This window comes from Manis javanica, chromosome 2 (assembly GCF_040802235.1).
Source record: "Manis javanica isolate MJ-LG chromosome 2, MJ_LKY, whole genome shotgun sequence".
In the NCBI taxonomy this organism is placed as follows: Eukaryota; Metazoa; Chordata; class Mammalia; order Pholidota; family Manidae; genus Manis; species Manis javanica.
The window spans coordinates 44,035,975-44,108,063 of NC_133157.1; the positions used below are offsets into that span (position 1 = coordinate 44,035,975).

A 72,089-nucleotide genomic window follows, 5' to 3' on the forward strand; every position below is an offset into this window, starting at 1 on the left:
TTTAGCATTTGTGACCGATCATCCTGAAAACATAAACTTGTTATAAAATAAATGTGTTTTATAGACAATTGAGAGATTACCCAATGTACACCTAGGGATATCAGGAATTACGTTAACTATTTGAGGGAACTTCCATGTTTCCTTAGCTATCATTCAGTCATTAAAGAATTTATGCAACAACTATTTATTGAATGTTTACTATGGGCAGGAATTATGAAAAGCACTGAGGAAAAAGAGAAATAAAATTTTCCTTGCCCTGTAAGAACTGCATATTCTCCAGTGATATTAATAGGAATGTTAAAAAAAAAGAACTCCAAGAAATATAAAAAGTTTATAGAAATTTACATTAATTTATCTGTTGGGTGTCTCCACAGCTAGAATGTATGTTCATGAGGGCAGAACTTTCTCCACTTCATTCATTGCTGACTTTCCTGTATTCCACAGGCCATCTGACAAGAAATAGTCCCTTAATAAATGTGTTGAATTTTAAAAAGTGAATGAATAAATGACAAAAAAGCTGATGACACCACAGTAAGTAATGGTTAACTCTCTATGAGAAGAGAACTAAATCATAATAAAATAATAGTGATAAGAATGATAAAAATGTTGGTAGGTAAAATTCACTGTTTACTATATACCAGACAATGAAGCATTTTACATGCAATTATTGATTAATCTAGATCATTGTTTCATGATAGAGTTACTGGTTGTATTCCCACTTTATAAGCAAAGAACAAGGTAGAGGATAAGACAACTGCTTATGGTAAAAGATAAGGGCTTGAGTGTTGTCTTATGGTAAAAGATAAGGGCTTGAGTGTTGTCTCATGGAGACATCAAATTCCTTGGTCTGAACCACTAAACTCCTTAAAGGAATTTAAGCATAAGTGGTAGTAAGCCTGGCAGATGGGGAAACGTATGAGTCATTCAAAGAACCACAGTATTTTAGGATGCTGGAGACAGTGTGCCTATGAGAAGGATAAACCTGAAAATAGAGCTTAGCCAGGTTGCAAAACATACAAAGCCCATGCTAAAAAGTCTGCATATTATCCCAAGGGACATGCAGAGCTATTAAAACATGTATTGAGGATATAACATTAGGAGAATTAATGTTTATTCATTATTTTAAATTCCCCCAAATATTACATTTTAAATAATATGTCAAAAATGTAGACTAGATCTTTGCTTATTTAAATACAAATTTAGGTACCTTAATTTAAATACAAATTTCTTTCTCTTAACTTGCTTATATATTAATCTATTTATTACAATATGTTTTAAATCATCAGATTATATTGCCACAAAATGTGCATGTATTTCCAAGAAGCCTGGGTAACACAAGTTAAATAATTCCTCAGACTGGAATGAGTAAAACAAAGCTAAAGAAACATGGCTGAATGCATGTTTGCATTATCTCTATCTTCTGGGAAATTCCTTGGTGCTTTTGAACTCATTGCTACACACTAATCCTTGTGACATGGTAGAATTAAATTAGGGAAACGTTATTCCAGAGAGGATTTTATTCTGTCAATATCTGAACTGAAAGCACTTCAGGTTCCTTCAAAATTCATATATCAGTATTGGGTCCCAGAGTCTGCTTTTCTGTTTTTCACCTGACCCTAGACTCAGTATCCTAATGTACTTCTTTTGTTAGCATTTCCTCTAAGGAAAACCTAGGCTTATTAGTGACTAATTCTCTACCACCAGAAGACTTTTTCAGAAGGAAGAGGAGAGGGAATTGCTCTGGAGACATTTCCTTCCACTCAAGAGACAGTAATGCTCTGTCCTGCATGTTCTATCTGTAGTACCATTTGTAGGGTTAAAATGCAGGTACCATTCGTAGCTTTAAAATGCCATCATCAATGTCAGAATATATTATATATTTCAGTACTTTAAAATTTATAATTAAGCTACAGCATTTAAATCATTAACCCCTTTACAAAAAGATTAAAGTCTTTCTGTAAAAAAATGATTTGCATTATCTAGTTGGTGCTTTTGATAGAACAGTAAGTTGAAACCTATCAAGCTTCTGAAATTTTTATGTTTAGTGAGGCATATTAATTATCTTCAGAGAAGGAACTGATATTTTACAATAACAAGATTTTATAAAACTATCAAAGTTCTTATACTATTGCTACACAAGAAACATCATCTGGTAAATAGAAAAAAAATTATATCAATATAAATAATTCATGATTCCATTACACCCAGACCCAACATTTTGTAAAATCTCTTTCTTTATATCAGACATATATATATATATATGTACATGTGTGTGTGTGTATATATATATGTGTTACATATATGTATATACATATATAAATAGATATTAATAAAGAAAATACACCTTCCACTTTTACATCTTATTGTTACATCACTGTTGTTCCTTAAAAAGTGAGAAATATCTAGAACTACTAATTTAAACTGAGTGTGACTGTGGCAGAACTTTTTTATCTTTTTATAACTGGAGATACATTTCCCAGTATCCCCTTCCCTGAATTGTTCCAGGTTACATTTGGGTGAACAAGGTACATTTGTGAGATTTGAGAAGCAGAATGAAGAAACCACCACTGCTCATTGCAGGAAATAGTGGCTAGTTGGGTGACAGACACAGAAGCGCTGGCAGATAACAGTTTATAATAAAATGCTTTGTGGCAGACCTATGCAGATTCTTCTACGAGAGGGACTCCTCTCAGATTTCTCTATCACCTCCTCCTTCAGAGGCCCACTTGGCCTCTCAGATTCACTGGCAGTGGCTCCTTTGCCCTTTCTCCTCCCCCTGTAGACTTTTACTTCCCTAGCTTTTTTGTATATTTGTATTTAGCTCAATTCCTAAAATAAATCTCTTATCTAGTAATTCATAATAGTTCTGCTTCCCTGAGTGAAATTAAAACCAGAAAGAAAAAAAAAAAGAAAAACTCAACCCCTTACTTGGAAAAAAATTAGGAGGAAAATTTAAGAACTACTGAAAATAAATATATAAAGATGAAGAAATGGCTATTAGCTCATCAGTTCATTCATTGTTAACCTCTCACACTCCAGCATGACATCTGGAATTCCTATCAAGTATAATTGGTAATTTCATTGTTTCCCTTAAATAACAAATTTACGGCATTTATACATCATCATGAGGAAACTGTCATGCAAATTCAACTGTTTTATTTGCATAATTTAAAAAAATCTCGTTAGCTTGTGTCACATCCTGTTTGATCCACCTTTGTCTATTCACCTTCATTCTCAAATATTTATATTCTTTTAATGAACTCACCTTACAAACATCCAGTAGGATGGAAAAGGGGAAGAACTAGATAACTAGATAATACAAATCATTTTTTTACAGAAAGACTTTAATCTTTTTGTAAAGGGGTTAATGATTTAAATGCTGTAGCTTAATTATAAATTTTAAAGCACTGAAGTATATAATATATTCTGACATTGGTGATGGCATTTTAAAGCTACGAATGGTACCTGCATTTTAACCCTACAAATGGTACTACAGATAGAACATGCAGGACAGAGCATTACTGTCTCTTGAGTGGAAGGAAATGTCTCCAGAGCAATTCCCTCTCCTCTTCCTTCTGAAAAAGTCTTCTGGTGGTAGAGAATTAGTCACTAATAAGCCTAGGTTTTCCTTAGAGGAAATGCTAACAAAAGAAGTACATTAGGATACTGAGTCTAGGGTCAGGTGAAAAACAGAAAAGCAGACTCTGGGACCCAATACTGATATATGAATTTTGAAGGAACCTGAAGTGCTTTCAGTTCAGATATTGACAGAATAATATCCTCTCTGGAATAACGTTTCCCTAATTTAATTCTACCATGTCACAAGGATTAGTGTGTAGCAATGAGTTCACAACCAATGGCCAACAAAACCTGCAGATGAGCAACCTGTACGAGAAACAGTGAAACAAACAGATGCTGACTTTGATCTTGAGGGTCCACAGATCTTAAGAATGTCATATACATAATATGGAACAACTATGTAGGAAATATTTAACGAAAAACCAGACTCAGAGATATTAGAACAAAAGGGCACCAAAATTGAATAGGAAGATTTGAAAACAAACTATAAAAAATAAATGAGGATATTTTTAGATGTAAAATGAAATGCTTGAAAAAATTTTCAAAAGATGCAGATCTTTTGCAAACAACCTGCAGATAACAAACTGAAGAAAGAATTAGAAAATTGGAATATGTATCTGAAGAAATTACACAGATTTAAGCCTCTTCCACACAAGGAGATGAAAATTAGGAAAGAATGAAGAGATATGGAAGACAGAATGAAAATGTATAATGTGCACTTGGTGTTGTAGGTGGAACAAATTTAAAAAATGAATTGAGGAAAAACAGCTGCAAACTTTCTAGTACTAACAGAAATGGTAAATACTTTGAAGAAAATTATCAATCCGTATTCGAAGTAGAACAACTAAAAAATAATTCAGGTCCAAATTCATTATATTGGAGGTTTTGTAACATAATAAAAGAGCCTTAAAAGTTGACATAGAGAATATCCAAATCATTTATAAAGGAATAACAATTGGAAAGAGAATTTTTTTCAACATCCACAAATTATACCAAAAGAAAGCAGAAAACACTAAGTGGTGTTATAAAAAATAAATGTCAACCTAGAACTGTGTACCTAATAAAACTGTAAAAGTATACATGAAATAAGTATCATTTTACACTTAGTAGATTGGCCATAATTAGGAAATCTGAAAATACCATATATTGAAAGAATGTACATCAATGAGAATTTACTTACTGGGTTGAATCGTACAATTTCTTTGGAAATAAGTTAGTATTACCTAATAATGTTAAATATTCACACCCATTGACCCAGCAATTCTACATGCACACAAAAAGATGAATATGAAAACACAGCAGCACTGTAAATTAGAAAACATAACGAAAACTAGAAAATACTCTAATAGCTGTCACAAGAAAATGGCTATAGAAATTGTCACAATGGACTATCACACAAGATTGAAAATGACTGAACTACAGTTATATGCAACAAGACAAATAAGCCTGTGAAATGTAATACTGAGGGAAAATGGAAGTGCCAGAAAGTTGTACATAATTTGATACCATTTTGTAAAGCTCTCAAACAGGAAAAAATCCACAATATATTGTTAATGCTTATATATACGAGTGCTAAAACTGAAGTCAAAACAAGAACAGGAAAACAGGAAGTATAAACACAAAATATAATATACTTGTTCTCTCTCAGGCAGGACAAGATAATGGATTGTGACTAGATCTAAGTTACAAATAATACTTCAATTCTTAGATTGTATATTGGGTGAATGAATGTTCATTTAATTATTAATGAAAGCAATTAAGATTTAAATGTAATAAAATATACTACTTTAGTTAAGTAAATATTTAAATAAATATTTATACACATAAATATTTGGATTTAATTCTCCACTTTTCTTTCTCTGAAGCAATTATCATTTTTAGGAAGAAATGTGTTTGCCACAATTTGTATGAATCAAATTTTGTAGTCAGTTCAACTGTTTACCCACCATTCTTTTCCTTAGAAATAGATTAATGCTTTCCTTAATGTTTTGTCATTGGATCATAGTAGTTCAGTGCTACTGAATCATAAATTCTAAGGGTGTGGTTAAGGAATTTGCAGTTTCTAAATACCACAGATAATCCTTAGTACATAAAGAACCATAATTATTGCTAGAAAAAAGGGAGTTTCCAGTCTGATGCACACTCAGTGTATGTGGCTCACTGTTGCAATCTGTATTACTCAAGTGAGCTAAACGGAAAAGTGGAATTCTTAGGACTATTTCAAACTTGTTCCCTTAAAGTACAGCTGGTGTTCTCTAGATGAAGGTTATGTCTTTCCTCATACACAACTCTGAAATAGATTAGTACTCATTAATACTATTATTTCTTGATGAGCTAGGATGTGGCGACAGAACACTCCACATGTCAGTTGCAAATGATTATAGTTTCACAGTATAAAATTAAAATCATTTTCTGTTCCTACCTTAAAGCTGAGATCAGATCCAGGCAAAGAAGCTATCTCCTTGTCCATCTTGGGCCCCAGTCAGGTCTCAGTGACCTTCCAGAAAAGAAGGCATTTACTGTGTTGAATGTATAGACACTCCATTTTAACATTCTGTGAGGACACAAAGAACAGGACTCCTGGTCCTGTGGAATATCTCATAGTTGTATTTCTCTATGGTAACTCCTTTTTGTGTCCTTTCACTTCTCCTGTGTTAGAAAGTGCATAGCACCGTGTCCCCCTATAACTGGGAGCAGAGGTGAGTCAAATAACAGCACATGTCAGGTGATACTTGAAGCTGATAGAGGTGGGGTGGAAGTTCTGAAAGTCCTCATATGTGTACATGGAGGCACACAGCTACTTCAGTGACCACGACTGTGGGGAATGAGTAATGGCAAGGGTGGGTCAGAGTTGGGGTGTAAGGGATAGTGGAGTAAATGAAGTATTTGTAACCTATTCATCTATTGACCAATTTACTTTTCAGTTTTTGAATGTTTTTCATCGTTGTATCATATGTTGTCTGGCTCTAACTGGATTAACAGAAAAATGACAGCTTACCCGACTTCTCAGTGGACAGCATTACCCTTGCCTTGGCCCTTTCACCAAATATACATTTATTAAATTCTACATAAATGATAAGTCCCAACTCTAACTTCACTTTGAATAGACACCACATCATTTTTATCACCTATAAAATAGTAATAAATTATCTGCCCTGTCAACAGAATTGGAGTGTGATGTGAAGTTATAGGTAAACTCAGTACAATATAAAGCATGGTGCGGTATAATTTAGGATTGTTAGTGTATGAATATTTATCACTTTGGACTGGGGTAACTCACTTTTTTGGTAACCAGGTGGTACATGTATTTGTAAGTGGTGAACTTCTTTATATCTGAACTCAACACATGCTAAACATGCTAGGTTAGGTCCCATTATACCTCGAACCTGGGGAAGATGTAGGTGCACACCATTTGGATTGGAATATACAAGGTCTGTTAGGCTATTTCAGGAATTGTTCAACACTATGCATAGACCATCTCCAAGACACCCTCAGTTCCTTTAAGCAAAGAAGGAACTCGGTGGCTAGAGCCTCAACCAGTTTGATATATTCCTTTGGGCGAAAACTGGTATTACAAGTGGGAAAGAAACCTTTAACTAGTGACTATCATATTGATTTATGCTGAACTATGGGGAGATACAAACAAGCCAGCGCGGTGATTCTCCTTGAATGGTACATATTACCTCGAAATGTTGGGTAGCAACTGATGTGACGTCCTGCGACAGTGCAGCACAGTGGATCCACAGTCACTAAGGATCTAGGGGCATATCTGATGCTCATCTCTTATCGGGATAATCATCTCAGTGGCTCTGCTGTCGGTTGGGATCTAGGTGTAGATTTGATGCTTATCTGCACATGGGATTTGATGCCACTTGCTCAAATTCCCTCTTACTCATGATCTCCATCTTGTAAGGTGGATGGAGATGATAATATGCTATCTTTTTGAGTTGCTGTGAAAAAAAAAATAAGAAAATATGAATAACATAATTAATATGGTGCTTGGAATATTGGAGCTCAATGATAATGCAGAAGGTTTGGAGCCAGACAACCTCTATTTGAATCTTGGCATTGGCACTTAGCAGATGTGTGACCCTTGGCAATCTGCTTGACCATTCTGGCTCAATTTTTTAAACCGTAAAAATAGCAAGGATAGTGACTGTAGTTACTTCATGAAGATTAAACTAATATTTTACTGTATTTGAAATTGTACCTAGTACTATAGAATGTTATAATTTTTTTTAAGAAATGTAATGAAAAATTCTTACTATTACCAAAACGAGATTAATATTTTAGAAATTTTTTTCTAGTTCTTGGGCTCAATAGTTGAGGTTTGCTTTGCTTATGGTATACTCATAGAATCAAATTGTTTAGATAATATTCTCTGAGAAATTATGGGAAGAAGTTTCTGCAAAGCTGAAACCAAAGCTACGTTCTAGCTGTGAATAATCACAGCTGGCTCGCCTTAAAAGGTTAGAGGATTAGAATGTTAATAATTTTGTATTTCTTAAGCAAGTATGTTCAAACATGCAATGAGCAGCTGTTCCCGTGGAAGAATGAGCTAGTGACAAGTTTCATCATTTAAAAGGAAAGTTATTTTTGGTCAAATGAGAGTGCAAAAAAAGTGCTGTGTTTAAAATGCTTTTCAATGACAGGAAACATAAATATTTTTTGCAGCTCTTTAATTCAGAAAACAGCTTGCATAATGTTTTTGAACTTGAGGAGAGTAGATATAAAGCCTGTCCCAAATCCTAGAACTGTCAATTCTTAGGGACTTTTTTTGTAAGACAAAAAGAGTATACATTTGTATCAAAGTTGAAGCTGAGGTCAATATACATAGAAAAAACTGGGTGGTTTATTTGAAACAGTGTTCCTCAATTTTTTTTCTTACCATTAACACCCCCTTAAAAAGTCTTTTTTAGATCTTTTTTCTAATTGTTTCTCACATGCAATTTTCATACCATAAGTACAATGTAAATATGTTTATGTATTGTATGTATACTTTTTATTTTTGCATATATATTTTTTTCAACTCCCAAGAGCCAATTCTCTTCCTTTTGGAGGCAGTATCACCTATCCCCTTTGAGAGAGAATTTGCAAAGAGAATGTCTTTGTTTCTGGCCTTTGTATAGACAGTGTATAGACTAAAGTATTATTAACTTCATATAACTTTTTCCACAAGGTGTCTTAGTTAAGATTACTTCTATTTTGTTTTTGTTTCTACTTGTTTTATTTTGCCTGTTTTTACTTATTCAGTATCAAGAAGTCTATTTTTAGACTTTCTAGCTGCAAGTGTAGAAAGTCTATGTTTAATTGAGCAGGTAGAAAGGTTTTAACATGTTTACTACTTTATTATACTTACATTAATTTTTTTGTTCAACTGCCTTATATAAAAGAGGCATAAGCTATGGGTAGATTACATAACATCTCTATGCCTCAGTATCCTCATCTGTAAATGAGTATAGTAATACCTACATTGTAAATGAGTTAATATTCATGAAGTTCTTAGAATAGTGCCTTGTAAATGGTAAGCACATCTCTCTCATTTTTATTTTTTATTAAAATGAGCTTAAAACTTTACCTTATACAGATACAGGTTAAGCTTATGAAGCCAAGCAGAAAGAGTAAAGACACACAAGGGCTGAGGCCAAAAAACACTGCTGGAACTAAGGCAAGTCCCCTTTCAGGTGCCATGAGGTCTCTCTCATATCTGATTCACTCTTTGGAGGCAGGTTATTTTTTTTTTCTCTACTCTCACAAATGGCCCTGTACTCTGCAATTTACATGCTGTATCCAGCATTTCTAATCCAATTTCAAATTTCTTTCAGGGACTGTCTGATTGGCTCAGCTATTCTTTCTTCATCCAAACCTTTGTGATCAGTGGAGTTGGGACAGACATGTAAGCTTGGTAGAAAAACCTAGGTTTTGAGGATGAGTGATAATTCTGAAATAGACAGGGTTTCTTGGAGCAGACAAATATGCGAAAGTCTACCACAATTGAGTAAAAAACAACAGCCATCAAATCATCACTTATGAGGTGTTAATTTCATTTTTCCTCAATATTCCCAAGTGTAGAGGGAATTAGTAAAGACAAGTGAAATTGAAATAAACTAATCAAAATTGTTTGAATATTTACTAGGACAATATATCACACTGGTCAAGATTTATAGTTTGGTTATGCAATGGCCCAAATATCACAAAGGAATAATCTTTTATATAAGGCAGCTGAATAATAAAAATACCAAAAGCACAGTAAACTGTTTGTTTAAACACTTTCTCCATGCTCAATTAAGCATAAAATAGGCCCCCAAAATGTCATAGCTCCCTTTAAATATCATGATTTTACTTTATCTTAGTTGCTGGCAAGGAGTGAGCTGTATGTGAGTGTCTACCTTCTTTTAAAATTTCCTGTATAAAACATATACTGTGGAAATAGTTTTCAGAAAAATGTGACTGAATGCTGCTTGATATTTTACATCAATTAAATATGTTTACACTCATGGTGGTGAAAAAATTTACACTATATTAGAACATATTATGAAGTCCAGAATGTTAATTTCTCAGAAACATATTACATGACAGTGTTTAAAAATTGTCCAAGAAATGGAAGAGTTTGGATATAAAAAAAGACATTGCTACTCTTATTCAGATATACTGGACATGAAGCATCATGACATAGAAAATGTATGTAACATCTCAAGAAAATCAAAGGTTGTATTCTTGTTACATAACATTCTAGATAACTCAAACCTTTTTGGAATCAGGCTAGATTACATGGGTTCATGGGAAAATTATATGAGCTTCAACCACCCCCACTGTCAAACTGGTCTAGATTACTACCACAATACTTCAAATGAGAGAGAGAGACAGGACTCTGTCACTCTGTACACCCATGGAAGTTTATTGGCTTCCAGCTGGGATTGTGTTGAGGATAGAATTCCATGGACAGACTTACTGCTTAAAATAATTTTGCCATGGTATTAGAAAACAAGGGTATTAACACAAAATATTTATTCAACATATTATAGGTATCATTAGACAAACTGGATTACAGTGACTGTAAATCAATACCATGAAAACATTTCCATAAAAATATTCATAAAAGTAATTATGAAAATATTCATTATAACAAAAAATCAACTCACTGCAGCCTGTATATTTCACATTAAACATAATTAAAATAACAAAACAATTCATTTTGTAAGTCATTTTATTCATTTTCTTAAAAATCAGTTTGGTGCAGTTGGTGACATGTTAATGATTCTTTAGACTGGCATCTCATGTACTTTTTTTTTTAGTGGTCTATTGACAACTTACTATATACACCCTGATTCTTTATTTAGCTAAAAAACAGGCCTAAAACATGAAATGCATTGCTTAGATAAGCTCCAGGAAAATAATAAAAATTGAAAAATAAAACCTTGATTACCTAAAAGAAATTTTAAACAAGGAGGATAGAAATGCAATATTCATATCCTACATTACCTTCTAGAAACATTGTACTTCACAGTTTCTACTAGAAACAAGTAATTCACAGATAGATTACTTCTAGCCATTGTCTGATAAAATTCCTCATTTTATGTATGAGGAAAAAAATCAGAGAAATTAAGTAGTTCTGTTCAAAGACAGATCATTATTAGCAGAACTCCAAGGAGACCACAGACTTCAAATTGCTGGGGACAACGTTCTACATAGCACACTTTATCTTTCTTTCATTTCATACCAGATTTCATATTACATGAAGATGGCCTTATAATTTCTCGTTCTTCTTAAAATATGTTCAAATAAATGTATTCCCATATCATCGTCTCATCCCTCAAAACTGCACATTGAATATCAGGTCTTCCTTTGACTTTGCCATTTTAAAAATGTGAAAAATTGGCTAGAAAGTGAAGCAACTGTCCTTTCTATCATGCTTCCAGTCACTGCTGTGAATTTAAAAAATATATTTTCTAGGAAGGCTGGACAAGACTTTAAAGTAAGACATTTCTCAATTTTATCTGAGAAGATTGATCCTTAATTAGCAGGTCTGTGTCTGAGTGAAAAAAATCCCATGTTCAGTAGCTAAAAAAAATTTATGACTAAAATCCATGTATCTCACCTTTTGAAAGTCTTTCAGTTTACAGTGTGAAATTATAGCTAGACTTTGTATTTTAATAGCTTTATTGAGGTATAATTGACCTATGATACACATAATTAATGTGTAGTAATTGATAAATTTTTATGTATTTATGAAATCATCACAGTAATTGATGTAATGAACATATCCATCAATTCACAAAATTTCCTTGCGATAATTGTAACCCCTCCTGCCTGCCTCCTTCCTCATACTCTTCTCTGGCTCTCAGGCAAACAATGATATGTTTTCTATGATTATGGAATGGTTTGCATTTTCTAGAATTTTATACAAATGGAGTCATACAGTATATACTCTTTGTTGACTTTTTTTTACTCAACAATTATTTCTAAATGTACCCATGCTATTATATGTATCAATAATTAATTCATTTGTATTACTGGGTAGTATTCCATTGTAGTGATATACCACAATTTATTTAACCATTTATCTATTGATGGAAACTGGGGTTGTCTTCACTTCTTGGATATTAAGCATAAGGCTTCTATACCCAAGTTTACCTAGCATGCACATTTACAAGTAAAAAGCTGTACAAGTTTTTGCATGAACATATGCTTACTTTTCTCAAGTAAATATCTAGCAGTGGAACAGTTGCATTGTATATTGGTATGTTAAAATTTTTAAATGCCAACTTATTTTCCAAAATAGTTGTACATTTTAAATCCTACCAGCAATGCATGAGTCCCAGTTTCTCCACATCCTCTTCAAATCTTAGCATTGGCTGTCTTTTGATTATAGGTATTTTGGTATGTAGTGATCTCACTGGGGTATTTCCCTAATGACCAATAATATTGAGTATCATTTTATGTCCTTGTTACTTGTTTGAATATCCTCTTTGGTACAATATCTGTTCCCAAAGCTTTCCCCCATTTTTATGTTGGATCGTTTGCCTCTTACGTTGTAATAGTTCTTTATAGGCTCTGAATAAAAGTCCTTCATCAAATATATTGTTTGCATTTATTTTCTTTATGATTTCTCTAATTATCTTTGTGCTCCTTTGAAGCTCAGAATTGTATGTGTGTATTAACTTATTCATGTGGATATATAATCACCCCAGAAGGATTTGGTGAGGAAACTATATTATTTTTCCCATTTAATTATCTTGGCACATTTATTGAAAATTGATTGATAATAAATCTATAATGTAAAGATTTATTCTGTACTCTCAATTCTGTTCCATTGATACATATGTCTATAGATCTATGTATCTATATTATTTGCATCCGTACCACACTATATTTATTACAGTGGCTCTCTAGTGAGTTTTGAACAAAGTATAAACCCTCCAACTTTGTTCTTTTTCAAAACTGTTGAATAGTCTTGGTCTGTTACATTTCCCTATACATTTTTAGAATCAGCATGTCAGATTCTACAAAAATTTTCTTGGAATTCTGGTAGGGGTTGAATTGATTTTATTAATTAACCTGAAATAAATTGCCTTCCTGACAATATTGTTGCTTCCAACTCTTGAACTATTAATTTAATATAAATTTTTCTCAGTATATTTTTCAGTGTACAAATCTTGTACTTTTTTGTTAAATTTGTTATTAGCTACTTTATCATTTTTGATGCTATTGTGAATGGGATTGTTTTAATTTGTTTTTTAGATTCTTTGTTAGCATACAGAAATGTAATTGATTTTTATACCTTTGGCTTGTATCTGTGGATTTGCTAAAGTTGTATATTAGTACTAGTAATTTGTTTATGTCCATATTTCTTAGGATTTTCTATATAAGAGATCATGTCATCTGCAAATAAAGAGAATTTTTCTCCTTTTCCAATATGGATATCTTTAGTGTCTTTTACATATTTTCTTTATTGAAATAGCTGAATTTTCACTACAATATTGAATAGAAGTAGTGAAAGCAGACATCCTTGCTTAATCCTGGTATAAGGAAAAAGGAATTCAGTCCCTCAACCTTAAAATTGGTATTAGTGTAAGTTTTTTCTAGACTCTCCTTATGAGGTATATGAAACACCCTTTTAATTTTATTGCATTTTGAGGCTCTGATTTTAGGTAAATATGCATTTATATTTGTTTTATCTTTCTGAGTTATTGACACTTTATCATAAAGTTCTCCTTTTTGTCTCTAGTAGAATTCCTAAAGTCATTTTTTGGTATATCAATTTAACTTTTTTATTCTTACTACATTTTACATTTATTGATTTCTTATGGCATTATATAGTGCATCTTATCACAAAAACTACTGCAAACTAATAATTGTTTCTGGTAAAATGTAGAAAATTTGCCCAAGTAAAGCTCCATTTCCTCTCACATCCTTTATGCTAACTTTGTCATATATATTTATAAATGTTATAATCCAAACAACACAGTGTTAAACCATTGCTTTGTGCAATCTTGTGTGTTATAAAAAGAATGAGGAAAACATATTAAGTCTTTTGTATGAAGCCATATTTATAGCACTTAGAGTGCTTATTTTTTCTGGAAGATTTGAGTAATCACCTGATTTCATTTCTTTCAGTTTAAAGGATTTCTTTTATTAATTTTTGTACAGCAGGCCTGCTAGCAATGAATGCCTTCATGCTTTGTTGTTTTGGGGTTATCTTTATTTCACCTTTACTTTTGAAGTATAGTTTGGCTGGATATAGAATTCTTGGTTTGACTTTTTTTCCCTTATACTACTTTCAATATGTCATTCCACTGGTTTCTGGCTTCCTCATTTCTGATGAGAAGTCAGATGCTAATCTAATTGTGGGTTCTTTGAACATGATAAGTCTTATTTTTTTCCTTTCTTGAAGAATTTCAAAAATTTTGATTTTTTTCTTTTAACTCTTTGCTTTTGATGTCCCTATGAAAGGACCTCTTTGTACTTATTTTTTTTTTAGCTTCTTGGATGTACAGATGAATATTTTCCATCAAGTTTGGGAATTTTTTAAACCATTCTTTCAAATATTTTTTCTGACCCTTTTCCTCACTCTTCTTTTTGGCTCTCATTACATATATATTGTCGTGCTTCATGGTGTACAAATCTGAGCCTCTGATCATTTTTTCCCCATTTTGATATGTATGACAGGTTAGAAAACTACTGATCTACTGACAATGCCACCAAACATAAGTATCACTACTGCTCCAAGTTTAGTGAGTCTCCTTCAACCTTTGTATGCTAGTCTTCACATCCAGCATGATAAACTTCCTTGCCTACCATACTAGGGAAAATTTGGGTGCAACTTAAGGTAGGACTGACAGATTGTCTCTGTTCTTGAAGTTCAACAGATATTACTAACACAGATACTTTTCATATTGTTGTTTAATTTGCTTGATTTTTAGAGTACCAAATGATTAATTTTGTAGTTTTAAATTTGCTACTGGGAGAGTTGATTTGCTTTCTGAGAGTCCTGACTTTGCTTTTTAAACATATAGGGATTGCTTGTAATAATTGTTTTAATGTACTTATCTGCTTATTTTAATATGTGGACCAAGGTTCTCCTTATTTTCCTGTTTCTTTGTATTCTTGCTAGTTTTGTTTGTATAGCAGACATTACCAACTTCACCTATTTGTAAATATTTGGATATCTTTTTATTTCTATATATTCTCAAGCTTTCATCAGGAAAGTAGTTTTTTGGAAAAAATTTCATCCTTTTGATCTTACTTTTAATTTTTGTTAGAACATCCTACTGTGTAATTTACCCATAGCCATTTAGATCATGTACTTTTTAAGTCTGACTGGTAAGGATAGGCAGTATTTCTAGCATAATGTGAATGTCAGCTACTGTTACTTTAAATCTTTTCTGATAGTTCTTTTTCAGGCCTCTGGTGTTTCCTCACACAGGTTTGCTCATCAGAAGTCAGCTGAGTACTTTAGACAATTCCTTTGCAGATATCCAGAGTCATCTCTCTGTACTGCTCTCTCTTCTCCAGTACTCTTTTCTGCTATCTGTATCCTCCTTGTTTTCTCAGACTCTAAGGTCTCTGTACATAACCTGGAAGTCTGCTGAACTTAATCTAGGCTTTCCCGCTATGAGCCTCCATTCATGATAAAAACTCTCAACAAAATAGGTACAGAGGCAAGTACCTCAACATAATAAAGGCCATATATGACAAACCCACAGCCAACATTATACTTAACAGTGAGAAGCTGAAAGCTTTTTCTTTAAGATCGGGAACAAGACAAGGATGCCCACTCTCCCCACTTTTATTCAACATAGTTCTGGAGGTCCTCGCCATGGCAATCAGACAACACAAAGAAATACAAGGCATCCAGATTCGCAAGGAAGAAGTCAATGTTAGATCTCATTTATTTTCCACCTCTGTCTTTTGTTGCCTGATGTCCAGGGTCTGGAAAAGCATTTTTCATATATTTGATGTGATGTTTTAGTCTGTTTCAAACAAAAGGGCAAATCTGGTTCCTATTATACCATCATGAGTGGAAGAGCAGAAGTCTCTGTTTTTTTCTTTTTTTAAAGAGGGAAAAATTCCCTATTAACTTGAATAAGTTTACATTGAGAGAGATAAGAACTCCCACCATTGTGGCCACAGTGTGAAATTAGAATGTAAAGTGTGATCCCCCATTAAATTTGATACCAGTGAACAAAAAAGAAATCAGCAAAGCAGCAGATGGTACTGTTTGCAGCTCTGGGAGAGACTTGAGGCTCATAGTCACCATCTGCCTGCACAGCATTTTCTCAAACTTAGCATTTAGCAAAGTTTATTGCTACTAAGCTTATGGGCATTATGAGACAGATTACCAAATTCCTACATTCTACCATCCTTTAATTAAAAGAAATATATGTCATGTGTTAGATGGTTATGGAAGCTATGTGACATATAACTACCACTGCCTATTACTCTTCTTAATAGCTTCTGCATTTTTAGTTAAATACTTTTTTTCCAAAAAGAAATATCACTAAGCTATATAATATAACTTTAAGAGGTCTGTGGGATTGATCCATCATTGGGATTTCTGCGAATTCTTACATAAATCCTACCTCTGAACACCTATATTAAACCTTATTTTTCAATGGTTAGTGAAGTTGGGGTGAATGTAGTTTGTTTCCTGAGGGTTTTATATATATATATATATATATATATATATACATATATGTATTTTATTCCCAGCAATGCATGTTTCATAAATTTCACAGTATTCATTGGCTAAAAGTGGGCGAGGGGGGAGAAGTGAAATCAATTGGTAGAGAAATTTAGTAAGAAATAATAATGCATAATTAATCTCAGTTTTGGATAGACTTACAAGTTCTGCATCTAAATCTATGGATATCTTCCAGTTACATTAATACCTATTTACAGTATCAGGTTGAAATATAGTAAAATATCATTTCTGTAGGTCAACACTGGTCAAACTTGGCAACCTCATGCAGTTCAAATGGACATGAGACAACTCTAATACTACCTTCTACCAACACTGAGATGATGCTTCTATTAATGATTTCCAAAATAAGACCACAGGTATCTTTTCATTGTCATAGCTTTCAACATAAAAATGCATGGTGAATACCTTGGTAACTAATATTTATTTCTGTGATATTTTTGATTATAAAATCTTATTGTGAGCTTAAAAAACAAAGTTATACTTTCTAAAATGTGGTGAATCTTGACTAAATTTAAAGGTTAAAATATAAAATTCCAGATGACTTAAAAATGTACACATTGAAATAAGAATGTTACACTAACCAACATAATTTGGGGAAAAAATTTCAGGTATGTCCTTGCTCTAGTTTAAAGTTATAACAAATAAACTATGCTTCCATGCTGAACAAGGACAGCCCGAGTTCTGGCTTTGTTGTTTCATAGATAGGTGCACCAGGCATGATACTTAACATTTCCGTTTGAGTTAATTTTTTAATCAGTAAAATGGAGGTGGTACTAGTACCTACCTCAAAAGACTGATGTAAGGATTAAATGAGTCAATCCATGTAATGCATTTCAAAGTCTCTTAGGCACAGTAAGAGCTCAATAAATGTTGGCTGCTGTTGTAACTGTTATTTTAGGCGTATAATTAGAATTTAGGAGTGAGACAGCATTGATCTACATTCTGGCACTTTATACTCTGTGACTCAATTGTCTCATTATAAAATGTAGGTGTAGGTGTACTTATTTCATAGGTTGTTATGGGTTTAAATGAGTTGATGAGTACAAATAACTGAAGATCTTGGTCTTCGAGACTTACTAATTGACAAACTATTTTTCTACTTGAAAATAACTTATGTTTTAAGGAAATTGCAACTCAGGGCTATGGGAGGATATGTAATTTATCACTCCACCCTATCCCTAGCCTTTAGCAGGTTTAGACATAAAGCTCTCCAAAACCTGATATATTCTTCATTGCTTAAGTCTCTGGGAAAAATATGAACCAAAACTTACACATTCACTTATGTAACAGAAATTATTTTCTTGGTTGTGGAGCTAACAGTGTAGGAGACACACAAGAGCAAAATAAAGATGGTTGGAGGAATACTCAGATTGCTTCATTTACATGATTGTACTCTACTGTCTTTCAGAGAGACCACCTAGGTCTATGGACTATTCTGAGTTTGGACCCTTTTGGCCAAAAGCAACATCTTGGACATCTTAGCATTTTTTATCTTAGTGAAATATTTCTAGATCCACTAGATTTATTCCATAGCCTGACACAGGTTTTCTGCCATGGTAAAGTGTCTCAAGGGAACAATATGGCAACAAGTTGCGTGTGGAAGTGAGACGATAAATGGAAATGAGACCAGAAAGGGGCAACATTGCTATTGTTTAGATGACCCAGGTAACAATTCACCACACAATTTAGTACAGGTCATGATATTTATGTGGACAAATGATGCTCATTTGTAAGTTTTCAGGGTCACATTTTCTAAGTTGAAGATAATCATATATAACTTAAAATGTTTTTTCAGTGATTAGGTATAAAATTTTCTCTTTGTTTATATACTTTCAAGGAATATCAATTTAGACTTGTGTATAATACCTATAAGGTAAGGCAGAACTGATGAAGAAAAATATAGCTCATTTTAGATAATAGGCAATTTCATTATCTAATTTACAGAATACTCAATAGCCTCTATTCCCTATATAAAGCAATCAGAATCTTGGCTACATTACTAAATAGGCAATACAATAGGTTATTTTAAAAATTAAATAAAGAGATTTCATTTGTTTCCTGTGAAAAATCAGCACAATTTTTGCTTTAAAGATGTATTGAAAATATTTTAGAGTAAATGCTATACATCTTAGAAAAAAATACTTTAAGGGAAAAATAATACCGTTTCAGTTAAGTCAAGCCAAAAAATTCATTCTTTGCAAAGTAATATTTATGATTTATTTCATTCCTTCTTCCACATAATAACCTTTAGGAAGTCATGATAATCCATTTCTCTGGTGATTTTAATTCCTATACTAGATCAGCTCCCATTACATTAGACATAAGTATTTGCATATTGCTATTATCCTCTCAGATACACAAAGATAAAAATGTAGAATAGTAGTATATACACTCCATTTCTATGCCACTAAGGAAGTTCTGTGTTTTTCAGTAAACAGTTTTTAGAGCAGCACAGACAAAGCAAACATTTTCTAGCATGGATTTGTGTGAACTCTGGCCTCTGGATTTCTGAACTATAAGTGAGAATACCTCTGCACAGTCTTTCTGGTATTGTAAGGATGGCTCTTTTGATATGTTTATAATATTCAAACAGATAAAAGTAGAGTGTTGGTTATTACACAAATTACACATAAGTAAGCAGATAAATAAATAAGTAAATACACTTTGATCCAGTATTTCCACTTCAGAAATTTATCCTATCAAAGAAGCTAGAATGTGGACAAAGAAGCTTTTGGCAGATAATTTATACTCGCCAATAATTAAATCAATATATAATTTATGTACATAACAATGGAGAACTTTAGAAATAAACTATAATATGCTTCTATGCAGGAATTCTGAAAACAATGTTGTATAAGTATATTGATAGACAATGCAGTATAACTAAAAACACAGAAGTGGTCTGTAGAACAGATGTTAAGAAAGAGAGAAACAGAGACAGAATATTAAACTTGTTCAGAGAAAACTGTTAACACTGGTTGTCCCTCTGCATGGTAGGTTACATATTTTTTTCTCTTTCCTTTATGTGCTCTTTTGTATTGCATTTAGGAATATATATACTCTTAAAATTTTCCAATAGAAAGGAATAGATAATGTACCCTGAATTAGCCATATAGACCAACTACAATAAATTTGATGTACTGCCATCATCAAACATTTGTTGAGAGCTCTGAATATGAAAGATACTAAACTAGATAGTTATGATTGCCTAGTTCTTGGGTTTCAATCCTTGAAGAGCTAATAAACAAGGAATCAGAGCACAAAGTAATGATTTTTTTACTATCTATATTGCAAATCTATCTATATTGCAAATACGGAACTAAGTAATATCCCCTTAAAAAAGGATGTCTTATAATAGACTACCAGTATGACTATAAACCTATGGCACCTGTATTAGAATTCTTACCCAAAAGTTACTATTACTGTCCAGCTAATTGGTTTTTGATAATCATACGATTATAGTAACTTGTGGAGAAGATAGGGATATTCAACCTGATTTGACCATGCTGAAATCATTAGATTACCATTCTATGATTTACCTGTCTGAATGATGAAATCCTTTAAACTGAATCAAATTAACTCTGAGTGTTCCACATGGAAATTGTCTCATTCTACTGTTTGAATCTAGAGTCAGTCTGTAAAGCTGTGTTTCAAGAAACTGAATTATTCTTGAGCTTCCTGCATATTCCTGTATATTCCAAAGCATATGCCCATTCAAAATTGTCTTTCAAGCAAAGAAAGCCATTTTAAGTTGTAGTATGGCTTTATTTTCCTGAATTATGCAGATCATGACTCAGCAAATATTTTTTTGTAAATGTAATAGAAATAATAGAAAATATTTGTGGGCCATACAGTCTCTGTTGCAACTCTTCATCTCTGCCATTACAATGCAAAAACAACCATAGACAATATGAATAAATGCATGCTGTATTCCAATAAAACTTTATTTACAAAACAGGCAGCAAGTTGGATTTGGCCTGCACATTACAGATTGCTGACCCAACCAGGTACTTGATACAGCTGTCTACTCTGTGTCTAGATTTGCTTAGTTTAGTTCTGAAGAAATAGTGTAGATACCTAAATAAATAGCTCATGGTAGCTTATGACCATTAAAGAACACAATACAAGATTTTGAAGGCAAGGAGGGGGAAGATGGCAGCATAGAAAGAGCTTGAATATACCTCCTCCCACCTACAGTGAATTTGCATCCACCCACAGAGCAGGTCATCTCGAGGAATAACTGTGGCCCGAGTGAACACCTTCTTCACAACAAGGAATAAAAAGATCACATAAAAAAATGATATGAGACAGACATAGCCCAGCAGGAACCACAACCCCAGCACAGTGACTGGCAGTGGAGAAGGATATTGCTGAGGAACCCAAGCACAGATTCCATGTCTAGAAACACAGAAAAGAGGCCACGCTTTAAAGTGTATCTAGACTGTAAGTGAAAAATGTGATTTTGAGAAATAAAGCACCTGATATTTGGTGGATGAACTGCTGGAACTCTATGGGATTTGAGGTACTGGTGAACACTATTGTTTGCACTCCTTCCACACACTGATACTACCAGGGTGAGGGCACACATACCAATTCTAGACTTGGTCTACCTGGAAGATCTTCAGAGCACACCAACCACTACCTGCTGCCATCCACGAGCGTGGTCCCCTCCAGCAGGACCTGGGAGCTACCTAGAGAACACCAGCCCACCAGGCCCTGCTCGCTTGGATCTAGCCACTGCCAACAGGGGTTCTCATAGAATTTACTGGCCTGCTGTCTCCCCATCAGCACTTATCTCACCAGTATGCCCCTTCCAACATGCCCCCAGACCACACCTTGGGAATCTGACACTGCGTTATCCCATCTCATGTTCACCTGGCCTCCAGCTAGTTTGCAAAAAACCACCAGGCACATGCAGTCTACCCAGAGGATCTTCATACACAAGGCCAATCCTTTAAGACTAGTAGAGGTAGCCCTTAAGAATAATTCATATAATAATGCACTGAAAGTCAAAATGAGGACACAAAGGAATACACTTGAAACAGAAGAACACAACAAAACTTGAGAAAAAGAACTAAATGAAATAACATTGCAATCTATTCAATAGAGTTCAGCTTAATGGTTGTAAAGATGTTCTCTAGACTTGAGAGAAGAGAAGTGAACTCAGTAAGAAACTCAACAAAGAGATAGCAAATGTAAAAAGAACTAATCAAAGATGAAGAATAAAATAAACAAAATGAAAAAATATACTAGAGGGAGTCAGCAGCAGATGAGGCATTGCAAAAGAATGGATTAATGGCAAGTGAAAGTATTCATGCTGAATAGAAATAAAAAATAAAATGAGGATAGGTTAAAGGGACTCTGGGACAACATCAAATATCCTAAGATTTGCATTATAGGAGTCCCAGAAGGAGAAGAGAAAAAGAAAGATCAGAAAAGTTATTTGAAGAAGTAAAACCTGACAATTTCCCTAACCTAGGGAAGGAAACAGATATCCTGGTTCAGGAAGCACAGAGAACCCCAAACAACATGAACCCAAGTGGGGCCACACCAAAACACATAATATTAAAAATGTCAAAGATCAAAGACGATCTTAACAGCCATAGGAGAAAAGCAATGGGTTACCTACAGGAGAAACCACATAAGGCTATCAGCTTCTTTCTTCAGCTGAAACTCTATAGACCAGAAGGAAGTCACATGATATATTCAAAGCACTGAAAGAAAAGAAACCTACAAGAAGATTAATCTGACCAGCAGTTATCATTCATAACTGAATGAGAAATAAACAGTTTCAGAGATAAACATAAGTTAAAAAGAGTTCACCACCACTAAACTGGACATACAAGAAATGTTAAAGGGGCTTATTTAAGAGAAAAAAAAAGATCATAACTAAAATTATGACATAAAAATGTCATTGGTGGAGATTCAAGATGACAGCATGAGAGATGAGACAGAGAATTCCTCCCAAAACCACAAATACTATGAAAATACAGGTAATTGCTACAACTAACCCTAAAACAGCAACAAGAAAGAAGGCTGAACCAGATGACATGCAGACCTCATGAACAGAGCAGACCTCGTGAACATTGGGTAAGATCCGAAGGTCTTTATCCAGCAGGACCCAAGCCCCTCCCTCACCCCGTCTCACCAGCGGGAGGAAGAGGAATGGAACAGGGGAGGGAGTGGAAGGTTAGAACTGCCAAACACCCAGCCCTGGAGGTCTGCTTTGGGAGCAGTAACCCACACTGTCTGGTGCTCTGGATGTTGGGGAGCTCAGACAGGTGGAATGCTTGAGAGACAGATTGCAGCCATTTGTGGAGGTGGGGATCCACACCCAGCCACTCTGGGACAAAGGAAAGGCAAGTAGTTTGAGAGGCTTCCTAGCAGTGAGACGGCTGCTGAAGGAGCGGGGTTTGCACAGAGCTTGCTGCGTGGGGGAGGGGAGAGTTGGACAAGGTTGTCTGGGTGCACTCTGCCCAGCTGGTTGGGAACTTTAAGGAGCTTCAGGAGCTCCATCCCCCTGGCTGCCTACTCAGCTCTGAGGCCCCCAATTGTGACACACAGCCTGCTGCGCATTCCTCCTAGCCTGCCAGCACTGGTTCACAACTGTCAATCACTGCACTGGCGTCAGGAGAGACAGAAGGAGACTCAGCTTATAACAGCTATAGACACAAAGTACAGAGGCTTAGACCTGTATGCTTGGTCCTCTGGCTCTGACACCAGAGACAGGCACTGCAGTAGGGAATCAGGAAATAGATATTTCCTCCCCCCAGGCACCAGCTCCACTCCCCTAAAACCCCCAGCATCACTCTAAGGGCTGAGCAGCTCTAGAGACTGGAGCTTCTGGGCACTAGTGGGCACCACACAGAATTATGAAACATCAAAAGAACATGGTTCAGACCAATCTCACAAACCCCAGAAAAAGGGCCAAATGAAACTGAACTCACCAATCTGCCTGAAAGAGAGTTCAAAATAAAAAGTCATAAACAAGCTTATGGAGGTAAAGAATGATATTCAAGAACTCAGGAAAGAATTTAAGTCAGAGATTCAATCATTAAAAATTCCATATCTGAAATGAAACACAATGTAAGGATTTAAAAGCAGATTAGATGTAGTAGAAGAGAAGGTAAATGGAACAGAAATCAGAGAAGAGGAATACAAAGAAGCTGAGGTGTCAAGAGAAAAAAGAATCTCTAAGAAGGAAAGAATATTGAGAGAACTGTGTGACCAATACAAACGGAACAATATTTGTATTATAGGGGTACCAGAAGAAGAAGAAGAGAGAAAAAAGGATAGAAAGTGTCATTGAGGAGGTAATTACTATAAACTTCCCCAATCTGGGGAAGGAGATAGTCTCTCAGGCCATGGAGATGCACAGATCTCCCAACACAAGGGACCCAAGGAAGACAACATCAAGACATATAATAATTAAAATGGTAAAGAACAAGGATAAAGACAGACTTTTAAAAGCAGCTAGAGAGAGAAAAAACATCACATACAAAGGACAACCCATCAGGCTACTATGAGACTTCTCAACAGAAACCTTACAGGCCAGAAGGGAGTGGCATGATATATTTAATGCAATGAAGCTGAAGGACCTTAACCAAGAATACTATACCAGGCAAGGTTATCATTTAAATTTGAAGGAGGGATTAAACAATTTTCAGATAAGAAAAAGTTGAGAGAATTCACCTCCCACAAACCACCTCTACAGTGCATTTTGGAGGGACTCCTATAGAAGGAAGTATTCCTAAGGCTAAATAGATGTCACCCAAGGGATAGACAAAGAGCACAGAATATGATCCGCAACATACAAAGAATGGAGGAGAAAGAAAAAGGAGGGAAAAAGAAAAGAAGAAGAACCTTTAGGTTGTGTTTGTAATAGCACACAAAGTTACTTAAATTAGACTGTTAGATAGTAAGGGAATTACCCTTGAACCTTTGGTAACCACAAATCTAAAGCCTGCAATGGCAATAAGTACATACCTGTAGATAACCATCCTAAGTGTAAATGGTCTGAATGCACCAATCAAAAGATGTAGAGTCACTGAATGGATTAAAAAACAAGACCCATCTATATGCTGCCTACAGATACACATTCTTCTCAAGTACACATGGAATATTTTTAAGAATAAATGATATACTAGGCGAGAAAAAGAGCCTCAGTAAATTCAAAAAGATTGAAATTATACCAAAAAGTATCTCAGATCACAAAGGTATGAAACTAGAAATAAATTATACAAAGAAAATGAAAAAGCCCACAAACACATGGAGGTTTAATAACATGCTCCTAAATAATCAATGGATCAATGACCAAATAAAAACAGTGATTAAGCAATATATGGAGACAAATGTCAACAATAATTCAATGACACAAAATTTGTGGGAGGCAGTGAATGGTGTGCTAAGAGGGAAATATATTGCAATACAGACTTACCTCAGGAAAGAAGAACAATGCCAAATGAAGTGTCTAAACCCACAATTAATGCAACTAGAAAAGCAAGAACAAATGAGGCCCAAAGTCAGTAGAAGGAGGGACATAATAAAGATTAAAGCATAAATAAATAAAATTGAGAAGAATAAAACAATAGAATCAATGAAAGCAGGAGCTGGTTCTTTGAGAAAATAAACAAAATAGATAAACAAGACTAATCAAGAAAAAAAGAGAGTCTACCCACATAAACAGAATCAGAAATGAGAAAGGAAAAATTACCACAGACACCACAAAAATACAAAGAATTATGAGAGAATACTATGAAGAATTATATGATAACAAACTGGTTAACCTAGAAGAAATGGACAACTTTCTAGAAAAAGACAACCTTCCAAAGATGACCCAGGAATAAACAGAAAATCTGAATAGTTTAATAACCAGCAAAGAAATTGAACTGGTAATCAAAAAACTACCCAAGAACAAAACTCCTGGACCAGATGGTTTCACTGCTGAATTTTATCAAACCTTTAGTGAAGATCTAATACCCATCCTCCTTAAAGTTTTCCAAAAATGTAGAAGAGGAGAGAATACTCCCAAACTTGTTCGATGAGGCCAACATCACTCTAATACCAAAACCAGGCAAAGACACCACATAAAAAAGAAAATTAAAGACCAATACTGCTGATGAACATAGGTGCAAAACTACTCAACAAAATATTAGCAAACTGAATTCAAAAACACATCAAAAAGATCATCGATCATGATCAAGTGGGATTCATCCCAGGGATGCAAGGATGGTACAACATTCAAAAACCCATCAACATCATCCACTACATCAACAAAAAGGACAAAAACCACATGATCATCTCCATAGATGCTGAAAAAGCATTTGACAAAATTCAACCTCCATTCATGATAAAAACTCTCAACAAAATAGATACAGAGGCAAGTACCTCAACATAATAAAGGCCATATATGACAAACCCACAGCCAACATTATACTTAACAGTGAGAAGCTGAAAGCTTTTTCTTTAAGATCGGGAACAAGACAAGGATGCCCACTCTCCCCACTTTTATTCAACATAGTTCTGGAGGTCCTAGCCATGGCAATCAGACAACACAAAGAAATAAAAGGCATCCAGATTGGCAAGGAAGAAGTCAAACTGTCCTTGTTTGCAGATGATGTGATATTGTACATAAAAAACCCTAAAGAGTCTACTCCAAACTACAAGATCTAATATCTGAATTCAGCAAAGTTGCAGGATACTAAATTAATACACGGAAATCTGTTTCATTCCTATACACTAACAATGAACAAGCAAAAAGAGAAATCAGGAAAACAATTCCATTCACAACTGCATCAAAAAGAATAAAATACTTAGGAATAAACCTAACCAAAGAAGTGAAAGACCTATACCCTGAAAACTATGGGACACTCTTAAAAGAAATTAAAGAGGACACTAATAAATGGATATTCATCCCATGCTCTTGGCTAGGAAGAATTAATATCGTCCAAATGGCCATCCTGCCTAAAGCAATCTATAGATTCAATGCAATCCCTATCAAAATACCTACAGCATTCTTCAATCAACTAGAACAAATAGTTCTAAAATTTATATGGAACCACAAAAGACCCTGAATAGCCAAAGCAATCCTGAGAAGGAAGAATAAAGCAGGGGAAATTATGCTCCCTGACTTCAAGCCACTTCTACTACAAAGCCACAGTAATCAAGACAATTTGGTACTGGCACAAGAACAGACCCATAGAACAGTGAAACAGACTAGAGAGTCCAGATATAAACCCAAGCATATATGGTCAATTAATATATGATAAAGGAGTCATTGATATACAATGGGGAAATGAAAGCCTCTTCAATAGCTGGTGTTGGTAAAACTGGACAGCTACATGTAAGAGAATGAAATTGCATTATTGTCTAACCCCGTACACAAAAGTTAACTCAAAATGGATCCTGAATGTAAGTCATGAAACTATAACACTCTTAGAAAAAAATATAGGCAAAAATCTCTTGGACATAAACATGAGCGACTTCTTCATGAACATATCTTCCTGGGCAAGGAAACAAAAGCAAAAACGAACAAGTGGGACTATATCAAACTAAAAACCTTCTGTACAACATAGGACACAATTTGTAGAACAAAAAGGCATCTTACAGTATGGGATAATATATTTATCAATGACATGCTCAATAACGGGCTAACATCCAAAATATATAAAGAACTTACATGCCTCAGCAGCCAAAGAGCAAATAACCCAATTAAAAAATGGGCAAAGGATCTGAACAGACACTTCTCCAAAGAAGAAATTCAGATGGCCAACAAACACATGAAAAGGTGCTCCACATCGCTAATGATCAGGGAAATGCAAATTAAAACCACAAGGAGATATCACCTCACACCAGTTAGGGTGGCCAACATCCAAAAGATAAACAACAACAAATGTTGGCAAGGTTATGGAGAAAGGGTAACCCTCCTACACTGCTTGTGGGAATGTGAAATAGTTCAACTGCTTGTGGAAAGCAGTATGGAGTTTCCCCCAAAAACTCAAAATAGAAATACCATTTGACCCAGGAATTCCACTCTTAGGAATTTACCCTAAGAATGCAGCAGCCCAGTTTGAAAAAGATATATGCGCTCCTGTTTGGAGTGCATTTACAGTAGCCAACAAATGGAAGCAACCTAAGTGTCCATGAGCAGATAAATGGATAAAGAAGATGTGGTACATACACACAATGGAATATTATTCAGCCATAAGAAGAAAACAAATCCTACCATTTGCAACAACATGGATGGAGCTACAGGATATTATGCTCAGTGAAATAAGCCAGCTGGAGAAAGACAAGTATCAAATTATTTCACTCATCTGTGGAGTATAAGAATAAAGCAAAAACTGAAGGAACAAAACAGCAGCAGACTCACAGAACCCAAGAATGGACTAACCAAAGGGAGCAGGTTTAGGGAGGAATGAGTGGGAACAGAGGGTTAAGGGGGAAAACGGGGCTTTATAATTAGCACACATAATGTAGGCAGTTGGGGACATGGGGAAGGCAGTATATACAGAGAAGACAAGTAAGTGTTCTATAGCATCTTACTATGCTGATGGACAGTGACTGTAATGGGGTATGTGGTGGGGACTTGATAATAGGGGGAGTCTAGTAACCATAATGCTGTTCAAAATTGTAAATTAACGATATCAAAATTTAAAAAATGTCACTGGTAAAAGTAGTAGGTCACTTAAAAGCTAGTATGAGGTCAAAAAGACAAAAGTAATAAAATCATTACATCTAAAAGTTAGTTAAATGAATCACTAAATAACAGGTGTAAAAGAAGATATCATATATATAAAATGTGGAGGAGGGTGACTAATAGATTTAGTACTGTTAGAATGTATTCAAACTTAAGTGACCATCAACTTATCATAGAATACTATATAGTAGGATGTTATATATGAACCCCAATAGTAACCATAAACCAAAGACCTATAAGAGATACATAAACAATAAAGAGAAGGGAATCCAACCATAACACTAAGGAAAGTCATGACACATATATGAAAAGAGCAGGAAAGGAAGAAAGGATCAAAGAATGGCAAAAACAACCAAGAAATATTTAACAAAGTGGCAATTAGTACATAACTATCAGTAATTACTTCAAGCATAAATTAACTAAATGCTCCAATGAAAAACACAGGGTGACTAGATTAAAACAAAAAAAAGAAGAAGAGAGATCAATCTGTTGCTTTTAAGAGATTCACTTCAAACCTAAAGACACGCACAGGCTGAACCTGAAGGGAGAGAAAAAGATATATGAGAATAGGAATGAAAAAAAAGAAAAGCTGGAGTGGCAATACCTATAGCAGACAAATGGACTTCAAAACAAATACTATAGCAATAGACAACAAAGACATTATATAATGATTAAGAGCACAATCCAAAGAAGATTAATAACTATAAATATCTATATACCCAACATAGGAGCTCCTATAAATATATAAAGTATTAACAAATATAAAAGGAGAAATTGTAATACAATAACAGTAGGGAACTTTAACACCTCAAGTACATCAATGGAGAGAAAAATCAATAAGGAAACAGTTGATTTGAATGAAACATTAGACTAAATTGAATTAACATATATGTACAGAACATTACAACCACAATAGCAGCATACTCATTGGGACATTCTTCAGAAGAGATCACATATTAGGTCACAAAGCAAGTCTTAGTTAATTTAGGACTAAAATAATACCAAACATCTTTTCTGACCACAGTGGCATGGAACTGGAAATCAATTACAAGAAAAAAATAAATGGAAAAAACCCACAAACATTTGGAGGCTAAACAGCATGCTATTAAACAGCCATGGGTCAACAACGACAAAGAAATTAAAAACACTTGGAAAGTAATGAAAATTGAAATAAAATAGCTCAAAATCTTTAGACTGAAAGAGAAAAGTTTATAGCAATAGATGCTGAAGAAGTATTTGACAAAGTTCAACATGCATTCATGATAAAAACTCTCAATGCAGTGTGTATACAGGGCACATATTTCAACATAACAAAGGCCACATATAACAAACCTACAGCTGCCATACTCAACAGTGAAAAACTGAAAGCTTTTCCTCTAAGATCAGGAATAAGACAAGTGTGATTCTCACTCCCACCACTTTTATTCAACATGGTCCTGGAAGTCCTAGCCACAGCAATCAGACAATAGATACAAATAAAAGGCATCCAAATTGGTAAGGAAGAAGTAAAACTGTCACTATTTTCAGATGATATAATACTCTACATAGAAAACCATAAAGACTCCACGAAAAATCTATTAGAATTAATAAATGAATTCAGTAAAGTCATAGGATACAAAAATCAAGGTACAGAAATCTGTTGTGTGTCTATGTACAAATAATGAATTAGAAAAGAAATTAAGAAAAAAATTCCACTTATAATTACATCAAGAAATATATATAATACCTAGAATATGGCTAACCAAGGAGGTGAAAGACCTGTACTTTGAAAACTATATGACATTGATGAAAGTAACTGAAGATGACGCAAATAAATGAAAATCTATCCCATGTTCATGGGAGGGAATAACTAATAATGCTAAAATGTCCAAACTACTTAAGTCAATCTACAGATTCAAAGCAACCCCTCTAAAAATAACAATGACACTTTTTACAGAGCCATAGAAAATAATCCTAAAATTGTATAGAACCACAAAAGATCCTGGATAGCCAAAGCCATCTTGAGAAAGAACAAAGCTGGAGGCATAATGCTTCCTGATTTGTAAATATATTATAAATCAAAACAGTATGGTACTGACACAGGACAGACACACAGGTCAATGGAAGAGAAGAGAATACCCAGGAATAAATCCACACCTATATGGTCAATTCATCAACAAAAGAGTCAAGAGTATACAATGGGGAGAAGACAGTCTCTCTGTTAAATGGTATTGGGAAAACTGAATAGCTTCATGCAAAAGAATGAAACAGGATTTACACCATACACAAAAATAAACTCAAAATGGGTTAAAGACCTAAACATAAGACCTGCAACCATAAAATTCCTAGAAGAAAACATGGGCAATAAACTCTTGGACATCATAATTAGTGATTTTTGTCTGGGTATGTATCATCAGGCAAGAGAAACAAAAGCCAAAACAATGGGAACACATCAAACTAAAAAGCTTCTGCAGGGCAAAGGAAACCACCAACAAAGAGAAAACCTACTGGATGTGAGAATATACTTGTAAATGATATATCTGATAAGGAGCAAATAACCAAAAATTACAAAAAACTCCTACAACTCAAAACAACAAAACTCCAGAAATATACAATTTAAAAATGGGCAAATAACTTGACTAGGCATTTTTCCAAAGAAGACATACAGATGGCCAACAAATGAAAAGATGCTCAATATCAATAATCATCAATGAAATGGAAACCAAACCACAATGAGATATTACCTCATACCAGTAAAAATGGCTAATATAAAAATAAAGAAAAGAAATAAGTGTTGGTGAGGATGTGTGTGGAGAAAAGGGAACCCTCATACATTCCCTGCTGGTGGAAATGTAAATCGGTGCAGCCAGTATGGAAAGCAGTATGGAGATTTATCACAAAACTGAAAATGGAAATACCATATAAGCCAGCAATTCTACTTCTGGGAATTTACCCCAATAAAACAAAACCACTGATTCCAAAAGATACATGCACACCTATGTTTATTGCAGCATTACTTACAATAGCCAGGTATGGAAGCAACCTATGTGTCCACATGGATGAATGGATAAAAAAGAATTGGTACACACATACAATGGAATATTACTCAGCCATAAAAAAGAATGAAATATTGCCATTTGTAACATGGATTCACCAAGAGGGTATTTTGTCTGTGTAAATATGCCAGACAGGGAAACACAAATATCTTATGATTTCACTTACATATGGCATCTGAAAAACAATACAATCAAACAGAAATAAACTCATAAACATGGAGAATGGACAGTTAGTTACCATAAGGGGGAGGGTGGTATGGATGAAATAGGTAAAGGGGATAAATAGGTACAAATTTCAAATTATAAATTTTTCACAGGGATGGATGCACAGCATAGGGAAAATAGCCAGTAATACTGTAATAACTTGGTGACAGGTGGTAACTCCACCTACCATGGTGAGCACTTAGTAATGTGTGTGTCAAATCAACATGTTGTACATCTGAAACCAATATTGTATATCAACTATATTTCCATTAAAAAATAGAAAAAAGTAAGTTTTATATGAATATGCTGTCTATTCATAATTCTCCTGAATTTGACACAGATTAGGTTGACGAATGAGCCAAATATGCTGAAGGTTCTCTTCCCTCCCTAAACTAATTTCAACACATGTACTTTGTAGCCTGAAATATATTTAATCTCTATCAGGTGTCAGAGGTATTGCCTCATTTTTAATCTTCACACCAATGCTGAGAGATATTTGTGATGGCTCTTAATCTTCTTAATGAATAAACTGAGGTTCAAAGAAGTTAAACAATTCATCAAGTGGGCTAGAAAATATCAGATCTACACTGTAAACAAAGGGTATTTACTAATATTACAGGAGAAAGTAAATAGGTTAAATTTGTGTTTGAGAATTCTGACCTAGGTGCATGTAATATACAGTTTTATACAGTTGGACAAAGTAATGGTTTTAATACATAACACATTATATGAATTAATGGAATGTTAAAAATTTTGGTTCTTTAGACTATTTTTATGTTTAAGTAGGATTAGCTGAATATCCACAGTGACTCTGTGAACAATTTACATTCTTTATTCTTAGTTACAAAGCATTCATGTATTTCATTACGGATATACAAATGTTCTTTGAGCATGAATAAAGGGATTTTATTTGCCCTTCTTTTAGAAAAACTATTCCCTGATTTAAAAAAATAAATTTAATGACATCTATATTGCTCCCTTAACTTTTTGTTTGGGGGATATCTGCCTTTTAACTCTTTTACCCACTCAACTCTTTTCCAAAGACAACTAATTGAGAAAATGCAAACAGCATAAAATCTAACTATTAAAATGAGTGTGTGTTTTTTACTTCATTAGCATCTTCATTAATATTACTTCATTAGCATGTTATAAAAACTATAGTTCAGTGATATTGTACATTAGATAAGTTTTGGGGGATATTCCCTGAAAAAGTGAAATGCCATTATAACATTTATACTGAGAATGCAGTACACTTAGCTCTTACATAAGCTTTGACTCTTATGTATTCAATTACTGAACCCCAATTCCTGGCTAAGCACTATGTCTTAATCTATTTTCACTTAATAACATTTTAAGTTCAGTAATGGGAATTTTCAAATGATGAAACAGAAGGCAGAAAGAAGACTTCAGACTAGGGGTCAGGGGCTGTTTTAAATGCTGCCAAAATTCTCTGAGTCAATGGGTTTATTAGCTCAGTGTAATAAGAAGTGAGACATTGGGAAAAAACAAAGCGAAGAGAGAAGAACCCTCAAGAGTCTGTCAAGGATTTCCACTCATTACCCAAGAGCAGAAATGTGGGCCTTGAGGAAGGGTTGCCAGGAGGTGTTTTAAGGCCTGCAGATGTGCAGAGTAGTGCTGGTGGGTGGCGCTTCAGGGACAGTCACATATAGGTAGGCTGAGATCCTGGTGGCAAAATGGACAGGGTATGGAAATAAATTTTGCCTTTGGCAGGAATGGACTAGTTCTAGCAAATCTATATATGTACACTATATTAGGAGATGCCATATTTCAACTCTACTTCCATTGATGGGGCAAATGATTTTCTACTGAGAAGATCACAAGCTGTATAATATAGCCTCATCAATTTTTCTTTACTGTTAATATTTATAATCTACTTAAGCTATTTAAATTGCACTGTATTACTGACACTATCTTCATGTGGACTGTTAAGTAAATGTTAATCAGAATGTAATGCAAACTTTCTGCCACTAAAATTTTCCTCTAATGACTACATTGATGGAGGGGGTCAAGTACCCAGAGAGATTTATGACACTGACTTAACACCTTCCTCAATGTAGTGTATCACAATATTTGAGGGTATTAATTTTATGTGATAATCAACTAGTACATTATATAATAACTAATTTAATCCTTAAAAAAGCCCTATATAGCAGGGGATTATATGTTACTGATCAAGAAACTCAGAAAAATTTAGTAAATTCTCTTTTTGAATTTACTAGCCTTTTACAGCTAATAAATGATTAGCAATATTCAAACACTCTTAATTTTTTGCTATCCCTTACTATATCTCAGTACAGATAAATTCCAGAGCAGAAATATGAGTCACAAAAGACAACAGATCGCTGTCCTAAAGCCACTGGCCCTAAATCCAATTTTCCTTATGCTCAGTTTGCCTAAAATCAATATATTTTGAGCATTTATAATGAAAAAAAAAGTGAAATACAATTTAGTTACATTAATGTTTAACACTGTTTCAAGAGTCCATCAATTGTTCCACATCACAAATTAAAATAATCTTACATGTGATAGGATACTTAAGAAAAATCAGAATATATATATATATATCATTCAGTGTGCTCAGTAATTATCATTTTAAACTTACTTTAAAATAAAGAATTTAGCAAGAAAAAAACCCCTCACAGATGCAAACAAAACAAAACTAAAAAAGGGTGGGCGTATAGTCACAGTTTAGGTAAACGCGTCCAGTATCAACAAAAGTCTCTACTTGTGACTTCCTCTTCCCTTTGACTGTTTTGTTCCCTAAAACTATCTGAATCTATATTCCTGGATGTCCTACACAGGTTCCCGCAGAAGCAGATCCTCCAACACAGCAGTAGCCTTTGGAGTGCATGTGGTTTTTCGGAAGGTGTTAACTGGAGGTTCTTGCAGGAAATTACAGGGGAAAAAACCCAAAGCAAAGCAAAGCAAAGCAAAACAACAGTAGGGAAGGAAGGAAGGAAGGAAGATAAACAGTACATTACCAAGTTCCTCTGGAGTTTATGTACTGGAGGTCAAGGAGATGGGACAGGTCCTGCGGCTCCATGTCATCCCACCCAAAGAGTGAGGGAATTAGAGTATTTAGCCTAAGCTCCTGTGTGTCATTAACGAGGACGGCTCTCGTGAAGTGTTAATTCTTCATCACTTTTGACCTGCCACACATGTGCAGAGAGGGCTCTAGAAGCCAAGAAGTCTTCAGACAGAGAAACACAGGTGTTACCGGGTGGGGGTTGGGCCAGCATGCATGGAAATAGTGACACCTAAGAGGATATGGGCGGGACATCAGCATTATGTACAATACTATATCCTACAGCTATCACCAGCTTTGGGGGTCACGTTATCTTATTTTCACCATATAAGTGAAACTGGCTCTTCCTTCAATTCAAATTTGAAAAATCCTAAGGAAAGAGGTTGTTGGGGTTGAACATTTGTCATTTCTTGAATAAATTCCTGTGACTAGGGAGATGAGTTTTTGAGAAAACGACACTCCTTTAAGTCATGCTACAAGGTGTGAAGTTTGGGGAAGAAGTTTGCAAGTAAAGGTAGACAATATCCACAGAAGAGAACTGTTTTGCTTTGTTTTATTTACCAGCAACAAAATAGGGAGTTATTACAGTGAATGAGGCATAAAATTCAGTTATATTAGCCTCTATGGGTAAACCTCACAATGCATTGTGATCTATCTGGCTTAATACTAGATTACAGGTAGCATTTGAGTACATATAGAATGGGCTGTAGATTGTACAGGGAAAGAAAGGGAACTAGGCATGGTGTGAGGGTTCCAGGAAAATAACTGGCATTAAGGCAATCAATTGAGCTCCTGGGAAGTTGTTGTATGATCAGAATTTAATGCAGGGATCTAGTTAGAATGAATAAACAAACGTGGCATGCCTGTAAGCCTAACCTGCAACTGATTGCACAGCTGTTCTTTAGTAGACTCACCACATATGTACCATACATTGGAATAAGAATACAATTTATAGGTCCAAACTCAACCACTGTGGTAAGAGAGCTTGCTGTGTTCTGCTTCCCAGGTGGGAATTGCTTTAAGCCCTTGATGAGACTTCAGGTAATTTGGAGACCTCAGTTTCTGTAGCTATGAGGGGTCAAGAGGAGTAGAATGGAATAATCCTTATAATAGTGAGTCTGAAGAGTCATCTTTCTATTATACATATTTTTTCTACCGTATTTTTACTAGAAACTTATTTTTAATAAGTTCAAGCCCAAAACGATATGATGTTAAATAATGTTCATTTTTAAATAGGCTACAAAGCGCTATAGAATCTGAGAAGACAGTCGTAGAGATCACAACAAACCTAATCTAGTTTTAATTATTATTGACAGAAGGAAAAAAAATGAGAACAAAATCAATTTCCTGCTGCAACAGCCCATGTGCAGTCTGTATGAAAGGCACTGTTTTATAGTGATTGTCTTTTCTGTAGAAATATTAAGATCTGCTCCTTTTATACTTTATTTTCATGCTTCTAGAGTTTGCTATAGAACTTTAATGTTCATGCTTTGGTTTCACAAGATTAAATATTAAACAATATCACTAACTAGATATGGTACATTTACTTTCCAAGTAATTGGATTGTGGATGAACCTGCTGCTACTGTTCATTAGCCTGCAACTTCCTAAGACGTTCACTCCATTCTCCTTTTACAACACTGCAATTTGGAAACTTTCCACAGAGCTGAGAAAAGCTGAAAATAGTTGGAGATGGGCTTACATTGCCTTTGGGATGCAGTATCATACTCATCAACAAAGGTCTCATACTTTTAGTGTCTAACTATAATACCCAGCATGCCAAATCATTCAAAATGTCCCACCTAAACATAGATGCCCCCACCACTAATTTAACAATAGCTTTAATTTCATTTAAAGATTGGCTTTAATGTTATATATGTTCACTGTAAAAGATGTGGAACATTAATGGAAATGAAAATCATTTACAATTACTCAGAGATAATACTGCTAATATTTTCTTGTTTATATGTGTATTTTAGTGTACATGCTATTTTATAAATATAAAATCTGTTGTTTTTCTTTTAACATATTATGAGCATTTTCCCTATCTTCAAAATTCTTCTTGAGTATATTTTATAATAGCTACCTACTCTTTATTCTTATGGCTGCACCATAATTTAGCTTAATCATTCATTGCAGGACATTTGGATTGCTTCCAGATGTTTGCTGCCATAAATAATAGCATGATAAAATCTCTATACATAAATCTTGTTCTCATTTCTGATAATTTCTTCAGGATAGATTCCCAGAAATAGAATTGCTAGGTCAAAGAGAAAGAACATATTTAAAGTTTTTAATATATTTCCAAACTATCATTCCTAAAAGGCTTTATGAACATATTTGCATAACTATCATGAGTTTGTGATCATGCCTCTCGCACTGCACCCTTCCAGATTTGTATGTTCAAATGTCTTATTGTCCAAAACTAGTCTAATATTTGAATAAGTTATGATACCATCACTAAATGGACTAGTATGCATTTCATTAAACTTAAAAATATGCATATTATGTTGCAGCATTAAACTTAATGATGATATGCTATTAAGTAAAACACATGATATAAAATTGATTATAATCCATCTAGCAAATATGCAAATATGTATGCATATAGAAATTATTGGACAAAGATGATGACCAATAAAAATAAAACCAAATAATAATAGATTGCCTTAATAACTGGCAGCTTATTATGTAGTTAATAAACAAAAGTGTAAATCTAAGTGCTTAAACTCCATTATTTCATTCCATTTTATAATAACTATGTAAAGGAGGTCCTGAAGCTTGAAGATTTTCAAAGGTCTTATAATCATACAAGATATCAGTGTGGTTCTGGAATTCAAACCCAGATTGCTGGTTTCAATCCATAATTAGGATAGTAAGGTTACATTTGAATTCTTTAAACATTTTTCTATTTCCTGAACTTTATTAAGATTCTGCTGCCTATTCTTCATGGCATAATAATATAAAATACTCTGCTTAAGAAAAGCCACAATGAATAAGTGTCTTACGATTTCTCAAAAAATAAATAAGTCACTAAGAACCAAATAAAAATGGGCCTTGAAGACACTACACTGAATAGAAAAAATAAATATTTCAAAAAACATGGAAAGCAGAGAAAGCAAATACCACATGATTTCACTTACCTGTGGATTCTAAAGGCAAAACAAATGAAAACTCATAGATTGGGAGTGGAGGGAACCGGGAGGTAGGCAAAATGGGTGAACGGTATCGAGAGGTACAAATTTCCAGTTGTAAAATATGGAAGTCATGGGGATGTAATGTACAGCATGGTAACTATAGTCTAATATTTTAGTGGATACTCGAAAGCTGCCAAAGCAGCAAATACTGAAATTTTTCATCGTAAGAAAAAAAATTGTAACTTTGTATGGTGATGGATGGTAACTAGGCATATCGTGGTATAATTTCATGTGTATCCTATATGGAATCATTATGCTGTATACCTGAAACTAATATAATTTTATATGTCAATTACATCTCAATAAAAAAAACAGTAATTCAACCTAACCCTTAATCAGTGAAATGTAAGCAAAACAATCAAATAACATTCATTCAACTCAATCCAAAGATGAAGAATCACTGAATGTTACCCAGAGTTCACTATTTATATTTTTTTATTCACCGTGATATAAATAAACTGGTATTTTAATAAAACAAATATTAAATTTCTTTTTACTGTTGTGAATAAAGATATACACTGTCATAATTGAAATAATAAAATACTTTTGAAAAGTTCTTTCAAAAAATATTTACTGCCTATTAAGTGCTAGAGGTTAGTGTAGCAACTATGGATACATGATTCTATCTGACAAACAAAAATACTTGCCCCCAGCTATCTTTTATTCTAATATGGAATGTAGACAATAAACAAGAAAAATCATTAAATATATATTCCATTATGTAAATAAATAAATAAATAAATAAGTGCCTATGATAAGACAGAGAAGGGAGACAGGAGATGTTGGCGAGGGGATGTTGATATTTCATGTAGGATGTCCAGAGAATGCATCATTGTGAAAGCAACTTTGGAGTACTGAGTTCAAGGAAATGAAGCAAAAAGAGAAAAGGTGCTTGCCCCAGGATTATGTGTGATGTTTAGTTGTCATGAATTTTTAGTGCTTTTTAATTCGAATCAATACAGCCCTCCTTCCTTTGTCCTTCATGACCTTGCAATGTTTTGAGAGTACAGGGCAATTATTCTGTGGAATATATCTCAATTTGGATTTTTTCTAATATCCCCTCTTGTATATAAGTGATACTGCGTTATTCTCAGTGCTTCACGTCAATGTCATGCTCTCAATTTGTTCCATTACTGAGGATCTTAACTTTGGTCACTTAGTTAATGTGGTATTTGCATAGTTATTACAACCGTGAAGTTACTATATTCCTTTATTCATTAACAAATATCTTCTTGCCCAATAATTTTAGCATCTTCAGTTTTGCTTGAATTAATTATTACCATTATAGTTTCAAATGGTGATTTTCTAATTCTGTCAATATCTTTTTACATCTATTAGGCGGTATTCCAGGAGTAAGGAAATTATTTCTTTAATTCTTCCCCTTTTTTGTTTACCCACTATGGACTCAGATTTAGCTTAATCAAAGGTTATAAAGCTTTTAACATAAGTTTTTAACTTTTTAACATAATTTTCAGGTGTACAACGTAATGGCTCAGTGTTTGTATATATTATGAAATGATTACCACGTAAGTCTAGTTAATATCCATCAACATATATGGATACAATTTTTTTTCTTGTGATGAGAACTTTTAAGATCTACTGTCCCTTGGTAACAATCTTTCTTTTTTCAATGCTCAAGTACTTTCAGATTTAGCCTGTGAAAACCTCTTCAAGGTGTCCCCTTTTAGCAGGTCCCCATCATTCTCTGACACATCTTCACAATTTGACAATACAAGATGTTACAGGTTTCATCAGGTGATTTGCCAAGCAAGGACCCTGGACACACACACACATTGTCAACTGTCAGAAAATACTGGAAGCTATTGGTTTATATAATCAAAAAAAAAAAACAAAAAAAAATGGGGAATGGTAACCCTGGGAATTGAAACATGATTCACATGATTCACGTTTGTTTCATATACATATAGGCTGAAATGGCATCTCTCAGTTCATGTGAAAAGAGAAAAATTCAGTCTTTCATTTGGATATTTGGGGTCTCATTCTGCCAATGTTTGGTTTTTTGGAGGCACACTTTGAGATTTGCTTCAAACAAGAAGTGTTATTTGCTTCATTCATCTTTGGTTCTATGCCATCAAAGACACATTTGGGTTTTAGAATCATAATCAGAAATTGTGTTTTATGTGTTTTTCTTATTCTGGCAGGAAGATATCCTCCCTCCCCCCAACCCCACTCTGCTTTATGTCCTTTCTCTCTGTTCTGCCAAACTCTTTTGTGGCCCAGTACTAATGCGCACCTTTCTGCTTTACAAAGTAACTTTTGAACAGATGCTGTTTCTGAGTAGGGAAGGAAACAACCTGGCATATTATTTTTGGGGGTGAAGTTAAGGATCATTAACATTGCTAATCATATTTAGCAAAAAATTATTACTTTTTCCTGTGAGGTTGCTGACTAATAGTAACTATAGAACCAGTAACTATGAACACATTATCTTACCATTGACTATAGAAAGAAAAGCAAACAGTTTGGCTTGGAAGGATAAGAGTAAATCATTGCTAAGAGAATAGAGGCCATATGTTCCACAGCATCACAATGAAAATTTTAACAGGAATGAAGGATTTACAGTGAAAGGAAAGGAGCGACACACAGCAGCAATTCACCGGAGAATTCCGCTTTATTAGGGAAAGGTGCTGGGTTATATAGGAAGGGGCATAGGGCGATTGTGGTGTTACTTCTACGGGGCTGGTGGCTGTTGGCTAGGTGCTGGGATTGGGAGGGGGGCGAGAGGTGATTGGGCTTCAGGTGGCGCCGGCGGGAACCGAGGACCCCGAAGAGAAGCTGGAAGTTTGCCATCTTACTGGTGGGGGCCCTTCATAAGGATGAAAAAGAAAGGAAGCAAAGAAGAAGGAAGGAAGTTCCCTTTTCCTTATCTGAATGATTCCTAATAAAACTTCTTGCATTACTTCACCTCTACCTGTAACTTTCCTTTCTTTTAAGAACTTTTTTTTTTTTTTACTCTCTCTCCTTTTTGTTTAGTCTATGGGTATAAATCCATGTTGATTGGATTGCTCCTCATATAACATTATTATGTGACAGAAACGGGGATAATAATAATAATATCAATTTCAATGAGTCAAACCAAAGTTTATTTTCGTTATCTCCAGTTTGATAAATGAAATTAAAAAGTACTCCCTGTTTGGCTATTATCTCAAAACATTACAAAATGTGTTAGAGTTTAAATAAGCTGAACCTCAATTACCTTCCAGTTATCTCTAACCTTAAAAACAAAACTGTTGCCTATGTTTAACCCATAAACTCCTGATTGATTTACTACTAACTCATGTTCAGACTTTTTTTGTTTCCTTGACAAATTTAAGAAGTGTTTTTTTCAATAAATCACTTTAAGAGTTCATCAAAAGGTTACAATCACAGTCATAACTTAAAATGTGTAATTTCAGGCATTCAATCAGGCTCAAACTATTGAAAGAGTGGATATATTTCTTGCCCTACAGCACATGAATGTTCACAACATTTTAAATAAGGTATAATTACCAGTGGAGTTAAACACGTTAAGATAACAAGGTGCTGAGATAAGAAATTAAGATCAAAATAAAGTCAGGCAGAAAATAATTCATATTGTTGTAAATAGAAAAACATTTCTTTTTTGGCAATAGTGAAGATTGCTTTCCCTTATGTTGATCTTTCCACAATTTAAAACTGATTGTAATTTCCCTGTCTATCAAATTCAAATTTCAATGACTAATCATGTTGTTTTTAAGTTTGTGAAGTACCAGGGTGTAAGAAGTTAGTTTGTTTGTTAGTTTGTAGGTGACTTTTTGAACGTATGTTTCTCTGGAAAACAAATTTTTATATTAGGAAAGAAAACACTTCATACTTGAACTGACAATGGGGGATTGAGCAAGGTACATTTAGGAAGATAGGGTATTTTTAACCTATTATTTTTTGTAATTAGAATTAAATAAAACTCGTTTTGGCTTTGATGCAAACTAAATTAGAGGTGAACCACATTCGAGACTGTTTATTTCAATATTCATATACCAAAGTGGAGAGAAATAGATCATTTATTTTAGATGGTAATATGCATTTCTGTTGATTTTTAGAAGAGATTTTTGTATTGTGATAGAGCTGTGGTTAGACAGCAATTGTGTGTGAGTGTGTGTATTTACATTTGTATATAGCGATATATATTTTAATATATTCATTTAAATATAAATAATTTAATATATACTTAATATAGCCACTGTAATATATTTATATTAATACATTTAATATATTTAATAATATAATCATATATTAATATATCCATATATTTTTAACATTTATATATTTAATTATATATATATACCCACATACATACATATATATTTATATATTTTTATGTATATACTTGAATATATATTTTATTTGCAATAAATATGTACTTGTATATCTAAATTTATGTGAAATATAAGTACATGTGAAAATTATACAAAAGCTTCCTGTTTCTTGAACATGGAACGATACCTACCCTATATCTTAAGCAGTTCAGCACTGTCTACTGCAGAATTTCATACAATAACATGACATTTTTAATGCACAGTTCTCACAATGAATAACTAAATTGATCTTTCAATCTAAAAAAATCATGTTTGGCACAACCAAAAAATTAGGAAAGAATGTTCAGGACTGGTCAAATGATAAAAGTGATCCATTTTCTCCCTTCTTTTCTGAGTCCATTAATTAGTCTGTCATTACACTGCCCAATATTTGTATCTGCCTAAAAACAATAAAAGTTCACTTTTGCCTTTTCAAAAAGTAGCTATGCTATGTTGACATTTTCACCCTGGAGGAAAACCACGTTGCACTGAACAGATGCTGCAAACTGATACATTCATGCTAATTCGGCATAAATAAGCTTACCTGCTGTGCTCAAAAACAGAATCACAGCAATGTATTTTGAGGCATACATGTGCTTCCCCTAAAAGAGTTTATATGTAAATAGAATTGAAAAGAAAACAATAGAGTCCATTAAATGTGATTAAAGACATATATCAGTATTTCTAATATTTTTAACTTAGTTGTATTTATAAGGAGAAACCTAGCTCCTTAGGGAATACACAACTTGTCTTTTCAGCCTGTGGGTCTGACCCAAGTTGGATCCTCAACAAATATTTATTGTACTCAAAGATTATAATGTTGAACCCTTAAATATAAAACCACTTTAAATAGTATTTAGGGTATGCAATTTTTAAGCAACATATAGATTAAATTTTTGTGCTAAATTGAGTCTGGTTTTGCCTTCATTGGAATACTGATATATTTTGATAGAAATTTGCATATTACTATCAGTTTTCTCTTGTCTTACCTATTCTGTATTTCTTCCTCCTTTCTTTTCTTCCTTTGTAATTAATCAATTGTTTCAATTTTCCATTTACCACCCTATCATTTTATTAAGTATACATTCTCCTTCTGTTTTCTTAAGGATCAGCCCAGGTAGTACAACATGTATTCTTAACTTAATAAAACATAATAAATATAAGTAATTTTATCACTTAATGGAAAGATCTTACAATATGCTAACCATATTAAAAATTTCCTCTGAACTGATTTAATAATATTAACATATTTGTGTATGTGCATAAATCTATAATATAATATTTATAACCACATACATATTATAGTTTGTTTTATACAGATAGTTTTCATTTAGGGTTGCCCATAAAATTACTATTTTCATAGATCCTTGCATCACCTTTATCTTTGACATGGGATCTAGGATCAGTTTTTTTCCTGCCTTAAGTACTCATTTTAATAATTCCATTAGTGTAGTTCTGTTGGTGAAACATTTTTTGAGTTTCTGATTATCCGAAAATGTTTTCATTTTTGAAGAAGGTTTTCATTAGTTACAGAATTCTATGTTAGCAGTTGCTCTCATTCAAAATGACTTTCAAAATGTCATTTTTGGGGGGTCTTTTTACTTCCATTGTTTCTATTGAGAAATGAGTTGCCAGTTTTATTGTTGCTCCTTTGAAGAATACATGTATTTGAGGGTGTTTTTGGCTTTTTAGAAGATTTTCTCTTTGTCTTTGGTTTCTGCATTTAGTTATCATGTGCCTGTTGTGGTTTTCTTAGCATTTATCTCACTGAAATTTCATGATAGTTCTTTTTTATAGCTATATTGAGTTATAAAACTTTTATACATATTAAAGGATACCACTTGCACATACTTAAGGGTATAATTTCCTGAGTCTTGACATAAATACATCCATGAAACAATCAAATGAAAGACATTTCTCTCCACACCAGCAATTTTCTAATCCCCTTGGTAATCTATCATTCCCTGTAATCTCTAGGTAACCTCTGATCTATTTTCTTTCATTATTGTTTAGTTCTACATTTTACTGAATTTCATACAAATGGGACTATCTGTAGTAGTTTTTCTTTGTTCTTTTTTACTCAGCATACTTATTTTGAGATTCACCCATGTTTTATGCACATCAGTAATTTATCCCTTTTTAATGCTGAGTAATATTCCATTGAATGGGTATGTCAAAATGTATTTATTTCTTCTCCTGCTTATGGAGATTTGGATTGTTTCCAGTTTAGAGATATTATAAGTAATGGTCCTGTGAACATTTGTATACAATTCTTTGTGTGAATGTATGATTTTAATACTCTTTTATTACTCTTGAGTAATAGCTGGGTGTACCTATATGTCAAAACTCATAAAGTAGTTACATGTTGAGCTTTTCACAATGCTGCCAATCTCTTTTGAAAAGTGGTTGTATTCATTTTACAATCCCAGCAGCAGCGGATAAGGATTCTAGTAACCTCACCCTCTTGCATCACTTGATATACTCAGACTTCCTAATTTTAACCATCCTAGGTGTTGGCCATTTGTCCTCTCAATTTACATTTCCTTAATGACCAATGACATTGAGTGTATTTCCAGGTGCTATTTGCCAACTACATATCTGGTGAAATGTCTCTTCAAATTTTGGCCTTTTTTATATTGGTTTTTGGCTTTTTTGGTTTTGTTTTATCATTTTAAAAATATATTGGGTTGCATGAGTTCTTCTTTTTTTTGTATACAAGTCTATGTCAGATACCTGTTTCGCAATGTCACAGTCTGTGGTTTGTGTTTTCGTTTTTAACTGAGTCTTGTGAAGAACAACAGATTTTATTTTTGATAAAGTCTAATGACAAACCTTGTTCTTCTTTTTGCATGTGTTTTGTTCTGTTTTGTTTTGTTTTATTTTAACTCAGAGTGACAACGATTTTCAGTAATGTTTTGCTTGGAAGTTTATATCTTTGGCTCTCAAATTTAGGTTTATGGTCCATTTCAAGTTATTTTTTTTACATATGGTGTGGTAATGGTTGACGTTCATTCTTTTATTTTCTGTTTTCTGTGCATGCACTCAAAAGATCTTTATTGAATTAACATGTGCTAGCCACTGCACTATGTTGTATAGGAAGAGCAAAGATTACTAAATTAAAATTCTGGCCTTAAAGAAATTACAGCTCAGTAATGCAGAAAAAATACAGATTATAGATTATACATTGCATAGCTTTTTCTTTACAAAGTATAAGTGATCTACATATTAATAGCTAGCAATTTTTAATTATCACTACTTGTTATCTCTTCCTGGTAGGAATTATATATTAATTTTGACAATTGAGTAAGTATTTTTCTAACCTATACATTAAAAAATAACATTAACTTTGAAACATCAGTATGTCTTTAATTTAAAATGTAATTGTAACTTTTCTTTTTATGTCTTTTCTGTGTCCAACCAACAGCATTTAAAGACCCTCTTCATCCTTTATTTCACTCCATTTTCCTCATGCCCCATTTCATCGCCGAAAGAGCAACACATGACATAGGTTAGTTAACAAGCAATGCCTGTAGGAAACTGGCATATTTCTCCACTACTAGAATTTTTTCTTCACTTGGATTTCCCATTATTCTTGTCATGTGGTGGTGGTATGTGTTGTGTTCTATTGTTTTGCCCAGTTGTCACTGAATTTACTTCAAAGCTCTGTGTTTGGAACTTCGATTTCATTTCCATTGCTTAGACTTTATACTCAAAACAAGATGTAATTTTTGGTTTCTCTCTTCCTCCATTTTCAATCTACCTATCAGTATCTTGAGCATATTTTCAGAATTCCTTGTTTCTCTTACAACTTCTAGCCAGACTATGTTATTTCTTACTTTTTCTAATTAAGCTTTTCTCTGAAATTGTTCTCAAATCCTTGCCTCTTAAATCTTAGGACAATCCACAGAGACTATGATAGCTAGATTTTTCTTGTTCCAAAATGAACATCCTATCAAATTCTTCTTCTAGGAATAGAATTATGGACTTAATTCTAAACTTAATGCATAGACATATATTGAGGGACACTATGTAGCTACTAGAAGATACAGTGAAAAACTAATCTTCATAATCAATATAAAATCTGTCCTTTTGTCTCTAGTTGAGGTTTATTTTTAAAAACTGATTTTAGAATGTTAAAATAATTTTGAATATTGGAATAAACTTTGCTTGGTCACAATCTACTATAACTTTTATATCTTTGGATTACATTTGTTCCATTTTGATGGAATTTGTATAGTTATATTCATGAAAAATATTTGTGGTTTTCTCTTCTAATGTCTGTTCTGTTTGTATGCATGCTAATGAAAATGAGTTGAAAAGCATTTCCTCATCTTCTATATTCTGGAATTGATATGGATTTGGTATAATTTCCTTTCTAAAATTTTGGTTTGGTTTGCCAGTAGCCATCTGGGCCTGTAGTGGTACTTTTTGTTTTGTTTCTGTTTGTATGTGCTTGTTGTTTTTTGAGGGGGAGGTATATAACAACAATTCCAATTTCTTAACAAGACAGTACTAGTCTCTGGCCCTTCACCTCACAAATTCTAGCTCTCCTGGCTTTTTCAAATTATGAACTCTATTGCTCAACTTAAGGAGACCGCTAGTTTCTGTTTGGGTTCCCTCCTGCACTGCCTTCTGGAAACTCTCTACAGGCTACAAGCTTGGCGATCACATGGCTCAAACTGTCCACTTCCTATTGTTCAGGAATCCCTGTCTTGTGCTGCCTGTGGTCCAATGCCTACAAATACTTGTTTCACATAGTTTTCTATTTTTAAAAGTCATTTAGTGTCTGGGGATATAAGACTAGTTTCTGTTAGCCATAACCAGAAGTAGAAGTATTATAGCATTTTTATTCCATACTTGATGTCTTCAATTTTAGAAAATATCACCCTTTTAAATATTATATCCATTCCATTACTTTCTCTTAAAAATTGGTAACTCCAGTTACACATTAGATTTTTGACTATGTTCTGTAGATCACACTCATTTCCCTATTTTTCCTTTTTGACTCTATGCTTTCATTTGGATATTTTCTACCAATCTATCTTCCAGCTAATTAATTTTCTCTTTAACTTTAACTTTAATTTTCTCATAAATTCTCTTTGGCCTGCTATTCAAGCCATCCATTTACTTCTCAATTTTAGTTTCTGTATTTTATTTCATATAATATTCATTTGATGTCTCTTTGCAGTTTCCAGTTTACAGCCAAAATAATGCATCTTAATATTCAATTTTTTAACATATCTATCACAAGTATTTTAAATCTTGCCTCAAATAACACCGTTACCTGAATTGCCTGTGGGTTTGTTCTCTTGTGTCTTTTTTTCTTGGAAGTTGTCTTTCCTTGTATGCCTGCGTATTTACTGACTGGGCACAGGGATACAAGGGTCGGACAGAGAGAAAGAGCGAGAGGAGGAGGGAGTAAAAGGGGGAGAGCAAGTGAGAGTGGAGGCCGGACTCTGGAGCCTGCTTGTTTTCAGAGTGAGGGTTGCTCTGCTGACACTGGTTCACAACAGCTGCAAGGGGGCGTATAAACCCTACTTTGAGGTTTTTGTTACAGTTTCATCTTCAGTTTATAAAGATGGTGTATGCAACTTACAATGTGATGTCCTCTGTATTCGGCAATTCAGTGTATCCAAGCTGAATTTATAAGTAAACCACTGAAGAAACTATAGAAAATAACCAAGGATATTCAACTCAAAAAGGACAAACGTAGTTTCAAATATTTTAAAGCATGTCATGTGAGAATAATTTTTGTAGCTCAAAATAAAACCATGTTGAAATGTTACAGGAAGAAATAAATTTTAATCAATATAAGGCTTAACTTTCTGAAAATGTCAGTAACTGAAGTTTTCCAAACTTGCCCAAAGTAGCTGATTAGGAAATGAGTTTAATCAGACACTGAACAGTCATCTATGAAGCTCATGGAGAAGGTTGCTGCTTTGATTAAAAATCGGATATAAAATCAGAGTTCATTTATGAACAAAGGGATCTTCCAGTCATGAGCATCTAGGTTCTGCCCCCTTTAAACATACAATGTAAAATAATTTGTAGTTTTCCCTTACCAAAGTATTTGCCAAGCATTTGTACAGACTCTAATATTGTGGTAATTACTATATAGGTTACTTAAAAAAAATGCCTGGAGAAGTCCTTGGCTACAGAGAATTAAAATTCACTCCCTCAGTCAAATTTTCCTTATGCCCTGGTCCTTCTCTCCTCTATCCACCTTAACTCTCCATTCTCTGAGATATATGATATGAATAACTATAATTCCCACATGGCTTATAGATACAGTATGTAGAAACAACATTTTGTATTCTATATGTACCATTAAGGAGTTCTTTAGAAAATGGATATCTCAAGCACAAAACAGGGCAAAACATCTGATTTTTTCTATCATATCACAAAACCTCATCAGGTTCCTCAAAGTATACGCTAAATACCCTCTCCTTTTTATTTGAATCTTGTTAAAACCTGCAAATGGGGTTGTTTTACAATATGCAAATATTCCTATCTCCCTTTATTTAAAAAAAAAGGCAGATATTTTAAATATGAATGCTCTGGGAATTTAAAAGTCCTCTGCAGGAAATGCACAGCTGTAGTTCTACTGACCTCTCCGACATACTGTACTCATCTAGTTAAGATCATATAGTTGGAACTGCCTGGCCCATCTAATTAAATTCAACAAACACTGAGCAGGCATTATTTAGACCTTGGAAGGTGCAAATATGTGCCTAAAACATGATTTGTGCGATCATGGAGCAGCAAGGGATAATTTAATTTACCTATTTAGAATTTTTATTGTGATAGAACACACATACAATATAGTGCATATATTTTAAGTATACAGATTGATATATTCATGCAGTAGCCAGGCAGGCCATGACAGAACATTTCCAGCACCCAGAAGGCACCCTCATGCCTCTTCCCAGTGTGCACTCTACAAAGGTAACTACTAGTCTAACATTTATCTTTATAGATTGGTTTTGCCTATTCTTGTACTTTATAGCTATAAAATCCTATAGAATGTTTCCTTTTGTGTCTCATCTTTATTTTGGTTTGATTCATCCATGTTGTTATATGTATTGGTTGTTGGTTCTTTATTTTAATGCTATGTAGTTTCCATCACAAAATGTACCTGTAGGGAAAATGGAAGTTCCATGGCAAGGATCCTCACTTGACACTGAGCATGAAGGATGAGCTGATACTTAGCTTACTGTACAGACACACGCATGCATACCCACTGGCAATAAGCTATTATGGCAGGTATTACTTTAAGAAGACCTCTGCCCGGTGCTAAGAGCAGAGGGAAGCAGGAGAGCAGAACATAAAGAGGAGATCAAGAGAACAGGAGAGACGAAAGCAGAGACTGAGCCAGGGACAGAGATGGAGGGACGGGAGTCTAGTGCTTGACCTACTGCTGTGAGGACAGAGCTTGGTATAAGCCCCTTTTTAATCCAATGTTCCATTGTCATTATTCTCACTGAATCCGTGGTGAACTTGTCCAGAGTTGGGAATCTGCTCTGGCTAGGAGCTACAATACCACAGTTTATTTATCTGTTCTACTATTCTTGGGCATTTGGATTACTTCAATTTGGGGCTACTTTGGATAAAATTGCTAAATTTTTTCTTGTTCATATCATTTGGTCAACATATGCACTTACTTGTAAGAGACAAACTGTTAGGTCAGAGGATATGTGTATGTTCATTGAAAGGAAAGGAGCAACACACAGCAGCAATTCACTGGGGAATTCCGCTTTATCAGGGAAAGGTGCTGGGTTATATAGGAAGGGGCATGAATTGATTGAGGTGTCACTTCTACGGGGCTGGTGGCTGTTGGCTAGGTGCTGGGATTGGGAGGGGGGCGAGAGGTGATTGGGCTTCAGGTGGTGCTGGCGAGAACCGAGGACCCAAAGAGAAGCTGGAAGTTTGCCATCTTACTGGTGAGGGCCCTTCATTCCCCCCTTTCTCCTCTATGGGGTTGTGGACGTTGCTTTCTCTCTGGCTGCTTCCTGCTGAATGGGGGTGGAGAAGGGAGTGAGGGCTTGAGGATCTGGAGGAAAGGGTTGATAGGACTCTCTACAGTAAGGACGAGTAGATGTGGACTTCTTCAGGTTGGAAATCAATGAAGGTTCCTGTAACCATAGGTCAAGGACCTGTTGATTCCAATGGTGCCAAGAGGATATGGGTGTCAGGAGCCAGGCATCTGCGGCCATTGTTTCCAGGAACAGTTTCCAGTGGAGAGAGGGGTCCATCTCAGCGTGTGGTCAGGAGGTCACGTGAGGGTGAGGGATCTTCTGTGGCCAGAAGCTGGTAGTTCCTGAGTAAAAGCTGGTTGAAAGCTTGATTAGAGATTTTTCCGACTTGGGATTTGATGAACTTTATTATACAGCGTAAGAAGAGACAGGCAAGAAGAATGATTATTATGGGGCCTGCAATGGGCTAGAGCTAGGTGAGGAGGGGGTTTGTTAGTATTGAAGAGAATGGGTTGGAATTGGAAGCAGAGTGGAGGCTGGAGGCAAGGTCAGTGTGTTTGGTGATGTCAGTTTCTACAATGCTGGATTCGTTGATGTAATAGCAGCACTTTTCCTGGAGGAAGACGCAGGTGCCGCTCTTCTCGGCTGTAAGCAGATCTAGGGCCCACCGGTTTTGAAGGGTGACCTTAGCTAGCGAAGTGACCTGTCTTTGGAGAGAGGCTAGGGAATCGGCAGTGCATGTCAGGGCTCCCTCAAGTTTGGCGTTGAGATCTCGAACTGCCCATAGAGAGTGACCCAAGGCTTCTCCCGAAAACCATGCCCCAGTGGCTGAGGTGATCAAAGAGCTACTGACCATGATGGGAAGGAAAGCAGCTCTTTTTGTGCGCGAGGGCAAGGGACGTTGGAGCTCAAGAAATTCTGCCATGCTGTAAAGTGTAAATTGTGGGATTAGGGTGACGAGAATTCAGGGTGTATCGGAGTTGAGAGGCAGTGAGTTGAAAAGACTGCCATTACACCAAAAGAAGTGTCCCAGTTGCGTAAAAGTCTTAGAGCCGGAGGTAGGGGTATAGATAGAGAGGCTGTGAAGTGCGCTGGAGGGGGGTGGAGTTGGGCCTACACAGTGGTGGATGGTGAGATTATCTGAGTATTCTGGTTCCCATAGGGGTATGTTTGCCAGGTGGCAGAGAGGTTGTCTTTCTGCATGGAAGGAGTAGTTGGAAATATTAAGGGGCACGGCGGCCAGCAGTGGGCGCTGTAGTGATGCACACAAGAAACAACTGGCTGTGTTAAGGGTGTGGTTGAGAAAGATGGTGGTGCCCTGAATGAGCTGTAATGAAGAGTAGGAGAAATGGGAAGAGGGGCGGGGATAAGAAGATGAAGAGGCGCCATCAAGAGTTTGGATAATGACTTTTTCGGAATGTCTGCTATCTGATGCAACTTGAGAGATCTGGGAATGAGAGGGAACATACTTTCGAGAGATATGAAGGATACCGTGGGGGGTCAAGGACCCCCCATAGTAAACTGAGGCTGTGACTCCGTCGGCTCATCAAGAGTCCCAGGGATCTGGGATTGATAAGGAGAATGAGCCGTTGGGATATTTCATGAAACGGTTGGAGGAGTAATACTGTGGGTACTGGAAGTTACTCATGTAGTGAATGGCGCAAGACCGGTAGGGACATCTCCTGTAGGTGTCTGGCTATCGCTTGCAATAGGCTTGTTTTTGGTCATAGAGGAAGCAGAGGTAGGGAGAATAAGGGTAGCTGCTAGTGAACACTTCGGTGGAGGGAGGAAAGTGGAGGTATAAAGGCTCAGAGCAGCTTTTCAGAGGGCAGTCTGGTGTGGCAATGAGGGCAGTAACTTTTGTTTGATGCTGTGTGTAAGTCTGTCTGACTTTGAATCGCCATACAAAGGAGCCTGGGGTGGTGGGGAAGAAAATAGGAATGAGGAAAAAAAAAAGTGAGAGCGCAGTAAAGGAGGAAAAAGTCATGATTCGGGTATGGATGGCAAAGGGGGTGAACGGGATTTTGGAGGAAAGAGGACAGTAAGGTCAGGAGTCTGGAGGGAGGGAGAGTCTGTAAACTTTTGTAGGTTAAGAGATCTTTTAGGTGATGTGGGGACAGAATGGTAAGGGGCACCCTGAATGTCAGTTTATGAGCTGCCTTCTGCAAGAGCTGTCTAGCGGCTAATGCTTGTAGGCAGGGGGCCCATATCCGAACTGTGGGGTCTAATTGCTTGGAGAGATAAGCTACTGGGGCAAAGGATGGGCTATAATATTGGCCTAGGACTCCTAGAGCTTGACTGGACCTCTCATGAATGTATAATGAGAAGGGCTTCGACAAATCAGGAAGATGGAGAGCTGGGGCTTCCACAAGGGCTTGACGGAGCTTAATGAAGGAGTGTCGGGGTGAGGAGGATAATGGTTCTTTAGGGGGGCTCTTGCTGAGGTCGTATAGGGGTCTTGCCAACAGGGAGAAGTCAGGGATCTATGCTCTAAAATATCTAGCCAGGCCTAGAAAGGAAAGGATTTCTGTCTTGGTTTTGGGAACGGGCAGGTCAGAGAGGAGCCATTTTCTGTCTAAGGTAATGGACTTTCTTTGTTGAGATAGAAGGAATCTGAGGTAAGTGACAGGAGGGGAAGAGATTTGAGCTTTGACGGGGGATACTCGGTAACCTCTAGAAGCTAGAAGGTTAAGTAGGGAGGCAGTGTCAAGTTGAGACTGTTCCCACGAGGGACTGCAGAGTAGAAGATTGTCCATGTATAGTAATAAGGTGGACTTGGAGTGATCATAATGAAACTGTTTGAGGTCCTGAGCTAGGACCTGTCTAAAAATATGGGGACTATCTCGGAAGCTTTGTGGCAAAACTGTCCAAGTGAGTTGTTCAGAATGTCTTGTGTATGGGTCCGTCCAGGTGAAGATGAAAAAATCTTGGGAGCAGGGTCTAGAGGGATAGAAAAATGGGTCCTTGAGATCTAGGACTGAGAAGTGGGATGCTGAGGCAGGGATCTGTGATAAAAGGCTGTATGGATTTAGAACTAAGGGATGGATAGGGACAACGGCCATGTTGATGAGGCGAAGGTCTTGGACAAGGCGGAAAGATCCGTTGGTTTTTTTAACAGCTAATATGGGGGTATTAAATGGGGAGTGAGTGGGTCTGAGGTAATTTTTGTTTAAGAGATCTTGAATGATGGGTTGGAGGCGTATGAGGGCTGAAGTGGTTAGGGGGTATTGGGCCTGACAGATATACTGAGGTAATTTGATAGAGGCAGGGGGACATAGGGCCATGTAGGTGCTTGTAATGTCCCAAACTTTGGGATTTACAGGGTGTATGAGGGTGGAACCGGAGCTTTCATTGGGTAGATGGGGGTTGTCGGCTATGAGGGCCATCAGAAAGGGAGTACTGGGGGCTGTTGGAGTGGATATAGTTATGGAAACGTGGAGGAGGGAAAGGATATCTTGTCCTAGTAAAGGGATGGGACACTGTGGCATAACCAGGAAGGAGTGGGAGAAAGGTATGGGATTGTCTTGGATTGTGCATAAAAGGGGGGCTTAATAGGAAAATCTGTTTACCTCCTACCCTGACTATAGGAGTAATGGCTGGCGTGGTAGGGCCCCGGTATTCTCACAAGACTGAGAAGGTGGCTCCTGTATCTAAGAGGAAGGAGATGGGGCGACTGTCTACTGTTAAAGTAACTCTGGGCTCCTGTTTGGTGATGGAAATGGTCGGGTGAGAAGCTCCCGTGCCCCGTCAATCTTCTTCTGCCAGCCCCACTACGGCGGGCTTAGGATGGGGGTTGTTCATCCAGCCTCCCCTTCGGGTGGTTGGGCAATCAGACCCCCAATGGCCTTTTTTGTGGCATCTGGGGCATGGGGTGGTAGGAGATCTGGGGGAGGGGCACGCCCTTGACCAATGTCCCTCTTTTCCACACTTGAAACAAGCTCCTGGGTGGGGGCTTGTTTGTAGAGGGGTGCCCAGTTTGTGGTTTTATCAGCTGGGCCAACATTTGGAAATTGGCCTGATCAGCCTTTTGTTTATGGTGTTCTTTCTCCTCCTCCCGGTTATGGAAGACTTTAAAGGCCACTGTTAGGATCTCAGTCTGTGGGGTAGCGGGGCCCTGTTCTAACTTTTTGAGTTTAGCTTTAATGTCGGGGTAGCTTTGAGCTAGGAAGTATGTCATAAGGACATGTTTTCCTTCAGGTGTTTCTGGGTCTAGGCTGGTATACTGTAATAGGGCTTGAGTGAGTCTGTCTAAGAACTCGGAAGGAGTTTCGTCTCTCTTTTGAATTATGTCTTGGAGCTTTTGAAAATTGACTACTTTACGAGCTGCCTTTTTCAGACCTGCTATTAAGCAGGAGGCAAAAATATCTCGAGAGCGGAGACTCATGGCGGTGTTATAATCTCAGTGTGGGTCTTGTTCGGGGACAGCAGTGGGGCCAGGGGGATAGGTGGGGTCAGTCCTGTGGGTTTCGGTAGTGTGCGTTTGGGCGAAGTCCCAAACTCGTCTATGCTCTTCAGGGAGGAGAGTATTGGCCAGGAGCATGAAAATGTCATGATGTGTGAGACTGTAAGACGGGAGGGTCCATTGAAACTCCCTGATGTATGTCGTGGGATCAGTGGAAAAGGAACCTAGGCGTTTCTCTAGTTGGGCTAAATCTCCTAAGGAGAAAGGGACGTGAATGCGCACGATGCCTTTGGATCTGCTAACCTCCCGGAGGGGGGCGATAATTTTGGGAGGCCCTCGGGACTGAGTCTGAGGGGGACTAAAGGGTTCTGGCTCAGTCTGTGGGGGAGTGACGCGGTCTAGTCGAGCAGGTCCTGAAGTGCGGAAGGGGGTCAAAGAAAATAAAGAAAGATAGAATCGGACCCACGTGTCACCAGCCAGCAGCCCAGCTGCTTGCCTCTGCAGCTCTAGTTGGGCTTGAACTCATGTCTCTGAGGTTAAGAGTCCCATGCTCTTCTAACTGAGCTATAGCAGGGCTCCAGTTAATTGCTTATGGAATGCGTAAACAGAATGTTCTTTGTTCTCCATTCCTGCCATATTGGCAAGTGGGGGAAGGGCATATCTAGAAGCAGGGGTGGTGTTTCTACACATCTTCAAGGTCTCCCTATTTTCAGAGTGAGGAGTCTTGGCAAGATATGTTTTTGTGGACAGATAACTTCTAAGGACTGCACCGGTTGTTCTCTAGCTTGTGCTTTCCCATGCTGCGTTCAGACATGGGGGAAGATTCTTTCCCATTCTCCCTACAAACATGTGAAAAGACAAAGGCGGTCCCTAACAGGGGAGAAACAGGTGATGAGAGCAAAGATGGAGGAGGCCCCTGGGACCTAGTTAAAGGGGGGGCTGAAAGGCTCAGGCTTAATCTGCCGGGGAGGAAGGCGGAGGAGGTGAGATGGAGGGGAGGAAGGGAGAAGGGCTGTTGTAGGAGAAGAAGGGGAAGGGAGTGTATGGGAGGCTTCTGTGGGGGTGGCAGCTTGCAGGCTAGGAGAACTTGTGGGGGGGAGGAGGAGGCGGAAAGCTTCGATATAGGGAATCTCGTTCCATTTTTTCAGGCACTGGCAGTAGTTAAAAAGATCGCGGGTGATGTTAGGATCAAGAGTTCCCCCTGCGGGCCATTGGTTGTTATTGTCTAGGGGGTATGTCTAGGGGGTATGTTGGTTTTATATCAGGCGTCAGGGAGAGGGTAGCCAGATGCTTAAGCAGGAATTTAAGAGGTGAACTTTCAGGGAGGGATGAGGAGGCTCCCATGGCTAAAGGACAGAGAAGGAGACAAAACAGGGGAAGATGAATGGAGATCCTCGGACTGGAAGCAGACCGCAAGGAGACAAAGGGCGTCCCCGATGATCCTTGGTGTTCTGCGGAAACTCGTATACGAGTCGGAATTTCTTAGGAAGTGTGGGTTGTCACCGAGACTTCCCTAAGAAGGCAGTTTGCCGGAGTCACGAGGTACCTAGCACTAGGAGTTTTCGGCACACAGAACAGATTTCGGCGGACGGAGCAGAAGGAGGAGGGGGGGGGAAGGGAGCATTCTCATCCGCAAAGGAGTCACCTCGTTTATGGCTGTTGGAGGGGGGACCTGAGAGTCTGCTGCAGCCGTGAAGGCCTGAGGCGAGAATTTATGGCTGTCGGAGGAGGGTCTGAGTGTCTGCCACAGCCGTGAAGGCCTGAGGCGGGGAGAGTTCCCTCCTTGTCCCCGCGCATCTGGGCCTTGCCAGACGATCACGGTCAATGGCACTGTGATAGCTCGGGGAAGAGTGGCCCACCCCGGGGAAATTTTGCTTAAAAAGTTTCAGCACTGATGGAAGGGATGGTGAATGCATTTATGACTGTTGGAGGAGGGGCCTGAGGGTCCGCCGCAGCTGTAAAGGCTTGAGGCGGGGACTTATGGCTGTTGGAGGAGGGGCCTGAGGGTCCGCCACAGCCGTGAAGTACTGAGGCGTGGAGAGTTCCCTCCTCATCCCCGAGCGTCAGGGCCTTGCCAGACGATCACGGTCAATGGCACTGCGATAGCTCGGGGAAGAGTGGCCCACTCCGGGGGGAAAACTTACCTAAAGGCCAGAGAGGAGTGGTGAGTGTGATGAGCCAGCGCCGGAAAAAGAGGACGAGGGCAAGCTGCTGCTGGTGTCGGGGGGCCCAGTTGGGGTGTCCCATCTCCCGGGTTTCAGCACCAATGAAAGGAAAGGAGTGACACACAGCAGCAATTCACCAGAGAATTCCGCTTTATTAGGGAAAGGTGCTGGGTTATATAGGAAGGGGCATGAATTGATTGAGGTGTCACTTCTACGGGGCTGGTGGCTGTTGGCTAGGTGCTGGGATTGGGAGGGGGGCGAGAGGTGATTGGGCTTCAGGTGGCGCCGGCGGGAACCGAGGACCCCAAAGAGAAGCCGGAAGTTTGCCATCTTACTGGTGGGGGCCCTTCATTCATACTATCAGTTTTCTACCCTTACCAGCAAACCATGAGATATCTAAAAGCTTTACTTGTCACTAACACTTGGTATTATCACTATTTTTTATTTTGGCCCTTTTGTTGAGTGGTATCACATTATGGTTTTAATTTGCATTTACCTGATGATTAATGACATTGAGTACTTTTTCTTGTATTTATTGGCCAATTGGATATTCTCTGTTGTGAAGTTTCTTAAGATTTTTGTCCACTTTTTAAGAAATAAAAGGTTTATTGAAAATAATTGTTTCACCATAAACACAGTTCAGCCCTTTGCTCAATTTTTTAAAAAATATTTTTTACTTAAACTAAAAAAGTAAAATAAAAAAATTCACCCATTTCTTCCATCCCCCTGCCTCTGGCAACCATCAATTTGTTCTCTATGAGCTTGTTTTTTTTGTTGTTGTTACTGTTGTTTTATTGTGTTTGTTTGCTTGTGTTTTAGGTTGCACATACAAGAGAGATCATAGGGTATTTGTTTTTGTCTGACTTAAGTCAACCACTCCTATATAGACTTTTCAAATGAATATATGTAAAAATTTGTTAATAATAGGGAGCTAGAAAGACTTCAATCTTGCCATCTTTCATATTCAAATAACTGATGTGTTGAGATGTATGCTTGAATTCTTATTTTTTTTCCATTTACCTTTTTCCTTATTTTTAGTAAAAAACAGCTGGTGGTTTGTATAGTTTTTATTGCCTGCTTGAAGTAATTCTCAGGCTTTTATTTTTCAAACAAGAATAGCTTTTTGCTTCTAACCCCTTTTCTCTGTGTTGAAACAAACTAAATTACCTCTTCTCCTAGCATGGCTTTTAATCTCTACCATAAAACACTTCATGATACATAGTCTTTATCATTGTCCTTTTGATAATCATCAATTGTAATTTTAATAAAATTTCTCTTGGCAGTAATGAATTATTTATTGATAGAGTCAGTGTCAAGTTTGTTTTTAATACTTAACTGTGGACTAATAATTTAGTTGCTAAAATAATAAAATCTCCTTCTGTTTCCCTTCCCAGAGTAAGATATTTCTAATCCTAATAATTTCTGATGTGTTTAAAACTGAATGTGTTTCAGTTTTCTGTTTGTTTTTAATGTTCTCTCATGAAGTAACACTTCTCATGCCTGGCATAGAGTTGACACATGGTAGTTGATATTTCAGATTAATGTTATTGGTCTGCTGAATGCTAGAATAATTCTCTAATTTTAATATTAACTTTTGATCGGAAGCATTGCATTTATTTTTATACTGTCGTTTGGTCAAATATCATTTTAGCCAGCAAACATCTTTCTGTTTTTTCATTTTTCCTGATTTTGTCAAGAGCATGGAAAATATCAATGTACTACTATTATGAGTGTTTTACTAACAAACTTAACTTCTGTTAAAATTTTTCTACTGAAGAAACCTTGGGGATTCTACTTGTTAATGCTGTTAAAATCATATTTCCAACCCTACTTCTCTGACTATATGATAGGCTAGGCATTTTAAAAAGCTTTCAGATAAGAATTACTATTAGATTTACAAAGACTGAGAAGTTATAGTGATACCAAATTAATTCTGTGAGAGGTAAGTTTGGAGGCGAAATCTCCCTTCTTTACTCTTATACACCTCTTAGCTCTTATATGGTACCAGACACATCACTCATCTTGTTGCCCATAGTTACTTTCCATTCTCCATATAGTCAAGTTGCCTCGACAGCGGCTATTCTAGTGCACATGTGGACGATGTTGTCAACGAATAAAATGCCTTCTGTAATGACCCAAGGGCTTTTCAACTCTTTATCTTTCTTCTCTGAACCTTCTCTTTCAGGGTGTTACATCAGCCTTCATAATCTAGCCTGCATTTGGAGTCTCTGAAGCTATGTGCAGTTTGCCAACAATGTCATCACAAGGACACCAAGATTCTCACTGTACTTCACTTTATCATATAACAGATCTCAGGATCATACAAACGTCCATTTACAGAAATGTTTGGAAGGTTCTTAATATATCCACCTGTAGGATAATAGATAATTGTTTCTCTATTTACTCTGTTGTGTCTTTTTATTTATTACATTGTGCTTCATTACTATGATTGTGGAAGAACAGATTCTAAATTATGAAAAAAGCAAAACAAAACGCAAAACCACAAAGTGCTAACAAGGGCCTCAAGTTCAATGTCCACTCAGTGACTAGACTGTAACTTAAATAATAGTTCCTGAGTAGGTATTTTTTTACTATTATATTTATGATATTTTGATACCTGCACTGCAGGCATGGTGTCATTACAAAATCTGATTATGTGGCCTTTCACCATGCAGTCACTTAAAATCTCCATGAGGGAGGAATACAAAAAAGACAGCCTTTGTGAATGTGGAAGAGAGGCCGCTCACAATGTGACAGGCAGGTAGCTTGTGAAAACAGACCGTCGGAGTCGGTGCACTTACCGAGTGTAAACTGCCAACAAGCTGTCAACAGCCAAAATGCATCAGGCTCTCATACCACGAAGATCTCAGATCTTAAATGTTTAAACATTCTGAAACTTCACTAAGACATCTAGTCATGCTATGTTTCCATGGATGTCCCTGCCATACCTTCAGTGCTATTCTAAGGAAGGAAAAATAAAGACATTCTTTATCTCACATGAATATTTCCTCAATATGCTTCTTACTCTGAGAGAGAGAGAGGTAGAAATTCCTTGCAAGATTGTCAACGTGTCATATAGCTGTAGCCACTTTCATTTGATTATATACTTCTTTCTTTTCCAACATTTTTGTTCTCAAAGCTGCATGTACCTTTTATAATGGTCCTATTTTGTTTCTAATACCATTATCATGATACATACAATATATACATCCAAACACAAGATGACTTCAATTATTCATAACTTTTAATTGAGGGCATGTAATTGTTCTTCAGGATGTGTTCCCTTCCTTTCTTCTCTTTGTCCCACAATTATCTCTATTACTTATAAATAATAATAATGTCAGGCAAAGAAAGACAAATACTATATGATCTTACTTATACATGGAATCAAAAAAAATCATGGAAAGAGAACAGACTGGTCATTGTCAGAGATGAGGGGTGGGGAGTTGGAGAAATGGGTGCAAGTAGTCAAAAGGTACAAACCTCCAGGTATACCATAAATAAGTTCTGGGGATGTGATGTATTACAGCATGGTAACTATAGTTAACAAAACTGTACTGTATATCTGAGAGATAAAAGAGTAAACCTTAAAGTCATCTCAAGAAAAAAACATAACTTTGTGAAGTGATGGATGTTAACTAAACCTTGTGGTAATCATTTCACAAAATATACATATATTAAATCATTAGGTTGCATACTTTAAACTAATACAATGTTATATGTCAATTATGTATCAGTAAAACTGGAAAAAAGCCTTAGGAACTTCAAATGTTTGGCATTTCCTTTCTATCTTCCCATTTATCATTTTTTCTCTCCTTTCTTTCTCCCTTTTATTCCTATAGCATTTACTGAGGGCAGCTGTATGTCAGACACCCACTTGCAAAATGAGCAAATTTGGGGCACACTCACTGGAAAACTGACCACACAGACTGTATGTTCTTTCTCCAAAGAAAATCAGCTGAATATTTTAATTGGAAAAATGGATAGTTTTCTTTTTCACTAAGTAGCAAAAAATCACTTGTGGATTCTTGTCAAATTTCCAGTAAAGAACAGTAATCAAGACAATTTGGTACTGGCACAAGAACAGACCCACAGACCAGTGGAACAGAATAGAGACTCCAGACGTTAACCCAAACATATATGGTCAATTAGTATACAATAAAGGAGCCATGGACATACAATGGGGAAATGACAGCCTCTTCAACTATTGGTGTTGGCAAAATTGGACAGCTACATGTAAGAGAATGAGACTGGATCACTGTCTAACCCCATACACAAAAGTAAATTTGAAATGGATCAAAGACCTGAATGTAAGTCATGAAATCATAAAACTCTCAGAAAAAAACATAGGCAAAAATCTCTTGGACATAAACATGAGCAACTTCATCATGAACATATCTCCCCGGGCAAGGGAAACAAAAGCAAAAATGAACAAGTGGGACTATATCAAGCTGAAAAGCTTCTGTACAGCAAAGGACACCATCAATAGAACAAAAAGGCATCCTACAGTGTAGGAGAATATATTCATAAATGACAGATCTGATAAAGGGTTGACTTCCAAAATATACAAAGAGCTCACACACCTCAAAAAACAAAAATCAAATAAGCCAATTAAAAAATTTGCAGAGGAGCTGAACAGACCGTTCTCCAAAGAAGAAATTCAGATGGCCAACAGACACACGAAAAGATGCTCCACATCGCTAGTCATCAGAAAAATGCAAATTAAAACCACAATGAGATATCACCTCACGCCAGTAAGGATTGCCACCATCCAAAAGACAAACAGCAAATAATGTTGTTGAGGCTGTGAAGAAAGGGGAACCCTCCTACACTGCTGGTGGGAATGTAAATTAGGTCCAGCATTGTGGAAAGCAGTATGGAGGTTCCTCAAAAAGCTCAAAATAGAAATACCATTTGACCCAGGAATTCCACTTCTAGGAATTTACCCTAAGAATACAGCAGCCCAGTTTGAAAAAGACAGATGCACCCCTATGTTTATCACAGCACTATTTACAATAGTCAAGAAATGGAAGCAACCTAAGTGTCCATCAGTAGATGAATGTATAAAGAAGATGTGGTACATATACACAATGGAATATTATTCAGCCATAAGAAGAAAACAAATCCTACCATTTGCAACAACATGGTTGGCACTAGAGGGAATTATCCTCAGTGAAATAAGCCAGGTGGAGAAAGACAAGTACCAAATGATTTCACTCATATGTGGAGTATAAGAACAAAGAAAAAACTGAAGGAACAAAACAGCAGCAGAATCACAGAACCCAAGAATGGACTAACAGTTACCAAAGGGAAAGTGATTGGGGAGGATGGATGGAAGGGAGGGATAAGGTGGGGGGGGAAGAAAGGGGCCATTAAGATTAGCATGTATAATGTCGGGGTGGGGGGCATGGGGAGGGCTGTGCAACACAGAGAAGACAAGTAGTGATTCTACAGCATCTTACTACGCTGATGGACAGTGACTGTAATGGGGTTTGTTGGGGGACTTGGTGAAGGGAGGAGTCTAGTAAACACAATGTTCCTCATGTAATTGTAGATTAATGATACCAAAATAAAATATATATACATATATGAGCTTTTAGTATAAAAACATGAATACAGAAGATTTCATTTCTTCGTGAGAATAAACAAAGTAGTTCCAAGGAATAAAGCAAATTGTATTCTATACCTTAAAACAAAAAATTCCGGTAAAGAAACAGTATCAACAGTATCAAGGTTAACATGGTTCTTCTGCCATTGTTGAAATGATGAATGGAAATAATATATACTCTTGTACCTGCCACTTAAATCTTGTAGCTGTCATTGATTCTGTTTTCAACTGGTGTTACAAGGACATTCTATCACCTGAAGTATCGAAAGGGGTTAGCTCCTTTTCTCTGCCACAAATTTAAATTATTCACAGACTTGTTTTTCCTCAGTGCTTTCCTTTAAAGTAATAAAGAATATGGTGCATTACTGTTCAGTACTTGAATTTGCTACAATATTTTGAATTCCAACAGCATTAAAACTACTCAAAGAAATTACAATATAAAGAAATGATGAAATAAAATGCTAAGTTTCTAATCATAAAACTAGTTTGACTAGGCATTGCCAAAAACGTTAACATATTGTCGTAAAGTGGTTTTCCTTACTGTTTTTGGTGGTGGACTTCTTAGTTTAGGGATAGTTTTCATGACTGACTCCTTCCCTTTGGTTTTCATGGAAAGTCTGTGGTCTTGTCCATCTTTCCTTTAATCAATAGCATGATGATAGTGGCATAGTTTTATACTGAATTATGTTTGTCTTCTACTGTCACCCAAAACTGGAAGCCCACAGTATCCTCCTTCAGCGTATTTATGACGACTTATAATTGTACACTGATTTGTATACTTAATGTTTCTTTATGTCTCTCCAGACTATAAGCTTTCTAAAGACAAACAATGTCTATTTATTCTCCAGTACATATAAATCTCATGTGTATCACTTAAGAGCTGCTCAATAAATATTTGATTACTGAATGAGTAGATGGTTGGATGGATATTCTTTTAGCTTGTTTTTGGCTTAGTTACATTGTTTATTGGCATCAGAATAAATTTGGGCCATTAGAAAAGGCTTGGCTCAGCCAACCCTGCATCTTTCAATCAGCCTATTTCATAATATATTACAAAGTTCTCTTCATAAGGAAATTATAAAATGAGTCTGTGATATAATTTCTGGCATCAAATAAGCACTCAATAAATATTTTCATTTTAAATGCAAATCTGAGCTATTTGCCAAGCAATCCTCCTACAAATTTCTGAAGTCTTCAGTTTTCTTCTCACTGTCCATTTTCCTATTTCTCTTCTTTCATCTATATCCTCATGGGATCCTGCAGATCCCTCAAGCTCCTATCATGGGCATATTAACTTCTTCATTTATTTCATTTCCATTATACCATGAGTCATTTTGTAGAGGTAAATAGCAGACTGAAATAAACAATCATGTGTTCCATGCAAACCTCAGTACTTGATCTCCAACTAAGAAGAAACTATCAAATGTTAAGGAAGACATGGACAAAGGATTCATCATATTTTGCAGAAAAGTGTCTTGAGACAGCATACCTAAATTGAAACTTTTGGGTACTCTAGCTCATTTCCTTTCATTCTTTGCCCTCCAAGTAAAATATATCTTGAACAATCAAAATCCAGTCTTTCAACTAAGTTCTAATGGACACATTGCATAGCTAGACAGAGAGCATGGCAAAAGAGGGAATTCTAAAGCAAATAGAAAGAATGGACTTCCGTTCAAGGGGGAGTAACAGACAGAAAGAAACCACAATTATCTTGGCTGGATACAACCAAAAACAAGATAAAGGTAAGGAGGAAATTATGGAATGAGGACTCTAAATCCAAAGTACTGATGACGAATATGTTTTGAAATTTTGCAACTCTCCAGAGAGAGAATATATCAGACATGAACCTCTCTACAAATGTAAAATTAAAGGCTATCAGCTATAGAACAAACAAATAAGAGAGGTACCAACACCTAGCAATAAAATAAAAGAGCCCAATTCCTTTAAAAAACTGTTAAACTATGTCGACTTTGGGTAATCTATTAATAGAATACATCAAATTAATAGAATTTAATAACACAAAGAGAGTGACACATGGTCATGGTTTTGGTGCTGACATGACATTTGATAATGTCATGACTTATAATATCTTAGTAACATATAATTAAATGTATGTTTTATCTCCCTAAGAAAGGATATAGAGAGTAGAAAATAACAGTATCATAACTGGAAGATGACCGTATATTTGGAAACTTCAAGAATGGTAGCCAGGAAACTATAAGTAAATGTGTGAAAAAAAATAGTATGGTGACTGATTATAGATGTTAAATAAAGCACTATTTTTTCTAATAACAGGTAGTAGTAAGTTTATTGCTATAATTTAAAAAGATCATATTAATTTCGTTGACAAGCAAAAAACAGAAATACTAGGGAAGGAATGTAAAAGAAATGTTTATAACATATATAAAGAGGATATTAAAGACTGCTGAGGTACATAAATGAAACATTAGTAAAAATGGAAAGATATAACCTTTCCTCTGATCAGAAAACTCAATAGAATAAATATGTCATTTTTCCTAAATCTATAAATTTAATGTAGCATCAAAGAAAATTTTTAAATATTGTTTGGAGGTTGAGTAAATGATTTAAAAGTTTAGCTGGAAAAACACACATGTGAGAATAGTGAGTAAAATTCTAAAAGAGAGATGAGGAAATAGTTGTATCAGATAATAGTATATTATAAAATTAGAGTAATTTAAGATATGTTGTTTACTAGTACAATAAAATTTTAAAAAATAGTTAAAAAGAGAGAGAATCCACATTTCAGATAACTGAATGAAGACTGAGTTTAAAAAATTAAATTAGACACCTACTTTATATCTTTACACACACATACATCATACAAGAAATAAAGTCCACTAAGTATATCAAGTATATAAATGTAAAAAGTGAATCAAATTATTAGAATTAACATGATTAAATATATATATATATGTTTTTTGATATCATTAATATACAATTACTTGAACAACATTATGGTTACTAGACTCCCCCTATTATCAAGTTTTGAGTTTAGAATAGAAAATCCTTTAGAATAATGACATAAAAATCAGAATCCATAAGTGGAGATGGACAAATTTGAAAAAAATGTAATTAAAACTTAAGGCTACAAGTGAAGGCATTAAAAGTAGAAGGATTTTTTGATACATGCATGAAATACAAAAAAGTTGTCATAGTTAGTACACCAAGAGTCCTTTTTTCTAAAGTTTAGAAATAGGCAATATTCATTAAGTATTTCCTATCTTCTTTAATTGTAATATTAATATGATAAAGAATGTACTATAATTTTATTTTATAAATGAAGATACTGAAACTTTAAATTTTAAATTAGTTTATCAGTTGTACAGTAAGTACTGAATCTAGGATATACCAATACACAGAAAATACAATAACTCAGTAGAAAAATAGTGTGAAAGACATTTACAAAGGAAAACATACAGATATTAAACATAAAAACCTATGCAAAATTAGAAATAATTAAAGCAACATAATATAGTTTTTACTCCTCAGATTGGAAATATGAAAAGCATAATAAATATCAGTTTGCCTTTGGAAAGAGTCACTCTAACATTTTATTAGATAAGTTTTATCCAATAATACCTAAATATGTGTTAGATAAACATTGTAGAAGTGTAAATCACTACAAACTTTTTAAAGGGCAGCATCTCACAATGTTTCAAATATATTTTAAAATATTCCTAATATTCTCAGAAAAACAATTTCATATCTAGAAACGTTTTTTCTAAAATATACACAAAAGTACACATAGATGGAACTATAAGACTATCTCATTTTTTTAGGTAACTATAATTAGAAGAAACTGGAAGTAATCTAAATGTCCATCAAAAGAGAATTAGATAAAATTTTCATGGTATATTGATACAAGGGAGTGTTGTGAAGCTTTTCAAAAAGAGTATTATAAATCTATATATGTTGACATATAAAGATGTCTAACAACTGTTATGTGAGAAAGGAGTCAAATGGAAGTATTTATAGTATGATTTCTTTCTAGAAAACATAGTTATGTTAATAAGGCATTTATTCCATGTCCCTCTGTCCCAATTTAATGTAATTAGGAAGTATTTAAAGTTCATTTTCTAAAGATATCTGCCCTGGTCCGGCAAAGAAGTTGTGAACTGTCATTTACTTGAACACACAAATTTAGCCATAGTGTTTGCATTGTTAATAAGCACACATGGTTACATATTAATGTAGATTTGCATACCTATTGACACTTAAAAGTGTTCAAAATATTCCATTATGTTCACTATAAGTACTGCCATGAAAGTATCTACCTAAAACACACTATACAACAAAATTTAAGTCAATAGAAACTATCATATATCGTAGAAAAGGTTATAGGATTTGCAATGTTTGGAAACGCTGGGATGACTATCATTTAAAATACTTAACAAAAATTTCTGTCTATTTCACAGTTATGATGAAGTAACTGATAATGGACTAATCCTGTAGTTGCAAATAACCATAATCCTGGGTAAAATATATGAGGCAAAAAAGTATTCTCATGTTGGATGAGAGGCATTAGAATAGTATAATCCTGAGAGGAAGGGAACTTCGAGCTTTACAATTGTCTTTATTGTATAAGCTGGGACAATTTCCCAGTTATAGTGCAGACAGATGGAACCTACGAAGAGTTCAGCATTTTTGTTGAGCTGGGGAAGAGCTGAGAATTTGACGTAACCGAAGGGGCTGGACAGAGCAGCTAAGAGATGTGCATTGAGAGGGGCCAGAGTCTGTGTGAGGTTCCCTGAAGTTCCCTGGATGGTATCCGGGCTGCGCACATGCAGGGTGAGATTAAACAAAGCTTTCCAAGAAGCAGCTATTACGGAGTTGAAAAGGATCAGAGATATGAGATGTTAAGCAGTAGAGATCCACGTTGAAGGTTCAGCCAGGTAAAGTGGAGAGATTTACTTAGCCTTCATTAATCCATCAGAAAAGCCCCACCCTAGGAATAAATATTATATTATAGAATAAGGTTCATTCTGGAACTGCCACAATGAAATGTAAAATCAAAAGGAGCCAAGGTTTGAATATTCAGCACCTCCAAGATAAAGGGTTTTGAAAATGCTTTTGGCTTTCCAGAAATAGCCTTAATAAAGCAAAGGATCCAGTGTACACAAGTGAAAAGTGATCAACCAGTAAAAGAATGACTGCCTAAAACAAATATCTTCACAGAATAAAACCAAGAGTCTCCACAATGTATTATCAGCAGGGTTAGTGCATAATCAAAACTTTTGAGAAACAAACACAAACATATCACCTATATTCAAGAACAAAAAGACCAATGGTAATTGATCCAAGATGGCAAAATGTTGGGCTTAAAAGACATTTTAAGTGAATTATAATAAAAACATTCAAGTAACTGAAGAAAAATATGTTCAAAGAATTACAGAAGATGGAGGAGTAAATTTTCATGATTTTGGGTTAGGCAGTGGCATTCTAAACTCAGCATTAAGAGCACAAGGGACAAAACAATTGGATAAATTGGAATTGCTCAAATTTAAAAAGTGTTGTAAATGATAAGATCAAGTAAGTGAAAATACAAACCACATAATGGGAGAAATATTTGCAAATCTTATATCTAATAAGGGCCTTATATCCAAACATTTAAATCACTCTTAAACAATCTGAAAATAAGACAACACAATTAAAACATGAACAGAGAATATGAATAGGCATTTCTCCATAAAAGAAAGAAAACCCAATAAGCACATTAATGGGTGGATTATCAACAACGTTAGACATTGGGAAAATGCAAATCAAAATCGCAATAAAATGCCACTTCACACCCCCTAGGATGACAATTATCAGACAGACAATGAACAGGTGCTGGTGAGAATGTAGAGAAATTAAAATCCTTATATTGCAGGTGGGAATGTAAAATGAAGCAACCACCTTGGAAAATAGGCAGTTTCTAAAAGTTAAAATAGAGTTTCATATGATCCAGGGTGGTAGGCAGAATAATACCCACTCCCCCAAACATATAAATGTCCTGATCTCCACAATCTGTGATTATTCTATTTTATATGGTAAAAAGGACTTTGCACATGTGGTGAGGTTAAGGAATTTGAGACAGAGAGGTTATTCTGGATTACCTGGATAGGCCCAATGTAATCATAAGGGCCTTGATGAGTGAAGCATCAAGAAACAAAAAACAGAGGAAGCTTACCCAGGTTACCTGCTGGCTTGGGAGATGGGAAAGGGGCCTAGGAACTAAAGAATACAGATGGCCTCAAAAACCTGGAAAGAGCAAAATCATCTCTAAGAGTCTCCAAAAGGAACACAGCCCTGCTGACACCTTGATGTTTTCCAGTGAAACCCATGAACTCCAGAGCTATAAGATAATAAATTTGCATTGATTTAAGCCAATATGTTTGAGGTAATTTGTTACAGCAGCAACAGGGAACTACTACCCCCAGTTCCACTTCTGTGTATACATGCAAGAAAAAAGAAAAAAATACATCCACCTATTAAACTTGCGCACAAATGTTTATAGCAGCAGCATTAATAATAGCCAAAAAGTAAGAACAACCCACATGCTACTAACTCTTGAGTGAATAAATAAAAACATTACACTAAGGGAAGGAAGACAGTCCCATAAACCCACAATTTACATTAAGTATCCAGAATAGTCAAATGCATAGACAAAGGAAGTAAATTAGTGGTGGCCAGTGAGATGGTGCTGGGAAATGGAGAGTGAATGACAATGGATAAGGAGTTTCTTTTACAGAGTACGAAATGTTCTAAATTTGGATTATGGTGATGGTTGCACAAGTCTGAATTTATTAAAAAAATTCAAATTGTGCACTTTAAATGAATTGAATGATAAAGGTGTTAAAAAGGTAAACCTCAGAAATATAAACAAAATAAACAGTGTTTTAAGTACTCTCTGACATACATGTAACAGATGTTCCAGAAGAAGAAAATAAGAATACAGCAGAAAAATTATTAAATGTTAAATATTAAAATAGTGGCTGAAATTTTTTGAAATTAGCTGAAAAAGATCTACTTTCAAATCCATTATGCCTAGCAAACTTCACGTAGGATAAATACAAGAAAAAAACAGACCTACACATATAATGGTCAAACTACCGAATACCAAATATAAACAGAAAATTTTGAAAGCAGCCAGGATAAAAGACACATTAAATGCATAGAAACATAGTGGAGAATAGCTACTAATGTTTTATTAGAAAACACTGGAAGAATATCTTTTAAGTAGTTACAGTTAAAAAAAAAAAGAACAGAAAAAAGAAAAACAAAAATTGTCATCTTTCTCATCCAGTGAAGATATCCTTAAATACAAGCATGAAATAAAGACATGCATATTTGTTTGCTAGGACTGCCATAACCAAGTACCACTAACTGGGCCGAGAACACGTCAGAAAGTCACCGTCTTACAGTGCCGGGGGCTATAAAACTGAGATCAAGGGGAAGGCCACATTGCCTCCTCCTGAGAGTAATGACAGAAAATTTGTTCTATGATTTTGCCTAGCCCTGGTGGTTTGCTGGCTACTTTCAGCATTCCTTGGCTTATAGAAGAATCATCCCAATCTCTGTGTTCAAGTTTACATGGTGTTCTCCCTATGTGCATGTCTATCTCTTCACAGGGCCTTCTTTTATAAGGATGCAGTATGCACACTGGACTAGGGGCCAACCCTATTCCACTGTGACCTAATCTTAATGAACTGCATGGGTAATGACAATATTTTCAAATAAGATCATTTTTGACGTATTAGGTTAGGACTCCAACATATGAACTTTGGGGAGTAAAATTCATCCTGTAACAACATGTATACATAAACAAAGCTTAGTGCATTTGCCATTAGCAGACCTGAACAATAATTACCAAAGGATGTTCTTCTGATGGAAGTAAAACGATACCATATGGAAGGAAAGGAAAACTTCAGGCATGGTTAAAAAAAGTTATACATATACAATGATTTTATTCTAATAATTTTCTTAAAATGTAACTGGCTGTTTAAAAAAGAAAAATAATACGAGATTTATAACATAGGCATGCATGATATATATGACAATGAAAGGATGGAGTGGTAAATGGAATTATATGGTCAAGTAATTGAATTTATGAAATGTGAAGTGGGATATTGAAGTAGGAATCTAAAGTATGAAGTATTATATTTATCCCAATTCTCTTAGCCAAGTCTTTGGGGTTCCTTTTTACATTAACTTTATTTTTTCTATAGCCAGATTATTATATCTCTTAAAATATATCTGTATAAGATTACAATCTCTAGTATCAGATTGCTGAAATTAGTCCCTCTACCACTGACAAATTGTGTACCTTTGGACAAGTTATGAAATATTTCACCTCTGTTTTCTGTTCTTTAAATTGGGGAAAAAACAGTACTGATAAGGTGAAGATGAAATGAGAAATCCTCATTAAATGCTTTTTTCAGTATAATGAATGTTATTAGTAATTGCTTACTTTTATTACCTAATATTAACACAGACATTCATGTTTATGTGTAAGATTATGTAAGCATTATCTTTCTAATTATGAGAAAAATATAAACAAATATTTACTGATCACTTATATGACAGGGAGTTAAACACATTATATAGCTTACTTTGTTATCATACATCTTGTGAATTAGACATAATATCCTTATTTAGACCAAGATATTGAAATATTAAAAGGTTTCCTGACATATTTAGTAAGTAGAATAGAGTTAATTTCTTTCACTACAAAATTATTACACCATTTTACATCCAAGAACAAATCATTGCATCCTCTGTTCAAAAATAAAACTGCAAAATTATGTAACTACCATATATTGAACTGTAGGAAAATGAGTCAATTTAAATCCCACCACATCTACTGAAGAATTTGGTATTTTTTGAGCAATATCTACATTTAAAGTCTTTACCGATCAACCCAGATTCTCAAATCATGGCCTCACAAATCATGAACACTGGAAAATTCAGCTAAACTTTGAAACATTTTCTAAACTTCTAAACATTATCTTTTAACCTAAACTGTCTTCTGCACCTAGATATAGCAAAAAGAACAATAGCAGTGACAGCAATAATCTTTCATCAAGTTATAGATTCATGTTTTGGGCCACAGTGTCTATGTATAGATGGCTCCTTTTTAGTGAAAGAGACACAACTTGGGCCCAAATGTCAGGGCCAAATATTTTGGGAATATTCAGAAGATGCAAAGCAAAAACAACCATGAGAAATTTCACACTGCCATATCTGTCTCACGTACACCATATATGCCACGTGTACGTCACGTGGAATAGATCTTTCAGTAAAGTGGGAAAAGGCAGCTTAAGTCTTTGTTCTGTTCTCAGTCCTGCTCCCCATCCTCAAGGGGCCTTCAAATCCCAAAGTCCCTTTATTTCCTGCAGACTTTCAGGAATCAACCTTCTCATAGCAAAACTTGAGTTTAATAAAATTATGTGAGATTTATATATGACCAGACATTCCAAAAACCACTTTTCCCCCAAACACTGGACACAGCAAATTGATTTCAGTTAGTCCATAATCCTTTGAGAGCAAATGTGAGCCACCTGAGATGGACTTGAAGGCTTTATTTAGACATAGAGAATGATACCAATGAAATTCTAAACCTTTCATTTCAATGACTTAAACCCT

The 72,089-nt window shown here is 35.6% G+C and overlaps 1 long non-coding RNA gene across 1 annotated transcript; it reads right to left on the reverse strand.

Annotated features, from left to right (window-relative positions):
• Positions 1-5,944: 5,944 nt before the first annotated feature.
• On the reverse strand, positions 5,945-47,655 carry LOC140844999 (uncharacterized). Its single transcript, XR_012123621.1, has 3 exons — positions 47,581-47,655; positions 7,263-7,529; positions 5,945-6,076 (listed from the first exon to the last, which is right to left on the reverse strand). It is a non-coding gene; the product is annotated as an uncharacterized lncRNA (long non-coding RNA).
• Between the last annotated feature and the right edge of the window lie 24,434 nt (positions 47,656-72,089).